Below are 72,089 nucleotides of genomic sequence, written 5' to 3' on the forward strand. Positions count from 1 at the left end.
TCCCTTCTATGCTTTTTTATTTGGTTTATTTGGTTGTAATGGGGGCTCATTATATAAGGGCCCTTCTTATTGGACTTCCCCCTTTTGGACTTCCTAGGGTCCATTTGCCTCCCCTTTTATAAGGGAAGATGTGGCACCCTAGGGTGAGTTAGAATAGGAAGACAAAAATTCTGAGTATTGTGTTTATGTTCTTGGTCTCACCCTTGAGAGTAGGGAACGACACGTCCGGGACGTGACGCCCCAGACGTGATGGGACGGATGACGAGCTGTGACGAACAGTGACGTGCCAAAATTTTTGTCACGTCACCGTCACGTCACGCGTCCGAGGATTGTCAAAAAATCTGTCATGTACCTGTCACGTGTCCTCGCATCGTCATTCTGTCACGTCACCGTCACGATGACGACGTCACTGTCACTGGTGACGGAAATTACAAAATTATGTGAAATAATAATAATAATTATTACTTCTTATGATATGTTATTATTTTACTTACTATGTAACCCATATTCTCCTCTTCTTCTCTACCGTAGATTTCACTGTCTTCTTTTGTGCCATAGAAGGGTTGAAGCCCCCTAGACCTTAGGTTGAAGTCTGGAGCAGAGAGATTCATCGAGAAGAGAGATTCATCAACGAGGGCTTTGCCGGCCAAATAATTAGAATAATCTGCCTCAGATTCCCCGGAGGAATTCCCACGCAACCCCGCTTTCGCCAACCCAAGAGAAGAGGGAAGTCGTAACGGGGTTCTTCTTGTTCAAATTGTCAAATTCGGGTACTTTTCAAGGTTTTTTCTCATTTCCGTAGATTCCCCAATTGTTGCATTCTTCTCAGTTTCCTTAAGAAACGAAATTGACCCTAATTTGCGATCAATCTCCGGAATGTTACTTTCCTATCTGCAATTTTCTCTAGAGAGAAACTCTCGGTGATTTCCTCGAGAAAGTCCTCAACTTTTACGATCCAGCGGGCATAGTTGCCTAAACTTTACCAGATTGTGTTCATTTTTGATTTGATAAGATCTGTTCTTATGCATGCTCTCTTCAATTTGCATTAATCTCGAACCTGGTGCTCACCGAGGAAATCATGAAAATTCACAATCATGCAAGCAGAATTGCTGATAGTTTATCAGAAGAAATAGAGACGAAGATCCGACGGTGGACTACAGCGATGCGATAAGGGGAGTGCAAGGAGGGAAAGATGGCGGAGTTCCTTCTCTGGGTCGTTGAAGGACCGTGGATGAATGTCCACTGCAAATCATCATCGGTGACATACTTTTCATCACGTCACCCGTCCGGGCAATCCTGTCACCGTCACGTCACCGTCACGCGTCACCGTCACCATCATGGCTCATCTGATTTGTCACCGTCACCGTCACGTCATCTGTCACATCTCCGTTCTGCGTCAACCATGAATTGCGCTTTGTCCAAGATAGAGTGACAGAGCATGAGAGTAACAAGACTGAAAAAGAGGGACCGAAAGACTAGAGTGGAAGAGCTTGAGAGCAAAAGGAATGAAAGAGACGGGACAATAGACTGAGTGGAAGAGCCAGAGAGCAAAAGCAGTGAAATATATTGAGGAGTTTTACTCGCCATGTCAGCGAAGCAACAACCAATAGGACTTATATAAGATTAGACTAGTAATAAAAGGACATGATGATGGACGTTGTCAAGGACGTCGTCCGGCCGGTACTGAGGCGATGCTCGGTTATCGAGATTGTGACGTTGGTCATTGTCAACAATGATGTCCGACAGATAAACCCTCAGGGTATGCAACTACGAATGAAAATGATGTGTCTTACTTGGTCGTTCTTTCAGGCCCCAACTCGATGGAGAGTGCCGAACTCCATCCTCCAAAGGGGTCACCGGGTGACGGCAACGGTGGCCTCTCAAGCCTAGTCGAACGGACGACGGCGTCTACGGCGCCGAAGAGAATCAATCCGTAGGGGCTTGCACATAATAGATGGGCTTGACCCGTACCGGTAAGATGCTCAAGTGTCGTAGTTTTCTCTCACTTCTCTCACCTATCTAGTCCTGTCTCTCGGTTCTCTCTACTTCTTCCTTTCTCTCTCTCTCTCTCAATGATATGAATATAAGAGCAATAGAGTATGAGACATAATAATATCATTTATGAAGATAACAATAATATTTGAGGATAAGTGTGAGGCAAGATATAGAAGGGTGAAAATATGATCTATACTTTTCATCCACCATGCCACTTTTGACGTGATGGAAGATGTCAGCCAAACACTATTTTAGGTAGATTCCTAAATAGTGGAAGAAACTTTAGGCGTAAGAAACATAGTTTAAAATCAATAGATAAAAATAAGAAAAAATGGTACAAAAATATCATGTTCTTTACTCTACAAGCCGATTTCTGCTCACTTATATATTCACCAATGTAAAATATATATAAAAATTTTATCCTTCTATTTATTGGCTAAATGTCATCTAAATTATTATTATGGTCTATTTTGATTACTAAGCATCTGAAATGTATATTGTGTCTCTTATTCTATTGTACGTACCATGCATATCATTAGACCATATTAGTTGCCATATATAATGTTCTAATATTAGGCATGTATGCTTGGATCCTTAACACTCCTCTTTCATATATTCACAATAAAAACTTATGAATATCATGTCATGTCATATCATATAGTTTTCCAATGAAATCCTAAAATTTTAGTTTGATATTAGACCAATCTCCTTATCATAATATATATTAGATTATCGATTTATTTCCGACCCCCTAATAGAAAAGTACATATAAATATCTAACAATAAAATCATATATATTGTGTTTTCTAGTTGCGTTGTACATAGATAATTATCTTTTTTATTATTAAATATGAGTATCTCACAATTCACAAAACAAACTCATTATTCCATTATTATCTCTCTTCCGAGTACTATTCCATAGTTTTCTACATTATATATTCTTACATTGCTTCACTATACATAATCATAAAAAGTAAGTTGACTAACAATAACATTGTTCTACAGAAGTCAAATTAAATTACAACTAAAATATAAACCAAAATAGTCTTTTTTTGATACTGAAATGAAAAAAATCATAATGCTTACTTCTGACTCAGTGCGAGAAATTTAGGCGCTTCATGGAGAATTTTTGTAACAAACAAAATGTGAACTAGGATATCAAACGACAGCCAGATAGATGGATAAAAAAATAAAGGGAGAAAACAATAAGTTAGATAGTGGAAGGCAGAGATGTGTAACAATATATTAATGGTTCTTGGATAACACAATTTTAATCTCAATTATAGCTTGAGTATCAATTCATCTGTACACAAATCAGATTCCCAAATTTTCTTTTAATGATCTAGGTCGAGCTGTTCATGTGCCTAGTGTCTACACATATCCACGTGATCCCTGACACTTCAGATCTCCTCCAACTTGATGAATTGTATTATTGATACATCATTGTTGATACGTTGTCTGATTGCACCAGTAGTGGAGATGACCTATGGGGAGAAAGTATAAGAAGGGTAGGACACCTGACAATTTTTGGGCTCGACAAATTTTATTCAAGGCTTTGCCCTATTTACACTCTAAGATTTTTTCAAAAACCTCTGAACTTTTAGCTATATCTTTTGATGTCTAGAAAAACTTATGTGATTGTCTTGACCATTAGTGTGTGACTACTTACGCAATTCTAACTTGAATAAAATTGATTAACAGTTTGATATGATACCATTTAGGCATTCATACATATCATTTCAGCAAAATCTGTTCGACAAAGATCCCGGACTATCTATCCTTAGTGTATCCATACTAATATCTGCACAATAAGTCATACTCATCATATGAATGAGGCAAGATATTACTATTATATCCTAATATTTTGATCTTCTTGAGTATCCTTCAAATACGAATCTTTAGAGCACATGCATGAAGACTAATGATATTTGTATCATGACCTCATCAGAATTTACTCATTCGGATCATGTACTAATGGATTTAATATAAATATTACATGTCCACTATAACTGATATATTGTATTAATTAAAATTGAACAATATATGTTATGTGTGATTGGTTTTTAGGCCACATATGTTCCATCACAGGAAACCCATGGATGATTGAAGGTAAAATAATAAAGTCAAATTAAGATAATTATACTCCGGTTGTTTTAATTTGGTTTTATGAAAAGATATCATCATATTATTTTTATTTGCATTATTATTGAATTGCGGGAAGCAATCATCAACTCTTCAGGAATTAAAACTGGTATTCATATGAGATATAGGGTTAGAGATGGAGAGAACGGATTAGATAAATGGAGTATGTGATTGGCATAGGCAATCAATGTGGCTGCATGGATAGATTGTGTGTAAGTGGATGAACACGAAGCATGTGGAGTTAAGGCTGGATGGGTTACTTGTGCTCTAAGTCATCACATGAGCATGGGGGAGATTGACACTTGGCACTCAATAATTGCATGTGAATGAATGACCAATTTTCCGGTATAATAAATGTGTGGAAGACTTAAGAAGGAACCTAAAAAGTCCTAGGGATCTGACACCAAGTTAAATAGGTAAAATGATAAATAAAGAGATAATCAAGGAGATCTTGATTACTTTGTAGAGGTTAATATCCTAGGATCCAATAAAATGATATTTTCTTTGTTTGAGATTATGGTAAAGGATGGAGATCAAGGTTAGAGATATACTCATTTGATTTTGGATTCTAATTCTCTGCCCAGACCAATACCCATTAACTGTTGAAAGAAATTGAAGAGTTATGGAAAACACTTAAGAAAACCCCTATAATGAAACTTGAAGATACTAGAGAAAATTCTGGAATGAGTAGAGGAGAAGAGAAAAATATATTTTTATGTAGGCCTTTGATTGCTAAAATGCTCTTTTTCCTAATTCCTACTTATGTCATCTCTTAGTTCCCAATTATTTTAGAGTTCCGTAGTTTTTATTTCTGAGTTCCCTTGTTGTAGAGGGAGTTTGAGGGTTAAGTGTCTCGAATGATGCATCTATCAGCTTCTCTGGTTGTCCATGGCCTTCTGAGTTGTGCATTTCTTCGTTGGTCCAATACCAATGAAATAATCTCCTCTTTCAAAACCTAGCAACTCTCTCAATACACTTAACTCATTAAGATCTTCAGCTCATGTAATATATTCCCTTATAATACTAAAAAGCTATCATTAATAACACTTATTTGCAGTCGCTCATTTAGTTATAGACTCAAATGAATAAGGTTATGTGTCGTTGAAGATTAGTGAGCTGCATGCATAAATGATTATTCAATATCATGGTTTTTCATATATTATAATAATTTTTGTGAATCTTGTATAAAGAACCTTCATGATCTCAAGAAGTTAACATGCTTTTTATGATTTTATTTAAATTACTTATAAGATCATAGATAAAAATTGATGAAATTTTCAATAAATTATTTTACTTAAAATTAGCACAAGATAAAATGTATAGCTCAATTGAGGCACCTATCCAAGATTCATAATCCAAATGAAAATATGTGAAGGAATTCGACAACATGATAAATGGTAACTGATCATTCTGACCATTAATGCAAAAAAATAAATTTGATAAAGTTTAATAGTGTGAAATACCTTGATGGTACCTCTGAATGTGATAAAATTCTTTTTTCATTTAAAAAAGTAAAATTTTGAAAAAGGGGACTTGGTATGTGAGGGGAGGAATGTTGGTAAATTTCACGCTTCGATTGACAAGATCCAAACTAGATTTCACAGTGGAATATCGAATTGACAATTGGTATCAAAACTAAGAACATAGAAAAACCAAAAGGATCCGCTAGATGTGTCCACGTTATCTTCAAAGCACTGGATCTCCTCTTCTTTTTATGAATTATGTCACTATATATCCGATTTCCTCTCCATCCAATCCCCACTAAGAGGAGGGCACTCAAACAGACTCTCATGGGTATCATATGAAGGTGCCCTTTTCTTCTTTTGGGGGGAAATTTTAATTCAAGCCTCTGCCATTGGGTATAATTAATAAAAGTACCCAAACTTTGAGAGTATCCATTAAAGTCCAAAGCCTTGTGTATGACCCTGTAGGCCCATGATTAAACCTATTTTTTTGATTGGCTAAGTTGTCGGTCTGTATAGTGCCAAGATTCATTGTGTGCCATTGAGGATACAAAGGAACTCCCTTATGGATTATTTAAGTCATCACTTACCGTGTATGCATAATCCCTCATCTACGAGAGACTCTCAAATCAATGATGGTGCAATTTTTTTTGAAACCCTAATTAGTCATTGTACTTAGTACTAATGTGTGGAAAAATTATCTGGTAATAACTTCTCTGATGTATCCACCACCTTGCTAGGGATTTAACTACATCATCTTTCTTGATTCCATCTCCTCTATCATCGTGGGTAGAAGATCCCATATTCACCACACAATCACCTTTGTGGAATTGTTGACGCATCCAAGCTAGGACGGGTTGGAATCCCCTGAGTAGAGACTTTTAGGTTATTTTCAAATCAGACCTGTCCATCCCCAAGGTATATTTGAGATCTCACATCCAATATATATTGTGTCAATGAATACAGAATGAGACATGGAATGTGTGTTTGGCTTGCACGCTACACATATTTCCCAAAAGGAATTCACAAAAGGAGGAAAAAATTAATGAAAGGGACAAATCCACTAAGAAAAATATCGACTGGGAAGAAGAGTTATATTTTTGAAAAAAATATTTTATTTTACCTGATTTTTACTGATTTGTTTGTAAAAAAGTAAAAATTTAAGTGAAATATAATATTTCCTAGTTTTCCTATGAGAATCAGTATGACATGAAAAGTGGAGAAATCAAGCATTCACCATCACATCAATGTTTGGTGGTAATTTGACTATAGTATTGTTGATTGTATAGTGATAATGATGGTATATGTTGGCATAGTGGTAGCAAGTGACATGTGGTGTTTTAATGGAGGCTGCATAGAGAAGATATCTTGGTTTGGAGGAATAGAAATGGCAGCCACGTCATATGCAAGTAGTGGGCATGAGTCATGCGGGTTGGGGGATAAAAAAAATTTGGGTTGGGGGGATGTATGTATCACATCCCCACTCAAAAGTACCAATTTTCAGCAGTGCACAACTGGCTGGATTGGGATAGTTGACACCTAATTGATTGAGGTAACATAACTGGTTGTCCTAGTTGGTTGACTAGTTTGGTTGACTAGAAGTAGGATGAATGGTTGGCTAATGCAGCAAGGGTGTTTCTTAGCTATTGGTGGAGAAGATGTTGATAGCACATAAATTATTGGGTTTTTCTTGTAGAATTTACACTTGTTTCTGCATTCAAATAATTATAAATGTGCATTATCAAACTTTAAATGATTAAACCTAATTTTTAGAGTGAGACTTTGATTTTTTTGGATTTAATAATATTTTAAAGGAATTTTTCAACATCATATTCTTAAAGAACTTAATTTTATGGTATAGAATATATTTTATGAATTTTTTGACCTTACATTCATGGAGATATAATTTTTATTAGTAAAAAATATATTTATTATATTTTTCTGACTTTCTATTTATTCTTATTATGCTTATTAATATATCTTTCACCTAGAATATGAGCCCACCACGTGTTGCCATTTGATTCATTGAACGGTGAGGAATCACATGTTTCCACAATGATTATGTCATTGCTAATCCTTGCGGAAAGGCTAAGATATGGCATCACAAATGGCGAAGCCATAAGGAGCCAATCATTATATGACCTCTGATTCACTTTATTCATAGGAGGGGGCGTGGACCAATTAAAAAAATGGTTGATTAAATTGCAATGAAGGTGATTCTTAGAGCCAGAAAATTTATAATAAGAGTTAAGAAAAAAAAGTTTTTGTCTTTTTGGTTGCAGGCACATTTGTCATCATCGAAGCACGTTATCACAGAAGATGAGGCAATTGCGCCAATGATTAATCCCTGCTGATTAGACTTAACTGATAACAGAAAAGGGAAAGTGCCAGTGCTGACGATGAGTAAGGAAAAATGGAGGGCTAGAATTCCTCCAACTTCAAAGCACAATATCTTGTGATCCGGAGGCCCAAATGAGCTCAAATTTTGAGGGGTGCTTCATCTTCACGCTGATGGAGCGCACCAGGCCACCCATTCGGAGATGTCTTTAGACCCGCCATCCTTGTCGTCGACAGCCCCACCAATTTGCTTTCAGCCCGATTGGCAAGCCAAGGCACAAGTGAAGACACCCGGTTCAAATACCCCGGGCAAAGCACATCCATATTTTTGATGTTTTGATTTTCGTCGGTACGTGCTCATCATGTTCATCATTTTACCGCATTCGTGTGTCCTGTTTGTGCGTTCACGTTTGTCTGTCTTGTATCACGTCACCATCGTTCATCTCGTGTTTTATTGTAAGCAAAGGGGCTTGACAACACAAAAGAGGGCCTCTGCGTACACCAAACTATTGCTTTGCATGTGACATGCATGTAGTGACGCCCCACGTGAAGATCAGAGCGGTTGCTCGATAAAAGTTGAGTTTTGATCCTACTTCCAGATTTGGTCGACACGCGACCTGCGTCAACACCTCCTGTGACATGGCTACCCTATCGAGAGTTTGACACCATTGGTGTGACGCCACCCCAGAGCCACCTCTCTGCCCGGCTGACCGCACGACACCTCTACTTGTTCCGCTGCCTGCACGTGAAGATGCTCCATCCCAGGATCAAGTCCCCGCCATCCGTGCGTGAGTCTGCCCTAGCACCGTGATCCATCCTTTGCCAACCCTCACGCGACGACTACCCGCCGGTGTTGCTCACGCATCTATTTCTCCCACGCGTCACGCACGGGCGGTCACCCACGAACCCAGTGTTCCCGGCTTCGACCTGTTGAACCGTCGTATGAAGTTTGCGACTGTGCAATATCCGCATTGTGATCAACATTTAGGGCTATGTGACCGGACTTGTTGCACAGCTCGTGCGACGACTTGTGTTCACGCATACTGCTGGTTGCCCATGGAGTCGGAAGCGATGTGCTGCTTTTGCGGATACGCCAGGGCCCCACTGTTCAGTCCACGGTCTTTTCGCCCGCTGACCGCACCAGCCACCAAGGCGTCGATCGCCTGGCTGTGACACTGCTGCGCTGGCTCATCTAGTTGCCGCGGCAGCCTGTACCCATTCTCGCATCGCATTCGCGCGCCCCACACTCAAGCCGGGTCACTGCCTTACTTCTCGCTTCTGGTTGCCTTCCTCCAATGTCCTGCTCTAGCGCCGCACTCCACCATCCGTTGAGTGAGGCCTCCCTCGCCTCTGGCATGCCTTCGCCGCACCAGCCCACATCAGCCCATGCCCTGACGAGTATATTGACGACGGGTCACACCACCAACGAGGTACGTCATTCCCCTTGCCCGTCCATAATATTACCATCTTCAGTATATTTTTGTCTGCACTTCACCACGCTCGGGTTAGATTGGTGGGAGCTTAAACATCGAGCACTACACATCGAGTGAACTCATAGCTATGGGCAGAGCCCCTGTGTTACATGTGAGTGCTAATGGAGTTATTTCACTTGACGCCATAGTTGGCGTCGTCGCTCCGATAAGGATCAGAAGGTCAGTGTCACTACATCAGTTGTCCACCTCGGAGCTCAAAGCTCGACGAATCCCCCGCGAGTCTAGGCTGCACGTACAACTGCCTAGAATCACCTCATTCACATAGTTACATTCCCTTAGGGATTTACCCATCGGACGATGTCCCTGATGACGTCTGGCATCACACACCCTCTTTCCATCCATACTCTTGGATCACTGTCCAATTTATCCTTAAACTTTCTTCCTACTCATGTGAGATGATTGAAAGATGATAAGTTTTTGATGTCAATCAAATGTGTTCTTGGTTTCATAGGTATGTCGGAAGAGGGGGAGCTTACTTGCACTTGCAAATTGTTGTGATCTTGGGAGAATATAGAGATATATGATAAGAATCTTCACCTTAGATTGTTCTTTCTGGACATTGTTGGTAGCTTAGATCAATTTCACTACCAAATTTCGCCATCATATCACCTCGCTACGTTCTCTAGATCAGGTTGTACCACCTTCATGTCATCGTCTTGTCTTTAGCATACTCTTCAATTATCGTCTTTGACTCATTAATGCTTACATCCCAGGCGGGGTATAAATATAGAAGTTCAGTGCAAAAGTCCAATATGGGATATATATAGATAGAAGGTTCTTATATCTCCTACTCTTTGGACTTAATTTCACTTGTGTGGATAATTAGAAGGACTTGATCTCTGTCCTGAATCCATGTCCCTTATTCCCAGGTTTGAAAATAAAATCTATAAAATAAACTTATGGGTTAGTTCCACACTTTTTACCTCTATTTTCCCCAACTCTTGAAAGGACATAAATGGGCTAAAAAATTCTTCTCACACCTATTGAATAATTTTCCTTATTGAATTTGGGTTGATATTCTAAAAAGAGTTCTTCTATGATATATTAAAATATTGCATAGCTGACCTAATATAACTGTCTTCTAACGTGTAGATTTTTTTGGATGATTAATGGGCTCTATACCAAGTTCATGCCACGTAACACGTGATAAACCAGACTTTGGGGTTTAATATGAGGCACATTTTTAAAAATGTTAATACTCAGAACAGAAATAAGGATTTATTCAATAATGAACATGCAATGAGATAGTAAATGTAAGTTGAAAGATATAGTAACTTATTTTCAAAGGTGTTTAAATTGTAGTTTTTGAGATTATATATTTTTAAATAATAAAATCAGTGAAAAATAGTTTAAATAAATTAAGGAAATAACTATTTGATTTTAATCGATTCTACTAGTATAAAATAATTTTGAGAAAAAAATAGGGAAGTTTAGAGCAGGTAATCAATCAAAATAAGTTAAAAAATACCCTTTTATAGTGCTCCAATGGTGTATTTTGCTGATGGTTGGATGGATTTGGCAGAAATTGTGGGTGGCGGTGATATGAGTTGAGGGTAAAGATACAACTTTTTCGATACAAGGAGTTTCTAGATGTATTGGAATTTTTCCTGTAATCAGTTCAGGGGAATGTTTGCCTATAGTAAAAGGTGAGACAATTCAAATAAAAACCTGACATCCAACAATCCTCGTTGTCACTTCCTAGGACAGAGGTATATTTTTCCTATAAAAATCTTATTAACATCTCTCTAATACACTGTTATAATAAAAATATAACTAGACCACCAGCACTATGTTGGGAGCAGAACTCCAATATGAAATAATAAGAAATTTAAAAAACAAATGCAAAGAAATAAAAAAGAGATAAAAAGAGAGAAGTTAAGAAATTAAAAATAAATGCATTATCTACCCTAGTCCTTGAATTTATTCCTTCGGGAGGTAAAAATTGGATGACTTGATCTCTATGCTGGATATACATCCTTTATTTCCACATTTGAGGATAGACTTTCCAAATTCAAATAATTGGTTAACTCCTTAATTCTTGCCTTTATTTACCCAACTCTCAAAAGGGCTTATCATTCACAACTCCAAAAATATTCTTCTCCACCTAATACTTCAAAACATAAAGTTGTACCATAGCAGTCTTATCATTCACACCTCACCTATCATTCTTACAACTGTAAGAGCTCAGGATGAAGTTCTGATAATCTTGACCGCTACAACTGGAATGGTGTCCCACCATTCCTTCAAGCGCCTGTTCCCTTGGTTGTTTGGCCTCTCTTCTCTTAATCCAGTGAAGAATAAAAATGCGGTCAATCCCATCAGCACAAATCTCAGAGGGACCATCGCAAAGAAAAAGGCCAACCCAGTCAGCACCGCTATCACCATGTTCGCATGCTGCCAGTATCATCAAATATCTCAGAAATCAATCACATCATGCAGAAAGCAAATTTTCTACCATAATTCATGAAAAGCTTTTGAGGTGGATGCGGTCCTAGATGATCCCTTGTTATTGTATGATCAGAGTTTCCTAAGATGGGTTTCAAAATAATCACAAAAAATGTATAACGACAAATAAGTCTTAAAGCAGTGGTGATGGGCAAAAATTCAGCGCTAGAGCCCTGGAATTGACAACGGTTAATAACAAAATACAAATTTCTAAAATTATTCCAAAAGCTTTTTGCAATTGACTCAAAGAGCATAAATTTTATGAGCAATTGCAACTGTTTGAGCAAAGTTTTCCAGTTGAGTTGTGAAATAATCACAAATATAACCAAAATCACTTTTCAAAACTGTGATGATGAAAATTTTTTCACCTTTTGCGCTCATCAAACATGGATTGATCATGATTATTTTAAAAAAGTACTCAGAGATAACTTTCCTAAGTTTTTTTCTTTAGTGAACCTTTATTATTATTTGATCAAATATTTCCCCGATGGGTTATGAAATATTCAGTAAAAATAAAAGTAAATAAGCCTTCAGAGCAGTGATGGTGGGAAAACATTCAAATGGAGCCCTGAGCTTAATCAGTTAGTATCTGATTATTTCCCGACGTAAGTTTTTTATGCTCCTTTGCAAAAGTTAATCCGGCTGATGTAAGAATCTAAAATTTCATAAACTTTTATTATTGTATAATAAGAGTTTCTCCCGATAATTCTGAAATAATCAGATGAAATATAACAAAGACTACTGTTTGTAGCAGTTATGGTGGATAAAAGATCTCACCTTTGGGGCCTTAGAAACTAGAATAGACCACGATTTGAGCATGACGATGTTTGTTTTCTGAACCAGATCTTGAAAACTAATGAACCCATGCTGAGCAGAGACTAAACTGTCCATGGTTGATTGCCCAGGAGATGGAGGAACAGTAATTTCTATCTGTTCATCCCCAATCCCCATTCTTCTCGTCCACAACATCACCCCCACAACCCATAACATAATCATTGAAATTACGTAGCCCGCCCACTCCCTGTTCCCAAGATCATGCATTATCATGTTGCTAGTAATAATTAAAACAAGATCTAGACTTGCTTACTCGTATATGATCACAAGAGAGACTACTAATGCAACGAGCGTGATGATTGGCCTCTCCCATCGTAGAACTCCTCTAGCCCAAGGAAGAACATTCTTCACCGGTTTCACCATCTCCTGCTCAGAAATAAAAAAAAGAAGGATAATTTTTTGTTAAAGAAGTTATCTAAAGAATTAATTTTTTTTTACCACGAGAAGAAGAACACTATCAGTTATTCCTTCCTCTTGAATTCCTCTCAGAGAAGCTTTGGCGACGACGATATCCTTAGTTTCAGCCCTCACTTGGCCAATAGTCGTCTCAAGAGACTCCAATATCTCTCTTTTTCCAACCGGGTATTCATATCCTTCCTTTGCAGGAGTTACTGCAAATTTTGGGCTTGATAAATTGAGAACTTTAAGAACTGAGGATGCACTTAGTGGGTGAGTTTTGCCTTCTTTCTCCGAGCTCTTGAACAGTTCTTCCAGAACGTAGTCCCCTTTAGGAAGATCTTCGAAAAGGGTGAAAATCAAGAAGTTTCTTGGAACCGGAGGCGATAATCTGAGCATTTCTCTGACTGCATGAAGCCTGATTATTCCGAGAACTGTCCTTGCATGCATTTCCCATCGATTTTCAGGAGATTTGATCTGGAATTTTGCGAGGAATTGATGGAGTAGTATGATCTCTTTGGTTAACGCCAGCCAGTGGTCGCGCCTTGTAGAGCTGGTCAACTCTGGAAACTCCAGGATGATGCTTTCCGCTCTGTATTATCATCCACCATAAGAGAATTTTATTTTTTCTAACTTGCGCACATCTTAAAAGGGTTTATTCAGGAATATAAAACTGGCGAAGTGAATCGATTTTATCTTGATGATATTTTAGTACATGAATACGGCTCGTAAGATGGTGAACAGTTTGAGTTTTTTTTCAAAGTTGTCAGTACAATACATGGCAAAGTTTCCAGTAGACTAACTTTGTTTCTAAAAAGTACAAATATCAAGTTAAGGAATTTAAACCTAGAAGAATTAAAAGGCCACATGTAAGAGTAGTAAAATGTCACGTTGAGAGGATACATCAATGACAGGTTTGTCTAAATAAAAATAGCTTTTTCCAATTTTTTATAAGGGTGCCAGTATAGAAGACAGAGTCTAAAAAAAAGAGATAATATTTTAGAACTCTAAAAATGAAAACTTATGTATGAATCTCAACATAATGAGGAATTTCACTGAGAGTACTTACAATTTTGAGGATTCGTAGATCATTGCCTTATCAAAGAGGGGTGCTCCCCATGGTCCTGTGGACCCAGGCCTCAGCAAGTGGTCAACACCAGCCTCTGAAAGATCAATCTTTACTGCATTCTCATAAGATATTGTCCCAGATGCCTCAAAGTAGAGAGCATGGTTGGTCAGCGTGAGCCTTCCTGTAAACATAAAACTTCATAAATTCTCCAGTTTTTATCAATAACAAACATGTTCTTTCTCGTTCATCTCAGAAAGAGAAAAAGCAGAGGAAATGAACCGGGCCAACTGGTGGATCCAATATGTCGGATCACTCTCTGAGTTCTTGCTGTTCCCTCTACATGAAGGATGAATTCATCTTCTGCCAATTCAACCCCTGTTGGCGTTGATTGCTTTTCCAAATATTTGATACACCTGGACAATTATGAGGTGATGGCAACCAGTTATGATGTCAATGAATGTGTATATGATATAGTAAAGTATGGGGTAGAGATGAAATAGAAGCCTCAAGGCTGATTGATTCTCTTGGTATTTGATACATACGATGAATACTTGTTATGAGGTGATGCTCAATTATAAGGTCATTGGGTCTGAGTCCAAATGTTACGTAGTCAATTCACCTTCAAATTCATTTTATTCTATTTAAGTTACCAAGTAAAGATGATGATTAGTGCTACAAAATCAATTGCTTCTCGATGTATTAATTCAACTGAAAATTATCAGAACTTAGATGTTCATCATTCAAACCTGCTTTGAATATTTCATCCAGATTCATTCTTTAATTTTTAGTTTGACAAATTGGAAGATACTCACTGATCCATCTCTTTCAAGTATCTGTCATACGCAGGGAAATGAAGTCTGTGACCGGTGCATTCTGTGAAGGCCTCAAATGCAAATCTGGCGTTAACAATATCTGCTGCAAGAGGAAACAGAGAAGCCAGCCAGACAAATGCCTCTTCTCCAACACTCTGTTCTTCATCAACCTGCGAAATGTTATATTAAAATAAGTTCATAAATTTGATTATGATTTAGGATGACCCATATTCATAGACACCTTTGAATATACTTTAGGCAACATTTTATGGTCTGATTTTGATAGAACATAGCCACTCAAAAAATGTTCCCGTCCAGGTGACAAATAGGAAAATATTTAATAATATAAATTATATAATAAACATATGCATAAATTGCATAGTATTATATATATAGATATAGATTGTAACACTTATTTATATATAAATATAGGTAGGCCACTGGTTTTGGGTGGTCTTCCTTATTGTTAAAAAAGAAGAAGAACATAACACTGATTTAAAAAATATTAAAGATGGAATAATTTTATTGTTAATAATGTTCATGTAAGTATTGAATGTGACATAAATAGTATATACATACATAGAACTCTAATAAATAGATAAATATGCAATGTAACATATATAAAGATGCAAATAAAGCCTTTTTATTATGAAAAGGTATTATACGAGGAAAGGAAACTAATATAAACCTCACTCTCCTACAAATAAAAGGGTATTAAAATTTTGAGGTGAGCTTGGTTGAAGGAGGTCTTACAAGAAGGGGCATTAGATCAGAATAGAAGAGAGGGACATCATCGTGCATCTGCTCTTCTTTCACTTTGAGGGGCTCCTCCACTCTATCTTCCTTCTCCTTTGAAGCGCTCTCCTGCGAAATCAATTGCATACTTTATAAGTGAAATTTTATCCTACATTTGAGTTAGATAAAAATCTGATTGAAGAATTAGAGTAAACTCACAAGAAGCGATTTGGAGTTTCTGTTGCTGGGGCACTCCCAGGCTAACATCATATCAAATGTAAGCCGATTGAACGGCCAGCCAGCCATTTTCTCTGCTCCATCTCGGCAAAGATTTTCCAAAGCTCTTGAACAACAAAATTCCAAAAGATTTCTTGGATATCCCTCTCCTTCACATCCAACCCTCAGCTCAAAATCATCCACCATCGCGTCCAATGATAATCCTATAGTCCTGCAAATAATCTTGATTTTCTTAAGTAAACCCAAGAAATCAAATTTGAATACATTTTGTAACTCTATTCAGAGTCGAATGCCCTCAACGAGTCTATCTTTAAGTATCTCTTTTAAAACTGAGACACTTAAAAATCCAATCTAGGCAAAACAAAAAAATATACAAATTCCTTCTAGGATTCAAGAAACACAGCGATTCTCCATATCAACAAACATTTCAATCGATTCCTGTCTCATTTAGTATATAATCAAGTCTTAAGATATGCAGAAACCCATAGAAACAAACCAAGCAAAAAGAAACAGACTTACACTAGGATTAAAGAAAGCATAATAATTCTCCATATAAACAATCATTTTAATAGATTCCCTTCGTCTTTGGATTTACAGAAACTCGTAGAAACAAAACCGAGGCAAAAATAAACAGACTTACTCTGCGCATTTGCACAGAACATCGTTTGCAACGCTAGATAGTTCCTTCTTCATACTGTTCTAATCTTGCTCAAACCATACCCATAATCTTAGATAGATAGATAGATAGATAAATGGATAGAGATTGATAACTGAGGTAGAGAGAGAGATAGAGAGAGTTATGTAGGTAGAGTGAGAGACAGGTGCTGCCGACTGAGAGTTTCCTGCTGCGTACTGTCTTGAACGTGGCATGAAGTCTGAAAGGGGCGGTGCATGAAGCTACGTCCCTGCCATGTACGTTCTGAGGTGCACTTAAACTATTATTGCCCAATAACAGCATTATTATCTTGATAAATTCTGTAACTGGTGCGTATCGATTTACATCAAAGTAATATTAATATCCAGAATTATGCATTTTTTCCTTCCGGACCCATTAGAAAACTCCTATTGCATATAAGCTTTCTATTTTTATCACAAGTATGAAAGCCTTTTTTAATTTTATTTTAAAGTCTTCCTATCTCTTTTCCTGTTTTGAATAAAAGTGTGGGATCATCAAATGTTAGACAAATTTTAGAAAAATTTGGACGTCATTATATTTTTTCTCAAAATTAGCTACGTGATCCTGTCAAAGACTTTCTATAGCAAAAATGTATTCTCATGAAAATGGATCAATGGCACTTAAGTAGTTTGTTTCTTTTATGGCGTATTTTTGCAAATTATCTTCATGATCCCCTTAAAAATTATCTTCACATGAAAGTACGATTCATATCCAGACTTATGTAACTTTTGCTTCTGGACCCGTTAGAAAACTCATACTATTGGATATAGGCCTTCCTTTTTACCACAAGTATGAAATCCTTTTTTATTTTATTTTAAAATCAGTCAACGACTTCCTCTCTCTTTTCCTGTTTTAAATAAAATTGTGGGATTATCAAATGTTAGACAGATTTTAGATTTATATATGTATATATCGAGGGCATTATATTTTTTTCAAAATTACCAACGTGATCCTCTCAAAGACTTGCTATTGCAAAAATGTATTTTCAAGAAAATGGACCAATGGCACTTTAATAGTTTGTGTCTTTTATGGCTTATTTTTGTAAATTATCTTCATGATCCACTTGAAAACTATCTTTGACTATACAGGGATAGTTTTGGGAAAAATAATTATTTTAAATAAAATAAATATATCAAATAACTGCGAACACTTTTTTATTTATTATCAAAATTTTAAAAGATGTCTTAATGGCAGTTTCTCTCAGTAAAGCAGTGGTTTACAATTAATAGGCAATTTTGTGGCAAATTATATTTATGATTATCTCAAAAAATTGTTTTTGAAATCATTGGGAATTGTTTTAGATAAACAGTGCATTCACATAAAATACTAATTCTTATTTGAAATACTTAAGAGAAAAACTATACTATATTAAAAAAGACTGGTAGTTTAGTAATTTCCTTAATTAAATGGAGTAATATCTTTGCGAATTATCTAATATGGTTCTATTTATACATAGAGTTTGAAATCATTGGAATTATTGGAGTGGGACGTGCACTCACATTAAATGTCTAAATTGCAAGTGGATGAGCTTAATTATGTGATATCATTTGTAAAAAAATGTGTATTCGTAATATTCGATTGTTAGGTTGCAACTTTTAGTCCTCAAGTGCCGGGAAACTGGTTCTTAGGATAATAAAAATGTTGTAAGGTACATAGACAATATTGTGTAATTAAAACCTATATGAAAAAAATAAAGAAGTACAAATCCAAGATCAGAGTTTTCGATTCTTCGGAGTTGTTTTCGCATCTGGGAAGCGTCAGATGGGAGCCGATCAAACATTTTCTAAAGTTTATCTCGATGTTGGTCTGTGAATGATGATCTCTTTCCTCGCTCATAGTTTTTTTTCATTCCCTGTTGATTTATTTGTATTGCTTACGCCGATTGCAGCAAATATGAGTTTTTATTTTAGTTTGTTTTCGCGGGGTTTTCGGGGTTCTGTGTTTTCTTTGCCATTGAGATTCTTCTTGTTTTGGATGCAAGTTTCGCTTCGTTTGATAACGGTTGTTACTGTCCAGTATGATTTCTCTTATAGCGTTCCTGATATGCTTACATCACGCTTACTTTTTTCCGCATCTTTGTTAATTTTAGCTTAAGAATCATTGATAATTCTTCGAATCTGTGACTACTTTAACCTCCATTCTCAAATTCAAGATTGCGTGGGAAGAGCTTTGCTTTTTTTGGTGATTGATGTCGTTGGAAAATGATTTTTTGCTTTTTAGCTGAATGGGGGATAAAACATCGGCTTTGTCAAAATTTTCTATTTTGTTGCAGTCCTTTTGAACAAACTGGATACTCCTTCGAAGTCACTGACACAATTTGAAACATCTAGTCAATAGTCTTCGCCTTTTTTTGGTCCCTCATAGCTAGATTATACGTTGCTGTTCCGGTGTCTGTGACATTTTATACCTGATAACTGAACGTTTTGCTTGTTCAAAAGAAAAAAACTGAATTTTTTGCATAGGATGTAATATCTATCACTGAATTTAATGTTTGTCATGGTTTAGCTTGAGGGATTTGTTCATTTTTTGTACAAACTACCCAGTGATATTTCTTTTATCTTGGTTATCTACAGGAGGCAAGATATTCAGGACTACAGTTGACACATTAACGCACAGAGAGCCCGAGTCCATGCTTGCAGCAATGTTCAGTGGACGTCACAGTTTACAGAGAGATCCAGATACGGTAAATCAAGTTCTATATGCGCCAGAATTTGATAGTTAGCGTGTAGCTTCTGACGTTAAATTATAAAGTTTTCGAACCTTAAAAAATTTGATGATATTTGACCTCTATTAAACCCAAAAACACTGTATTTCATATGGATATATATATTTTTTCTTTTGATCTCTATGTTTTGGTATCTGTCGTATTCTACTAGCAGGTGTCAAATATAAAAGTTTGCATTTTCTTCATTTATTGGCTTCTATTTCCACTCTCTTATATTAGATACTTGGAAGGATTATAGCCTTTTCTGATGACTAGTATACTCAACCTAGTAGCCTTACACATGAAAAATCAGTGCCAGACTGATGTCGAAGGCCAAGTTTGTTTGCTAGTTTAGGTCTTGGAGAAGAATTGACTTGTTTCAGTATTTCCGACTGGGAAATACTGAAACAAGTCAATTCTTCTCCAAGACCTAAACTAGCAAATAATGAAGGTGAAAGCATTTGAAGAGGGGACACATGTTTATTAATTTAGCACATGAGAGACCACTAATCCAATTCTATAAATAGCTCGACATGAGGCAGAGTGAGGACATTCTGAAGTCATTTGAAGAATTGTGATTGCAGAGCAACCACAGGGCTGCTCGGCAGGATCATGCCTGCTGACCAGAAGGGGGGGATCTTGTTAAGCCTCCTTAGGAGCTCAACTTCGTAGCCCCCACCACGTATCTTGCCCGTAGAACAAGGGGCGAGGAGGAATAGAGGAAGGACGGAGACGAGTAGCGGAGTCGTCGGTCGAACTCAAATCAACGTAGTAGAGTAGGAGATTGTTCAACACAAATGGTAAGGACGAAGATAAAGATAGTTCTCAAGAGAAGGCCGGATCAGCGTCCCCTCCCTTGCCGAGTCTTCGAGATGCTGGATCAGCCTCCGAGACGTGAGGATCTCGCATCAACAACTTCTGAAAAGAGATGCACTTCCTCCCCCCTGAGGCTTCCCTTTATTCTGTCTTCTCGTTTCCCGCCATCATTCGGTTGGGCGTCCACAGGCCAGGTGGCCACATGATTTGTCCTCTCTTCTTCTCTTGCTCTGATAGGTCCGTGGTAAGTCTTTAACAGATCTCCATCAGGACATCACCATGATCCTACCTCTCTTTCTCTTTTTAGCCAACCAATCACTCACCTCTCTCGTTCTTGATCCGGATCTCTCTTTCTTGATGTTCTTGAATGATTACATGTTTCTTAATACAAAATTGGCATTCTCGTCGTGCATCAAATCACTATTCAAGATCTCACTGTATCAAATTCTAACATGTGCTCGTACGAGAATTTATTTTCTGCGTTACTATATTTCTAATATTTTTATTTGTTTTATAAGAGTTTTTATTTTCATGAGAAAAATTCAAATCTCATCATTTTTTCCCAGATTATGGTTGCAGAAAACCCGAATTTTTAGATACTCTCTTTCTATTAATGGTTTCATTTCTTCTAGTACTTAAAAGAAAGGAGAATCTTTCCCTCCTTTTTTTTGTTGCTTTGTACTGAAATGAGTGGGCTTGGTTTTCTGGCTGGCTTTTAAGAGATTATTGAGTAGCATATATGTATTTTTTGGAAGAGAAAAATGAAGATCATCTGATGTAAATCTTGAATGAAATCAATGGTAATCCATGGAAACTGTCAAAATATCCAGATGCGGAGGGTCAGGACAAGGGAAACAACTCTTATGACAGAGAGGAAGATAGGAGAGGAAGGGATAGTAGAAGGAAGAACATGGATAGATCGGGGATCCTGATGATTGAGCTTTCCCCTCTTCTGGATTGCTGGCCTGCTCCTTCTCCCCAACCTCCATTTGCAGCCTGCAACTGATTCTTGAAGTTAGATATCCAATACCCCTCCTCCTGGCTTGTGCTTTATTTACCCTCCCGAATCTTCTCATTGGCCAAGCCTTCTTTTCCTTCGTGGGTAATTCTTGGAATCGAAGTGACTTGTATCACTACCAAAACGGTAGTCAACCAGATGCTATTAGAAAATATGTACACATTTCAGTTAACACGATGATCACGTTGGTCCTTCCCTCCTATCTTCACGTTGTGAATGCCACTATCCGTTGAGACCATTCTCCCCCGAAACTCCACCTTGTTATGATGCAACCATCTCCCACAACACTGTGAGTAGCCTCCCCCAGCCGATCTTGCGCCTGTATCTGCCGTCTTTAACTGATACCATAAAGCCTCATCGGATGAGACATCTGATAGGATCGGCAGTCCTATAAAGATTAAATTCCAAGTAACTGAAATGGGTATTTGACTATCAAGTCAAGATCAACGGAGTTCCAATATATGACACAATATAAGAATCGGATCTTACTGACAGTGATGTATGAAGGACGGGAAGAGAATTAGCGGAAACTAAGAGAAAGATGACAGGGGATCGGACACTATCTCCTCCTCGAGTTGGAGAATCTCCACTCAGGCTGTGACCTGAACCAGTTCTTGATTTCCAAAAAAATATGCACAATGAGTTTTCTGTTGCTTTCTTTATAAGCTTCTGAGAGTGCTGTTAGTTTGAAGATGTACGTGCTGCTCCAGCGGCACATGTGGTTTCCATTACTTGACGCCTCCTCTTCGTTCTTTGATTGGTCCGAGTTGGAATCCTATCAACGTCCACCCCTGATATCTGTGGCGATGCCCCTACACCAGTGTGAATTGACGTGTGAAGAAACAGGTGAGAACAGACTTCGTTGTCCCTTGTGTACGACAGGTATTCGGCTGATGTCTTTGGGATTAGTCTCCTTCAAAAGGCTCCTGTCACCAGTCGTTGCTGTCACAACAACCTACCAAAGATCCGCACCTTGAGAGGGACTTATTGTTTCAACAGCAAAGCACATGAAGCATATTTTGTGATATTAATTTTCTTTCTATGCTGAATTTTTTCGGGTGAGAAAGTAGTCTTGGCCTACGCCAGCTATGATGAAATGTCGTTCTATAGTGCTCAACTGACGTTTGTTCTTGTCTCTTGATGAATATTTTCTAGGGAGTTGTGTTCATTGACCGGGATGGGAAATATTTTAGACATATTTTAAACTGGTTGAGGGATGGTGCTCTTGCCAATCTTAACGAATCTGAATACAAGGAGCTACGAGGGGAAGCAGAATATTATCAGCTGATTGTAAGGCATTATTTTTAATTCTCCAATGTCATAATACCTGGGGTTATGAAAGATTCAATAAATGCTTCATTTGTAATTTAAATTATGGTGATCCTCTCACACTTTTTTATAGGCTATATAATTCGAGAAGTCCGTGTCAGTGAAATCCCTTTTTATTTTTTTAGATCGAGAACTAAGCATTTTTTAACAAAGGAAACATTTATTCCCATTTATCTATACCTCAGATATGACAATAAGAAAGTCGCCATGGTTTGTGGAAGTTTCATGCAGATTTTTTTCTATTTCTTTTTTTCTTTTCACTTACACATTGACATATTTGACGGTCCAGGGGTTGGTTGACCTTATTACATTGACATTGAGCAATAAAAAGGATCACAGTTTACAAGCTGAACTAACACGTGCTGAAGTAGTGAAGTCCATTCAACATCAAAGAGTCAGATTCCGGGGATTGAATCTCTCGGGTCTCAATCTCTCCAAACTGGTAAGCCCTCAAAATCTTTTGTGGTGTATTTTGCTGATGTTTTTATTCATCGATATTTGAAACCTTGAAAGCTCTTAAGCAAAGAGTAAACCCAACTTCGGTTGCGGCCTGGCCTAGATAGAACTGAAATGGGGGTGGGGTCATTCCGGTTATATGTTTAACGCGTGTTAATACATATATATACCAATGGGTTAATCACCAATCTGGGTGATCTTCCTCTTTTTTGTATTGAAAAAGAGTAAAACTCGATTAACCTGTCTTGACATGCTGATATAGAGAAGTAAAAGAAAGTAGAGGCCATAAAGAGAATATGTACAATGCATGGGTCCTTGGGTAATTTCGGCAATATGTGTAACGTGTTTTATACATATACATACATATATATACCGGGTGAATCACTGATTCTGGGTGATCTTCCCTTTTTTCTATAAAAAAAGAGCAAAACCCGATTTATGCAAGTAAAAGAGTAAAGCTGGCATGACTTGCTGACGATATATGGAAGTAAAAGAAAGCAGAGTTCATAAAGAGAACATGTACAACAATATACGCATGATTCACTTGAATTTGAGCTTGCTGAGTCATGAAACTCCCGGGCTTCTTACTTAGGGTTGTTGAGGTTTTTGGGTGCTGTAGGTTATGGATTTGATACGATCCTACATAATGGCCTTCACCATGGCCCATTAATCTGTTGTAACAGGCACACCCATGGGATCCAGCCTTAAAAATTGATTGTTTAATTGATGAAATAATATGGAAGAATTTCGATCTTAGCAATCGCTTACAACCTTTCTTCAATGCAGGATTTGTCTAACGTGGACTTCAGTTATTCCTGTTTAAAGAATACTGATTTTTCTGAGGCATACCTTCAGGCTGCAAAATTTCGGGTATCTTCCTCGATTTATGGCCTCCTGTTTTTTCTGATTTTCGTTTATTTCTATGCGATAAGCTGCGCCAGCATGCTCTTTATCCCTATTTCATCTTTCAAAATCTTTCCGAGTTCCATTTCGCACTGGTTTATTTGTAATGCAGGATGCGGAAGCTGGAGGTTCCATTTTCCGTAATGCAATTTTGCGAGAGTAAGACTCCACATTACAGCTTTAATGGCCAGCATTCTACGCATTTTATTTGAAAATTGTGTTATTCTTCAATTTTCGTTTCACTTTTCTACATCTATAAAATTTTCGGTCATCATGCTATTCAAAAAATTGTCTCTGTTGCTTATTTAAATTAATAAATGATTAGCAAAACATGTTAAAGAAAGGGAATATTATGCTTCCAATTCCTAGATGCAATGATTATGCTACACACCCTCCCCATCTTTTGTGGATCTCTTAGTCATCTTAGACATACATGAATGTGGGTTTCATGTCTCAGAATTTTTTACCTCAAATGTTTAATGGGGGAGCATTATGGTTCCGCATTGCTCAACATCAACGCCCATTGTATGCTGACATTTATGCTGACACTGACAAGTTTTAGGGTGGTTGAAGATGACGAGGTCACCGTGAATAATTGACGTTGACAAAAGGGTATTATAGATGGTTGAAGGCATTCATCAATCTTTGCGGTCAGCTTAGTAAAATTCTAATAAAATATGTCAAACCCGTTGACATCAATGTCATCATTGAAGTCAACTGGCCTGGTGACGATAATAATGTGAAAACAACATCACACGTAAGCATCCCAGAATGTGTTGTACCCTAGTCCCAATGTATCTGGCCTCTTCTCATACTTTCTTATGTCTCAAGCCATTCTATATTGACTAGGAAAGGTGTGAATTTTCTGGAGCAAATCTCGGGGAAGCATTTCTAGATGGAGCTAATCTCAAGAGTGCAAACCTCCCAGGTGTAATCACCATCCTTTTCATGATTTATAGTTCAACTCTGGAGAGAAAACCTTTCCTTTTTTTCTCAACTTTGCGCTGTTGTTGAATTACCACTGCAGATTCATGCCTGGCAAATTGCAGCCTGTGCCGGGCAGATCTCCGTTCTGCGCACCTACAGGCACCTGCATCGTTTTCTCTTCTATTTTATTTTTTCTTGAAGTGTTGATTTAAGTAGCAATCCATATAGGTACGATAGCTATGTTTTCATGAATGTCTTTTCAGGGTGCTGATCTAACTAATGCGAACCTTGAGGGAGCCAACTTGGAAGGGGCCAATCTGAAGGTAATCTATTATCATTTTCTTGCTGGATCACCGTCAATGACAAAGCGGAATGGAAACTGATGACTTATGTTCTGCTGATGTAATAGTACTAATGAGTAGGGTGTTTGTCATCATCCCTAAAATTTCTCATCGTTAAAGCCATCCATGTGTGGCTTGGACCAATGGTGATGACGATGACGAATTCAACTAGTGGATGAGGATGACAATGATGGGCCTTCCAAACCAGATGATGATGATGAGAAAGGAGGCCCACATGATTACATGCTCTATCTTTAACTTGGAAACCAATGGATAATGATGGTGACGGCGATGATGATCTATAATTGTTCATCTTGATGCTGAACCATGACACTGGGTTTGGTCCAAAAGTGGATTGCATGTTGTGGTCATTCAATCATGACACGTATATAGTTACATAAAGATCCTGCTGTATCACATCGTGAAGCATCTGTAACAGTATGGACTTGAGATATGCTGATGTAATCGTTCATTGAGTTAACTTTAACGTGGGTCCCATGATCTGCTCACTCTATCATGACATACATGGAAATACTAATCCGGATAACATCAAGTAGGAACAAAACGTGCTGATAGTGTCAAATTTATCCTTAAAATGGGTTGTATGATGCGCTCATGCAATCATGATATTTTTACGTTACCAATGCAGATAATGATCAGTGATGCCTTCCTATTTACTGCAGGGAGCCAAAGTTGGGGGAACAAGTTTTCAAGGTGCAAATCTTCCGAGGGCGTATCTTGCGTGAAGCAGTAAGTTTTCCCCTCTTATTTTCATCCATGAATTCCTCAAACATCCGAATAAAGGCATATACGTTTGAACTTATGTAGGTATACTCATACTTGACATCAAGTGGTTGCGGTTGCAGCAAATGGACGGAGCTATGCTTATGAGGGCTAACACAATTGGAGCCATTCGATAGCCTTCGGTTGTTCGATCCCAGTTTTAGTTCTCAAGTGCACCATCATAAGCGTTGTAATAATAAGGGGGTAATAAATGATAGTCTTGTATCTCTTGTATTACGTGTAGTTATTTGATATTTCAAGTCATTTTCTGGTGAGACTGACACAGTATTTCTCCCTTTTTTTGATGTAATTTAATCTATTCTTCATGTCATTTATCCAAAGTTTAATGCGATTAAAAGTTGAATCTTGAAACGAGTTATTCCTTTCTTTCTAGGCATGAATTTGAGCTTTAGAATGTTTAAAACAAGTATGCATCCAAAGTAGTTTTGCAAAGAAAAGTTTTTGTTTTTAGATAACACCATATGAAAGGTTTTGTTCAATCATATTTTTCATAGGTGATTGCTGGGCCTGGATATTTGGTATTTTATTTTTATAAATTTAGTGTCTGCTGGTACGTAAACTGATATTGAGTAAAACAGTTAGCTTCTCTCTGGTTTATTAAAATTAACTTATCGTGACATGGTTACATATGTGAAAGTGAGTTGACTCAAGTACGAGGAAACTCCTAAATTATTAAATTCTATCCTTCAATTAATGGGTAGTACAATTTGTAACAACACACAAATGTATCATACACAAGCATGAATTTAAATAATGCATAGCAAGTGCTGCACTAAGTGTAAAATAAAACGATGTAACCAATAATTTTATTTTTACATTTTACAGTCCCTGTCTCTTTATCAAAAACTTTCATAAATAGGTTAAGAATTTTGTAATTAGTCATAGTATATATATTAAAACAATTCTATGTATATTATTGACTTTTATACTCACCATAGTTCTTCCAGATATTCCTCGAGGGAATATGTGTAGCATAACAATTCTCATCACAAGATGATTCATTATCCTTCAAATTAATGATATCTTGTTTTATCATCCTAAGTTTCATCGATAATAGCTTCAAATAAACTTTTAACAAATCATGAACTTTAATTAATACATTTTGAAATTAGTTTTGTTCTTAACCTCAATCACCTTTTGAGGCTATCATCAGCTATCATTACAAAAAAAGTTAATTTATAATTTTTATAACCTTTATATCATTAAAAGTACTTTATTGTCCTGATCGCTCTTAATATTTTGTCATAGAAATTAGATAGTCACTCAATCAGGATTCATCTTAATAAGTGAAAAAAAGTTCTCACAACAATAGATCATGATAATTTCTGGTAACTCCATAGATGAAAAGAGGGTGTCCATTAATATGACATGAAAATGAAATTTCCTTCTATGTCTTTTGTAATGGTAACATGTATAATAATGTGACTATGAGGGACTAAGACCTCCCCCCAATTCTTCATCTTTCCACGCTCCCTCTTCCTCCTTCCCCTTTGATCTTCTCTTGAAGAGGAAGGGAGACCAAGCGTCAACGAGACAAACACAACTTGAAAACTTCCTGGTCTGTTGAATTAGGGTGCCCACCCTTCCCTTATAAAGGGGGAAAAGCTGGGCCCCTAATGGGCCATGAGGGTGCTTTGGGGAGCCCTTATAAGTGGGCTCCCCTGATAAGCTCAAATTTAGTGTTTTTTACTGGTGATTTATTGGGTAATCGTGTGAGGACTTGAGCTGTGCAACAATAATTTTAACCTCACAGCCTTAGGGCGAATAAGGTATCGATCCACAGGGAGCAGGTAAACAGGTAATGTTCCTTTTTCAATTCTATCTATGTTGTCAAATCTCGGGGTTTTATTCTAACAATCAGTTCGAGTATCTTCAGTAAAAATCTGTAAGGTATTAACTAGCCAATTCTCTTCATGGAGTTTTAAAAAGATAAAATTAACCAGGGCTGAAGTCTCAATTAATCCCTATTTCGTTCTTCAACAGAAGATTAGAAATTCTAATCCTCAGTTCCGCTGAAGAATTTCTCTGTCTCCTCTTCTCCACAGGCTCACGCCTTTGGTTTCTTTTTGGGAAGCCTACAGCGCGCAGGCGAGCCGGCACGCTTGTCTGCGTGCAGCGCTGGCCTATGTGCAGGTATGCCCTGCGCACAAACTGCTTCGCGCGCAACCTGCGTACGGGGGCGCCTGCGTGCGGGCAAGCCTTGCGCGTAGCTGCCTTCGCGCGCGGCTTCTGCTGCGCGCGGAGCACCTGCGTGCGGGGGAGCCTGCGGGCGGGCGAGCCTTGGGCGCAACTGCCTTCGCGCGCGGCTTCTGCTGCGCGCGGAGCACCTGCGTGCGGGCGCGCCTGTGCCTGGGCGTCCCTGCTTGCAGCACTGCAGTGCGCGAAGGATTCCCCCACGCAGTGTTGTAGCTGTAGCTGCTGAATTCGAATAGTTCTTGAAGAATGTAGAGTGAATCAAACGATAAACGAGCTTGAAGATCGGTGGAACTGAGGGAAAACTAGGACAACACTGAACAGAAAATCAAGGTTAACTAGAAGAACAACTGTAGTTGGAGAATGCTGGAATACACTGACTGTGCCCTCCAACCCAACACAAATTGTCTTAGAATGGGGAAGAGGAAAGCAACTGAAGCTAGAACAATCACACCACCTGGTGTCACGCCCTTTCGGCAAGATGATGATCTTCTTGCTCTAGCTATGCCTCAGCCTGCTTCTCTCCCAGCTCCAATGCTCATCAGCTCTTGGAGGGTCTGCAGAACTCCTCTTCTCCAAGCCCTAGCCTGTTTGGACAGAATTTCTGGACAACCCAACATGCTCTCTCAAGAGGCTATTTATAGGTTTCTCTAAAATTGTGCTTCTTGGAGTTTTTTAGGGCTTTTCTTCCTTATAATTTTTGCCAGCTCCTCTTGGTCAAATGCTCTCTCCTTTGTGCTTGATCCACATCTGCACTCATTAATCCAATAAGTGAGATCTAATCCACTTGATTCAGAGAATCAAGTGGGGTTAGTAAGTAGGAAAATACTGCACATAAAATATGACCAATATGGATTAAATGTATGCAAATGACGCTTTGATGCTCAGAGAATCCTTAATAATTTATGACCTATTGCGAGTCATCATCCCCCCATTACAAATTAAAAGGAAAATACATAAAGAACGGGGGAATTAAGGGGGAGAGGAGAGAGAGAACGACGGACGGGCAAGGGGCGTAGGTCATAGACGACCTCTCCCCCTCGACGAGAAAACATGGACGAACAAAGACATCGCGAACGTGACAAGACATGACAAGAACAAGACGAATGAGAACAGAAAATACAAAAACACGAGAGAGATAGACGAAAAACCAAAGAGTAACTCGAGCAGCTTCACTTGGACTTCAACATCGAGGATGCGGGCGGCGCGGATGACGTCGAGGATGACTCTTGATGGCGTGCGCCATCAAGCCCTCTTCTCCTTGTGGTGTAACACGAGCTGTTCGATCCCGACAGGTCGTGTTACATCACCCCCACTCAGTCCGCGCTGATGCCACTGTTACTGCCGTTGTCGCGCCCAACGCGCGTGACCACTCGCGCTCCTGGCCTTCGGCCACTTGCGCCCTGCATCCTTGGCAGCCTGCGCCCCTGGTTGTCGCCCAACGCCCAGGCGCCCAGGCCATCTGCACCTTGCACTCAGGCCACCTGGGCCTTGCATCCTTGGCAGCCCGCGCCCCTGGCCGCCGCCCAACGCTCAGGCCGCCCACGCCCTGGGCCTCCACCAGGCGCCCAGGCCGTCTGCGCTCTCTCCTGATTGACGCCCAGCATCTCGGCCACTGTCCAAGGCCCAGGCCATCCGCCCTCTAGGCCGCCGCCCAGCGCTTAGGGCCTTCGCCCGGCCCCAAGTCATCCGCACCCTCCCTTGGGCGTCACTCAGTACCCAAGCCGCTGCCTAATGCCAGGACGCTCGCACTCTACCCCGAGTTGCCACCCAGCGCCCAGGCCGTTGCCCAGTGTCTAGGTCACTCTTGCTCTCCCCCCCTGGTCGCCGCATAGCGCTTAGGCCACCGCCCAGCACCCTGGCCGCCCGTGCCCGTCATTGTCCTTACAAGTGCCCTCCGTGCCCTGACGACCCACACCACCACCACTTCTCATGGCCGTTTGCTCACGCTCTCTGTGTCGACAAATCATCTCTCCTTCAAGTTTGTCAGTGACACTTTGAGAATTCCCCCCAACCTCGTCACGCGCCAACTAGTGCTGAGGTACTCCTCAACTCTTTGGTATCTCAGATTTTTCTTCCAGTATTCCTCGAGGGTTCATCCACTACCGCTAGGTTTGCTTTGGAATTTGGATTTCAAGCGACTAGTTGAATAGGCTTTCGAATCTTCTAGCGGACGATCGTCTGAATTTATTGATTTTGGTGCTTAGCATCATCGTGGTGGTTGAAAGCAGTACTCGGGCCCTCGACAAGGAAAGGGGATGCACCACCACTATCTCATTGGCTTTAATGACCAGAAGTGATCGTGTGATTTTATTTTTATCCTACCCTTTCCTTAGTCGCCCAACATGCTAAACCAGTTGTCGTTCCATCCCGTCATCTCCTAGTCGTCCTGCATCAGAAAATGTGGATTTATTACCAGCGTGAAGGAAAGATAAAATGATCTAAGGGCTAGGATAAATCGGTAGCAAAATGACAATATCTTGAGATCTGGCCATTCGATTGCCCCCAAATTTTAAGGGCTTGTCTTTTCCCCCTCAATGATCCGTACGATATGATTAAATAATAGAGGTCAGGAAGACAGGAAAAAATGACCGAGGAAGCTCTCTCCAACTAGTTTTGCCAGGAAGGACATAGGAGTTGCTTTGAGGTTGACAATGCTTGCTTCAAGGATCCAAATTGTAAGTTTCTTCTTCATTATTTGAACATCTTCTTGAATGGTTTCAAAACACCAAGGCATAGATGAAATTTATATGCCCTTGGATGAATGGAATGATGTTAGCATTACATTCTGGTTATTTTTTAAGATCTGAGTTTAAATTCCCAGTTCTGGACTATTTGTCTCTTTAGAGACAAATTAGGGGAAAATCAGATGTAGTTGGAAATTCGACTCTAATATATGGATCTAAGATGAAATATGAGATGCAAAAAAATCTAGATCTGGGAATTTAAATTTAGATCTATCATACCTCCGGCGGGCGAGAGGCGGCTAGAGGGACAACATAGGGATGCCTAGAGGGACCGTAGAGAGGCGGCCGCAATGCGGCTAAGGGGCGATCGCTAGGGCAGCTGAGGGGTGGATGTAGAATGAACGAAGGGCTATTGTGGGTGGGGGGGGGGGGGTTGGCCATATGGCGGCAGAGGGACCGAACTGCTGGAGGGCCGTGGGCCGGCCATTGGGAGCATCGCAGGCAGTCGCGGGCTGCTGCGATCGGAGCTCCATCGAAGGCGTTTGCGGTGGTTTGCACAGAAAACTAGGGTTTCTGACCCTCAATGATGTGGTGGCATTTTCATAATTTTGGGAAACCAAAAAATAACTAACAATGGCCTAAAAATCAAAGGTAATAGGCCAAAAAAACACATTTTCTTTCAAAGTTCTTCTCTACTCTTTTTATGGGCCCCTCCCCCCCCTTATAAGGAAGGGTAAATGTGGACATCCCATGATGAATCCAAAATGAGAGCAATATCTATGTGCGATTCTAGCTAATTTATCTTCTTCTTCATCTTTATCTGGACATATATCAACATTTATGTTAAGTTGTGAAAAATCATGAAATAAAATCACCATTTTCTAATGGGGGTTAATTAGTGTCATTTGTTGACAAACCCCACTTAACTCAATGAGTTAAGTAGAATGAATCTCATTCTCTTCTTAGTTTATGTGGAAGATGCAAGAATTAGGTGAAAGTTTCATGAATAAATGGGATAATTAAATGAAGAATAAGCTATTTAGACCAAAGGAGCAAGCTCAGCCACAACCCTGGGCCAAGAAAGGAGGCCCAAATCAAGACACCTGGCTCAACTCTAAAGGCCCACTAAAGAAGCTCCACTAAGCCCACTATGAGAGGCATCTTGGGCCAAAGAAAGGAGGGCAGGGGGAAGGTGATGCCGGACGTCGTCAAGACGTCGTCCGGTCGTCACCGAGGGTAATGGCTATATCGGACAACGGCGATCAACGTCGTCCAATAATGCTAATGGATAGGTATAAATGATGACGTGAATGCGAGAAATCCTACGTGTAGTACGTGCGAGTGCCAAGATGCGGGGTTTCCGTTCCAGAGATTGATGGGATCGCTTATGGTGAGGTCAAATGGACCTCCCAAACCTCGCCCGAGGGGGTTGAGGGCGACTATGTTGCCGAACGGGAATATCTTGCTTAGATGCATATACTCGACGGGCTCGCCCGACTCGTACCAGCCAGGTAAGATTCTCACAGAAATCGTCGTCATTTTCTCAACCTGTCTCACTCTCACCTACGTCTAACCCGAGCGCGGAGGAGGCAAATTGAAAGTATACTGAAGAAAGTAAGACACGTAAAGGGCACCAGAGTTGGGGGTACTTACGTCGCGCTGGCGACGGAGATCTCGTATAAGTGGGATCCGGAGAAAACGGCGGGGCCGAGGTCGCTGGCGTCGAACAAGTGTAGGAGCGAGGGGAGAACGACCGCGTGCTGGACACAGAGTTGGAGCTCTGGCACAGCGCAGAGTGGTGGGGCGCGCAAGCAAGCGTGGCGCGAGACAGACGCGACGCGCGGGCTGGCACGGCTCTCTGGCCGGCGCGGCGAGCTGGTAGGCGCAGCGTGCGGGCGACGTGGCGCGCTGGCGGGTGCAGCGCGCGGACGATCGCAGTGCGCGGCAGGCGCAGTGCGCAGGCGGCACAGCGCACCGACGAGCGTGGCGCGCGAGTGGGCGCAGCCCGCAGGTAAAGCGACGCGTGGGACATGGTGCAAGGTGGGGAGTCTTGCTGCCACGGCTGCGGCGGTACTGAGCGGCGACGGCGAGCGGGCGACGGGGTTGCGGCGAGGCAGGTCGGACTGGCGAAGGCGTACGGCGATGGGCAGACGAGAGGACTTGCGGCGAGGCCGGCCGACTGGCGAGGTCGACATGCGATGAGCGGGATGATAGACTGTGGCGAGGCAGTTTGACGGGCAAAGCTGGCCGGTGGCTGCGGAGCTGGACGGCGACGGTGAGTGGGCGACGGGTTTGCGGCGAAGTAGACCAGGCGGCGAGGCCGGCCGGCGGCGGTGGAGTAGGACGGTAACGGCGAGCGGGCTAGCGGCACGGACGGCGCGAGCGGCGGTGCGTCTTCCTCTTCCCTTCCTTCTTCTCCTCCTCCTTCTTCCTCTTCTTCTTCTTCCTCCTTCTTTCTTCTTCTTCTTCTTCTTCTTTCTTCTTCTTCCTCCTCAACGTGAATGACTCTTCAAATTTCAAACGTTACTTTTTCAAGAAAATCAAGAGTGTCTTAGGGGGGCGCCCTCCCCTCCCTTTTATAGGAGAGAGGAAAATGGGCCCCCTTATCAACAAAATGAAAGAGAAATAAAACAAAAGATGGGTTCATTAGGCCCACTAAGGGGAGGGGAAGATATCCTCATGTAGGAACTTCCCCTCGCTACATGCGGGTATGAAGAAACTGTAAAATGGGAAATAAAAGTGGTAAAGGTGAACAGGTACGGGTTGAAGATGGCGCGTTGTCACACCGAGTATCTGAACCTGGATCGCGCGTCATTGCTGTGGCTCGTCGTGTCGGCTGGACACGTGTCGGATGCGGGCTTGATGACGGTGCATTCAGTATCGAACTAGCAGATCAACAATCGCCTGTGACCTCCTCTGCTCCATGGGCATTTAGGTGACACCCGCCCCCAACCGCATTCAGTATCGAGTTGTTTTTTGGCATCCACTGTCAATAGGCATCCTTAAATTGAATGTGGATGGTGCGGCCAAAGGGAACCTGGGACCAGCTGGGGGAAGGGGTATTCTTCCGGACCATACGGGGAGTAAACTCTTTGCTTTTTCTGCTTTCTATGGCATACAGACTAATACACTTGCCGAGTCTATGGCGATCCGTTATGGTCTCCTCCTCTGTGAGGAACGGAACCTTCACAATATCGTCGTGGAATCAGACTCACAGATATTGGTTGATATGCTTCGTCGAGGTACATGTTAAGAGTGGCGGCTCCACCGTGTCTGGCAGGACATCAGGCGTTGCCGTTCTCGCACAAAATGCTTTCGACACCAGCTGCGAGAGGGCAGTCAGACAGCAGATGCACTCGCCAACAACGCGGTACATACCCGAACCCCCTCCTCCATCTTTCTTTCTTCGCAGGCGCTGCCTTCGATCGCTAGAGGCTGTTATCGCATTGATCGTCTTGCCATGCTGTCCCTCTGCACACGTCGCATCTAGAGGGATGGGCTGCGCCCGCCTCGACTCGAGCCCTCACTACGCACTTCACTGATCCCACTTCTTCATCGACAGCGCGGGGACAACGACGCGCACACTTCCCCGAGCGCTTGTAGGGTATCATTAATATAACTTTTCTCTTTTTCCCATGGGCGTGGACGAGTGGGATCCGAGTGTAATTGGGATACTTACACTCGTTCCACGCCTATAGACATTGACAAACACTTCCCTGTATAAATAAAAACCCCCTGGGTGGCATCCAGGGCATGGATGGATCGGTCTACGTGCACTACCTCAGGGTTGGTCGTACCTGGCACCATGTTTTTTTGCCAATAAAAAAAAAACCCTTCACTCTACTGTAATAATCATCTTGTGATTCAATCCAAAGTAATGTTTGGTGGCCTAAGTACAATTGAGTCATAGATTTATTCACCTTAGTGAGTGCGAGGCTGAGCAGGAAGCATCCAGGGCTGAAGAAGCTGGTGGAAACAAGAAGAAGTCCCTTGGGCCTTGCAGGGTGTGACAAAGAGGTTACCTTCATATTTCTCCTTTTTCACTCTTACCTGTTCGTCTTTTGTCTTTTTTAGTCTTTGATTAGCTAGTCAATATCCAGACGGTACCAACGCATCCAAGCACGCTCAAAAATTCATTCTAGAAATCCTCCTAGAGTGAAGTTAGTGCAGGCCATTTTTTTCTCTCTCCTCCCCCAAGTCACTTTCCTCATTTGGCATCCGGACTAGGCCAAATTTTGACTAAGACTAGAGTGCCAGCTGTTTCCTTTCATATTTAATTTTGGCTCTAAAAGACTACTAAAAAAATCCCAAAAAATTATTTTCAGTTTACTAATATTATTAGACATATTATAATTATATTTTAATTTTATTTGTTTTATATTTTATTTAATTAGTTATTTATCTCCATATGTAGTAAACCTACTTCTAAAATTATTAAAAAATATATAACTAAAACACAAATTCATTAGGAAAAACCCTTGCTTCCTGTGGATCGATCCTTACTCTACCTATGCTAGGAAGGTTATTATAATTTTTTCTTGTTTTAATTCAGATAAACCAAGGTAAATAGTGAAGTTAGCTCATTACTAATTACCCATAAAGTCTGAATTATCATCCCACATAGAAATAAAGGAGAGAAGGCCCACTTAAAGTGTTCCACTGCCCCCCTAATACGAGAGAGACCCACTAACACACTCACACTTGGGCTCACACGCAGAAACGTGTACATGGTCAACACAACGGCCTGCTCAACAAAGAAATATGAGGAAAGATAATGTCAAACTCTCTGGCTTGTTGACCAGGGTGAGTAATTTGGAGACCTGATCTCAGATGTCCGTCCTCGCTCAACGAAGTGGGTTGAAACTGGGTGTTCGAATCTAGATGGTCACCCATCAGAATAGAGATAGGGTTAGTAGTAGCGTTATAGTTACATAGGGACAGAGATAAACACATAGATGCAGGTTTAGGAAGATACAGTAATAGCGATAGACAAAGATATAGATGGATGATAACATGCAAATAGGAGCTAAATAAGGGCTAATTTCATCATATTTTTGTGTTTTTAATGCTTTAAGACACTAATTTTTAATGCATGGTATCATGATTTATGGTCAACAGAAGAATTTCCTTAAGTTTCAAGTTAAATAAGACTTTTTATAAATAACAAGATCAATATATACATTTTAATCATTTCTAAAATGATTTCTAGGAGGAATTAAATGTTGAATTGATTTATTGCTATAAACATACACAAAATAGACAAATAAAATGAATTTTAGAAATTAATAAAATATTTTTATGCGTTAGAACACATTTGTTTTGGATTTATTCTAGTCATTTTATATTTACGAATTATTTTTTTAATTTAAATTTGCCCTTATTGGGCCAGTATTGGAGCTCACGTGGGTGCTATATGGCGAAGGGCATGCAAGACAAGTGCGAACCAATCAATGCTTAGATGGGTACTTCCGGTGAGCGACACGCACATGCGCCGCGCCGTGCTTGTCTCGCACAACACGCGCCACACGCACCTGTGCGCTGACCAATCACTCGCAGCTCAACTCGCTGCGTGCAACACAGTGAGTTAAGCACATACATGGGACTGGGGGGGTCTTCCACCGTGCAGAGAATGCACACGCAGTGCGGTACGCATAGAGAAGGACCTGAACAAGGCACCACATTAGCGAATAAAGATGTGTTGTATGCTCTGCGTACAACACACATAAGATTAAAGAATATACCAGAATCGGAAGACCTGTCCTTCCGATTCCATGGCGATAAAAGGTGGAAAACTGAAAATTTATGTTGTTCTTGATTTTTAAGCTCGAGGAGTGATCGCCTAGCCTTCTCGAAGACTCAAGGGACAACCAGTAAGGATTTGGAGTTCAAGTTGCAGAAGAAATTTGCAAGTCAGATTTATTGAGAATTTTCAGTGTTTGTTGCTTGAAGGTCGTTCCAGATTGATCCTCTGGCATCCTGGTACTTCTAGGTTCATTTTGAATGCATTTTACAATTCAGTTTACATTCTATTGTTCTCAGATTTGCAATTCCGTTCACATTCATCGTTTTTCCATATTTCACTTTTAATCATCTTAACTCGTAAATCTTAGTTTGTTTTCAAATCAATTAGCCTAGATCGATTATCAATCTCCAATTTTGAATCATATTTGTTCCTTAAAATCATAAAAAATCAGTCTCGGGCTTCTGAAAACCAGCAAATTGTGAATCGCATTCACCTTTCCGCCATCGTAGACGTCGTCATTTCATCATTCCCATTGCATGCATCTGCATTCAGGCAAACGAATCTCCGCTCCAATGACAGACCAACACCAAGATGGTCGTGATGTGTCCGTTCCCGTCCATGAGTTGTCCTCGTCCGTATGACCAACCTCCTCTCGAGAGGACATCGATCGCGTGTTAGACGCTGTCCTGAACGGTTTTCGTGATTTGAATACGTGAATTACCAACATGGACAACCGTCCAACCAGTTCGATGGATGCGATTAGGGAACAGACTTACCAATGCAAGAATAGAGGTCCTGACCGACATCATCGTGATCACAAAGACCATTATCCACCAGATCCTAGACATTGAGATCGTGATAGGAATCATCGTGACCTTGAAGATCCTATACGACCCAAGGATAGATCCAGAAGCCGAAATCAGAATCGTCCTGAACGAGACAATCTGATTCCTCCAAAGATTCGTAGTCTGGTCCATGATAGGAATCGTCGAGACGATTACTATACGCTTGAGCCTAGAACCCCAGGCCAAGATAGGAACCGTCCTCCATGGAACGATCCCTATCCACATGTGGATAGAGCCCCGGTACACGATGGAAATTGTCTGCCACGAGATGATTACCATCCACCAGAGGAGAGGATCCCAGAGTGTGATAGGAATTATCCCCCTCAGAATGATCCTTATCTGCCAAATGATAGACACCCTTGGCTGTATGATAACGATGGCCAAGATCCCAGAGCGTTATCCTTGGCCGCCCTTGGCTGTATGATAATGAAGTACATCTTTTTGGCAGGAGCAACACTTGTTCCTTCATCCATCAGGGAAAGAAGATTACGTGGCATCCTTATACCCAAAGTCCACAAAAGCATTCGCCAAAAACCTCCATCTTTAGGCTTGTGTATCCTTAGTGGTCACCAATTTCGGAAGGACTTAGATAGTGAAATGACTATGTGCTTAGCTATGATTCTGGATCACTCCTCTGAGGATACCACCACTCCACCATCCGAGGTTTCTCAACTACTCAAGAATTTGCAAGTGTCTTCCCTAACGATTTACCCGATGACCTACCCCCGATGAGTGAAATTCAGCACTCAATAGATCTCATTCCGGGGTCATCTTTACCCAGCCACCCTCATTATCGGATGGATCCCATGCAGTACAAGGAGCTTCAGCGTCAAGTCCAAAAACTCTTGGACAAGGGATTCATCCAAGAGAGCCTCAGCCCGTGTGCCGTACCCGCACAATTGACCCCCAAAAAGGATGGGAGTTGGCGCATGTGCATATACAGTAGAGCTATAAATAATATTACAGTCAAGTATGGGTTTCCTATTCCCCGCATTGACGACATGTTTGATATGATGGCAGGCTCGAAAATTTTCTCCAAAATTGATCTTAAAAACGGTTATCACCAAGTTCTTATCCGACTAGGAGACGAGTGAAAAACCGCCTTTAAGATCAAAGATGGACTATGTGAGTGGAAGGTCATGCCCTTTGGTTTATCGAACGCATCGAGCACTTTCTAGTGATTGATGAATCATATACTTAGACCATTCATAGGGAGCTTTGTCGTCATATATTTTGACGATATGCTTATTTACAGTAGGTCCATACCAGATCATCTCCGTCACTTACGTCTAGTTTGCGAAGTGTTGAAAACCGAACAATTATACGCTCACCCAAAAAAGTGTTCCTTTCTTGTTAGTCAAGTCTCATTCTTAGGTTTATATTATTTGACCAAGGCGTATCCTTTGACGCGGCCAAAGTTACCGCCATAATCCCATGGCCGATTCCCAAAAGTGTCCATGATGTTCGTAGCTTCCACAAATTAGCCACAGATTAGACGATTCATTTCCAATTTAGTACCATCATGGCCCCGATAACAGAATGTCTTAAAGGGAATCATTTTGAGTGGACTACCGCGGCCCTGAAATCCTTTGATGATATTAAGATGCGAATGACTCGAGCCCCCATCCTTCGACTACCTGATTTTGATTAAGTATTCAAGGTCGCTTGTGATACGTTGGGCTTAGGGATTGGTGGAGTATTGAGTCAGGAGAATCACCCTATCGTATTCTTCAGTGATAACTTAAACGATGCCAAACTAAAGTACTCCACCTATGATAAGGAATTCTATGCCATTATTTAGTCTTTACGTCATTGGCGTCATTACTTACTGTCTAAGGAGTTTGTTCTCTATTTTGAGCATGAAGGTTTAAAATATCTCCACTCCCAACAGAAACTTAACCCCAGACACGTTAGATGGGGCGAGTATATCCAATCCTATACTTTCGTGCTCAAACATAAGAGAGGCGTCGAAAATAGAGTTGCGGATGCCTTGAGTTGACGAGTCCACTTGCTGAATGTTATGAAGGTCAAGGTTATTAGATTTGATCAGATGAAGAACCTCTATCCCGATTGCCCGGACTTTGCGCCTATTATCCGGACTGTCAACGAGCGCCCAAATTCAGAACTCCAAGACTATATCCTTGAAGGAGGTTTCCTCTTTTATGACCGTCGCCTATGCATTGCACAGTCCTGTCTTAGGGATTTCCTGGTTTGGGAAACGCATGCCGGAGGCCTTAGTGGACATTTTGAGAGAGATAAAACAATTGCCATGGTCAAGCACCAGTTCTATTTGCCATCCCTTAAGCGAGACGTAGATAATATTATCTCTCAATGTCGTGTATGTGCTCTCGCCAAGCAGGTTAAGCAAAACACCGGCCTATATACCCCTCTACCAGTCCCTCGAAACCCTAGGATAATGTTAGCATCGACTTTGTGTTAGGGCTTCCAAGAACGAACAAACGTTATGAATCTAGCATGGTGGTTGTGGATCATTTTTTGAAGATGGCCCATTTTGCCCCCTGCTTCAAAACTTATAATGCTTCTCATGTAGCTCAGCTTTATTTCAATGAAATTGTGCGTCTCCATGGACTTCCAAAGATTATAGTGTCAGGTAGAGATGTCTGATTCACTAGCTACTTTTGGAAGACCCTTTGGCATCTCTTGGGGACGAAGCTCAAGTTTTCCACAGTTTTTCACCCCCACACAATGGACAGACCGAGGTCGTTGATAGGAGCCTCGGCAACCTATTACGATCGCTGGTGGGAGACAACCTAAAATATTGGGATTCCATCATTCTGCGTGCCGAATTCGTTAACCGCACCACTGGCATGGGTCCATTTGAGATAGTACATGGTCATTCACCTCGTACGCCCACTGACCTTATACCCATGTTACCGCATACTAGAGTCTCAGATGATGGTTATGAGTTCGCTAGTCATATTAGATGTCTGCATGAGGAAGTTCATACATGCATCATAAATAGCAACACCTCATATAAACAAACCGCAGATTTACACCGTCGTTTTTGCGAATTTAAAGAAGGTGACATGGTAATGGTGAGGGTTAGGCCGGAGAGATTTTCTTCCAAGCGGGCTACTATGCTTCATGCTCGTAGTGACGGGTCGTTCTCAATCCTCAAACGAGTAGGGGAAAATGCCTATGCCGTCGACATACCCTCCACATGGGGGATAAGCACCACTTTCAGTATCTCGGATTTAGTCGCATTTAAAGGCCCGCCTCCTTCATATAATGGCCCTCCTCTACCCTCAGACTTCTTGGTGAGTGAGTTTGACCTGTCCACTCCCCCTTCACTACCTTCTAATTGGCAAGAGAACATCGAGGGTATACTGGACGAGGTAATCACCTTCACCAAAGGTGGGACGGTGCGGAAGTGTCTTGTTCGCTGGCAGGGCAAAGCATCAACGGACAACACATGGATCACAAAAGAGGACCTGGCTCACCTGTGCCCCAAATTGGTGACCCCGCTGGAGTTTTCTGACGCTTACTCGACAAAGTCGAGTTCTTTGCACCCCAAGGGAATGATGCAACACGCCCACGGCCGGGATCGATCGGCACGTGTTGCAACACAATAATTTCAGCTAACTCTTGTCAGTGAATGGATGATGACAGTAAGAATGCACCCGATGCAAGGAAACACGAAAAAACACTAGGCCACCACGACGTAGAAATGGGCTCTTCGGGTTTGCCAGGACGAACTAGTAAGGGTCAAGTGCTCCGAATGCCGATGAGTGACCCGAGACCGACGTATGGGGGCTCCGGTCAAGGTTGAAGCCTTCACCTTGAGGTTGGTTACGGGTGGCTAGTAGCTACTGGGTTGTTGGGTATCAGGGAGTCCCTATCAACTACTCGACCCCGGCTGATGACGTAGGGGATGAGGCACAGGGGGTGAGGGGAGTGAGGGGGAAAAGTGCAAGAAATAGACACGGGTTATCGGAAGAGGTGGCTCACATGTAGTCAGACAATGAAGAAAGTAACAACACCAAAGTAAGGGGAAGTTAACGGCTGACCTAGGGAACGAGGTCCTTGTGGTCCTAGCGCGAGGCGTGTCCAAGTCTGAGGAGGATCAGCACAAGCTCTGACGAAGGTGAGGGGCGTCCCAACACCTGCGTGAGAATTGGCAGCGTTCGGAGAAGGAGAGACGCAATCCTAGTGGGTCTCTGGCAGCTCGCTCGGCAATCCACGATCACGGGAAGTTTGTGGCGCCAAGGAAACCTCAGGAGAAAATCCGAGAAGCCGCGGAAATCGGACAGCAGAAAATCCAATGAGAGACGTCACGGGAGAAAATCCGCCGACAGTCGGGGCACAGAGAGGCGGCTCCGAGAGTGCCTCAATGGGGCAGCGTCAGCGGATTCAAATGCCGTGGCGCCAACAACGCCAAGAGAGGATTTGGCAGCGCCGAGGAAATCGCGGGAGGAAATCTGAGTCCCGTTTGTAGAGGACGGAGCTGGTCGTGCGGGGGGGGGGGTTGAATGGATTTGGGTTCAGAGGCAGGAGGGCCAGGGATGACGTAGACAAAAGGGGAGAAGGGGAGAAATCGCCGATAGAGGGGGAGAAGGGGGGGGGGGGAGGATGGAATCGCGTTGCGGAGATGGGGCGAGGAGTTTGCCGTGTAAGTGGTGGAGTTGCGGGAATTGGCGGGTACGGTGGAACGTTTGGGGAGGATGGTGGGGAAGGAAGTGGAAAGAAGAACGGAGCAATGTGTTGAGGAATTCAGAGAACAGGGTAAGATCACAGGGAGAGAGAATGGTTGGAGGGTGGGAAATTGGCGAGGGAGGTCGTGGCGTGGGGAGAAAGCGGAGGGGGTGGGGAATGAGGTTATTAGGGGGTGGTCGTGAGAGAGAGTTGCGAGAGGGCAGGACTAGGAACGTTCGATCGTATTTTGGTGGGCAAAGATCGTGGCGGGGGGGGGGGAATGGGAAGGAGTCGTCAGGAAAAGGAAGCGGGAAAGGGAAGATCGATAGGAAATACGGGGGAGTAAGAAGGGGGGGATGGATTGCAAGTGGGAGAAAGGGATCGGCGGGAGGATGGGGGAGTGCGGGGAAGGAACGGGAATATGAGGAGCGTAGGGCAGATCTTAGGGAAAGAGTGGGGCGGGGAAGGGGAAAGGACCGCCGACGACGGAGAGCGGAGAAGTCAGGAAGGGTCAGCGAAGAGGGTGGAGAGAAGGGAGAAGAGCATTTCCGGCGATGGGGACGCGATGAGGGAAGATAGAGGGGTCAATGACGGCGATGGAGAGTTGGGAGGAGAGCTGGACGGGTCGACGACGGTGAAGGAGAGAGGCGAGGAGGGGTTTGCCAACGATGGGGAAGAGGGTAGAGAGGGAGGGAACTCCTCAAGAAGGCAGTCTTTTCTTCAAAATTCCCTAAACAAACATGGGGCACCTCTCCCCTCTTATAGGGTGGGGAAGGGGATGTCCTAATCCAGCCTCTTGGGGCAGCGTTTAAACTAACGGCGCCACCCTGAGGCCGGCATTGGTCCTTAAAATGCATGGTGAAACAAACGTGGAACCCCCGAATACACGTGGGTAGCTCCGTAAAAAGACGACGAAAGACAAAAGCAGCATAAGTTCATGACAAGTAAAGAAAATAAACCTCGTTGTCGACTCGGATCGCGTAGTGGGGGTGCTTGCGGCCTGGTACTGGTTCGCTTAGATGGTCCCCCATCAGGAAATTAATGGCGAGGATGCCAACGCATTGACATTGGACGCGTCACACCATCAACCGAAGTCAATACCGCCGCTACGAACACTCTGCCGCCATCAACCAAAGTCAATGCCGCCGCTACGGACACACCGACACCATCATTGAACGAAGTCGACACACCGGCGTCACGCACGTCTCCATACATGCACGCTCCTTCATGCATCATTACACGTCGCCAACGACAGATCAACAACTGCCCCTTGACACGGCACGAAGCACGTATCTAGTCTTTCATTTCTCGTCTTTAATTTCTCATTATTAAGTTGTATTTTCTCTTTCCTCCAAGGCCTATATGTATAGGCCATTGTCTCAAGAAATAGTTAGGCACCCATTATTCGAGAATTGAGTATATTATTAACTCTTCTTGGAGGACTGCCCAGCCTCCCTATCCCTCCTTCAACCCTACCACCGCCGCCGCCGCCGTCGCCTTGCGTTACCGGCCTTCCACCTCCTCATTCTTCCTCCCCCTCTCTTCCCTTCCCATTCTCTCTCTCTCTCCCTCTTTCTCTCTCTCGTCATCCCAGGTTTGCCCTAGGGTGCCTCAAGTCACCCAGACAAGGGTCGCCCAAGGCCACCCAAGTCGCCAGCCCAAGGTCACCCCAAGCCGCCCATTCAGGGCCGCCCAAAGGCCGCCCTCAGGCCGCCCCAGGCTGCCCGCTAAGGGCCGCCCAAAGGCCCACCGCAGGCTGCCCGCCTAGGGTCGCCCAAAGGCCGCTCAGGCCGCCCAACTAGGGCTGCCCAAGGCCACCCCCAGGCCACCCAAGGTTTTCCGCCTAGGACCACCCAAAGGCCGCCCAGGCCGCCCCAGCCAGGGCTGCCCAAGGCCGCCCCCAGGCCGCCCCATGGCCACCCTAGGCTGCCCGCCAAGGGCCACCCAAAGGCCGCCCCAGGCTGCACGCCTAGGGTCACCCAAAGGCCGCCCAGGCTGCCCAACCAGGGCTGTCCAAGGCCGCCCCCAGGCCGCCCGCCCAGGGCCGCCCTAAGGCTGCCCTAGGCTACCCGCCTGAGAGATTCTCTCCTGGGGTCGCTACGAAGCTCTATGCGCATAGCGCCGGGCCTTTCCCGATAGCCCAAAAGATCAACGACAACGCCTACGTTGTGAGCATCCCGCCAACTTGGGGGATTAGTTTGACGTTTAACGTCAGTGATCTATCCCGATACCGTCCCTTGCCACCGATCATCGAGCCTCACAGCCATTCGAGCCTGAGTAGAGTAGAGAGTGAGAGTCAACCCACTCCTTCTCTATTTCCCCTCCTTGTATGGCAAGAAGAGATAGAAACGATACTACAGGAGGTAATTCACGCTGAGGGGGAGCGAGTCGGTCGCACTTTCCTAGTCCACTGGCTGGGGCGGCCATCATCCGACGACACGTGGATCTCCGAGGACGATCTTCGCCGACTCCGACCGTACCTGGTTCCACCGCTTGAGGATATCGCAGAACTTTGCTCGCCGGAGTCGAGCTCCTCCCACCCCGGGAGGATGATGGAGGACCACCCTGGAGACGGCACGACATGACGACATCAGCCACGCCGAGCAGCTCCCGTCGATGCTCGCCACCCGGGGTTCAAGTACCCCGCGTAAGCATCTCTATCTTCCCTTGTGTTTGTTTATGTTTTGCTTGTGTCTTTGGATTTCCTGGACTAGGCCAATGTTGGGCCTCGCCTTCGTCTTTACTTTTTAAATTTTGGTTTTATTTTCAAATTGTAAGGAGAGGCCGAACACGTCTCGCGATGGTTCATCGTCTCCCCACGTTCACCTGGCACCTATCCTCACTATATAAGGGGATAGCATGCCCAAGGAACATTTGAGTCATTTGTTGAAAGAATTTTTACAACTCTAGTCTCCACCTATCGTAATGAGTAGAGTAGAGGGAATTGGCTATTCCCGCCCATGTCGAGACCACTCCGTGGAGTAGAGCCCGCGTCCCCCACGTCGAGACCACTCCGTAGGAACGCGTTCAACGTCTTCGTTGAGATCACTCCGAAGAAGCTAAAAGATTCAAGAATTCCTCGCTTCTTGAAGCCAAGAAGCCCTCCATCGAGATCACGCCGAAGGGTCTCAAGGATTCAATAAAGCGTCACCAAGGGAGAAGCATCGTGAACCGTCACCGTCGAGATCACTCCGGGTACGCGTCGCCATTGTTCCTCCCCAAGATTTCACCAACCTCCTCCAAGAACGCCCTCTCCTTGGGAATCTTGGGTTGTTAGTCCCCAAGAAACGTCCAAGAAACCTCTTCTCGGAGGTTATCATCCCCGCCGCCGTCGTCGTCCGAAGCCACCATCGACCTCCTCCAAGATCCATCCAAGAAGATCAAGAAACGCCCCTCTATCATAGACTTCTTGCGTGGTTATTTTCAAGAACCCTCTTCTTGGAGGCTATCGTCCCCGCCGCCGCCATCGTCCGCCGCTGCCATCACCATCCACCAAGAACCATCAAGATTTCAAGAAAACCGCCACCCTCTTGGCGTTCTTGATCAACTACCGCTCAAGAACCCCAAGGTTTCAAGAAACCACCACCTTCTTGGCATTCTTCATCTACTACTGCTCAAGAACGATCAAGGCTTCAAGAAATCGTCACCTTCTTGGTGTTCCTGATCAACTACTGCGCAAGAAATTCAAGAATCGACACGAACCACCATCCAGAGGCATTCTTGGGGTGATTACAAGCCAAGAACCCCATCCTCCGCCCTTGTTGTGCCTCACCCACCCGGAATCTCCCATCGCCTTTGACTACGTCGAGACACCATTTCCCCGCCGTGGACTATCGACATACAAGGTACCCTCTCGTCTCCCCTCCGTCATTCCCAGTATTATTACCGCCTTCAGTGTCGTCTTCCCCTATCTCGTTTGCTGCCCTCTTTCAATATAATCCACGGATAGGGTTAGCCACATTCGTCGAGAGATAGGATCTTATTTTTGTGGTTGAAAGGATATTCGTTGATTTGAACGCCGAACATCTTAGGGCCGTCACACGCCCCTTACCTCGTAGTCGTCTAGTCGGTCAAGAGGGTCATTGGGAGTTTGATCTAGGGTCAATATCTTCCCCTTGATCCGCGGGGTCTTCTTCCCTGCTTGTAAACGACCGAGCCTTGCTCATTCGATGTTTTCTTCATCGTCATATATTCATATCATTCACGAAATTATTCATCAAATTCTTGTGGCGTATGATAAGCTCCAATTTTGTGTGTTTTTATTGGTTATTTATCAGTTAAATCGTGTAATGATTGAGCTTATGCAACAGTACTTATAACCTCACAGCCTTAGGGCAAGTAAGGGTCGATCCACAGGGAGCAGAGAAAACAGCAGAAAATTCTTTTCAGTTTACTGTAGATTATCAGTTCAAGATCTTTAATTTCAGCTTTAATGTTCAGTTAAACTAACCTCAGTTAAGTTCTACAAATAATTCTTTGTAAAACTTAACTGAACAGAGCCGTCAGTAGAGAATTTCCTGGTGACGGTGTGCTCTTGCCCTTTGAGGCAAAGGAGCAAACACCTTGCGCGCAGGTGCGGTCTGTGCACAGGTGATTGCTCACGCACGGGGTTGCTGCCCGTGCGCAAGTGCTACATGTGCGCGGGATGGCTTCCCTATGCGCAGGCTGCTAACTGCGCGTTGGGTTGCTTGCCTGCGCGCGGGATGGCTTTGTGCGCGAGCAGTTACCTGGCGAGCACGGCCTGGCGGCTCGCAGCCAGCTGCGCGACCTTGGCTGCGTCGGCGTTACTACGCCGCGGCCTTGGCTGCGAGGAAGCTCGGCCTGCTGGCAACCTAGCGGTGGCCTTGGTTGCTGGCTGCCTGGCCCTCTGCGAGTCGATTTCACAGAATTTGCTGAAGAACAGTTTAGGTTTTTAGAAAAACGAGAGGGAAAATCAATCTGAACAAACAAAGAACTCAAAGATCAAACTAGAAGATGAACAATCTCGTTTGGAACAACAGGGAGGTACCACTCAGCACCTTCCCCTCCAACCTCGATTGTCTTTGCAGGGAGAGGATGCACCAACTGAAACTGAAACTCTCACACCACCTTGTGTCACGCCCTTCCGGCAAGATGACGATCGTCGTGCTCCAGCTACTCCTCAGCTTGCTTCATTCCCAGCTCCAATGCTCATCAGCCTTGGAGGGTCTGCAAAAATCCTTCCTCTCCAAGCCCTAGCTTCCTTGAGAGAAATTCTGGACAACCTACAATGAGCCCTTAAGAGGCTATTTATAGGTTTCTCTTAAAATATGCTTAGTGGAAAAATTAGGGCTTCTTTCTTCTTGATTTTTTGCCAGCTCTTCTTGATCAAGTTCCTCTTTCTTTGGCTGCCTTAATCTGTATCTGAACTCACTAATCGAAAATGTAAGATCTAATCCACTTGATTCAAAGAATCAAGTGGGGTTAGTGAATTTGTAAAATAATGCATATGAATGACAACCAATATGGATTAGGTGGATATGATTGATGCTTTTATGCTAAAAAACTCTAAACATTTGATGACGTATTGAGAGTCATCAGCGTAATACGAGCCGATCGATCCCGGCCGATCGTATTACATCATTTTATCAAACACAGTGTTTACGATAAACATTATTAAATTTAACTAAGTTATATCCACTCAACCTTATAAAAACATCAAAAATATATCTCGCCTTCTTTTGAGCATTTTGTCAAACACCTCACGGACGTTCGACAGAATCAGCTCTCTTATATTCTCTTCATCACTATTTGGAGTCTCTCGGGCATTCTGTCGAACACCTCACGGGCGTTCGACATAAACACCCTCTCTTTTGTATAAAAACTTTAGAAAACATATAAAAAATATATCCTTCCTTATTCCGTTCCCTTCGGGCATTCTGTCGAACACCTATCGGGCATTCAGTAGAATCAGCCCTCTAATCTTCAATTCCATTTATAAAACATATATAAAGTACGTATAAAGATCAAAGTATAAGTAATTAATATATACCTCTCTCCAGAGGGATGGAAACTTCATCTCCTATCCCCAGGAGGACGTATCCAACTTATTCGGCATGTCCTCATGAGTATCCCGCTACATACTCTTGCGGTCCACTCACTATCTCTCACCGTTCTCCGCTTTGTGAAACGCCTATGCGTGCGTTCCTTATGGTCTGGTCACCTCGAGGAAGAGAGCCGTCATCATTGGGTTTCTTGGGCGAAAGCATGTCGGCCGACGAATGAAGGGGGTCTAGGGATCAGACCCCTCTTGGACGTCCAAGACATACTTCAAAAGAAACTCGTATGGCGTATGCGTACCACACACTCCCCATTGGGGAGTTTTATCTTAGCCAAATACGGCGAGATAGATATCCGAGGTCCTAGGAGATGGCGGACGTGGCAGTGCCAATGGCTTGAGATGGTTCAAGTCACACGTTGGCATATAGGCCGAGATGACATTATCGCGTGGTACGATACCTGGCATGCTGATGAGTCACTCGCTTGCCACCCACAGTTCGTACCACACCGAGTGAGTCTCACTGTGACCCAGTTGCTTATAGGCAACAGCCACACTTGTGGGAGTAGCATGGTCTCCCCTTGGACACACTACCCGAGGTCCAGACTACGCCAATTGACTCTAGTTCTGATTGTGCTATGATGGCGAGGACGCCAACACTTCAACATCGAACGAGTCACCACGGTCAACCGGAGTCAACACGCCTGCTATGGACCACAGTTAACCGGAGTCAACCGAAGTCAACATGCCACAACCGTCGACAAGCACGTCTCCACCCACACACGTCCGTACGCGCGTCATGACACGACGCTAGAGGCAGATCCACAACTGCCCTTTGGCGTGACACGGCGCACGTCTTTATTTTCTTGTCTTTATTTTCTCCTCAATTTCTCTTTCCTCCAAGGCCTATATATAGGCCATTGTTTGGAAGAAACATTAGGCAATCATAATTCAAGAATTGAGTTTTTGTTTAACTCTTCTTGAACGATTGCCCAGCCTCCCCTATCTTCCACCTTCCAAACCCTAGTCGCCGTCGCCGCCGACGCCACCGCTGCCGCCATCGCCGTACTTGCGGCGTCGCCAGCCGCGCCGCGCGCGCGCCGCCAGCTCCGCCCGCGCTCCGCCGCCGCGCCTCGCCGCGCGCCGCCCGCCCGCGCGCCGCCGCGCTCCGCCGCGCGCCGCCCGCTCGCCCGCCGCGCGCCCGCTCGCCTCGCCAGCGCGCCGCCCGCGCTCCGCCCGCGCGCCGCCCGCGCTCCGCCGCGCCGCGCGCTCCGCCCGCGCGCCGCCGCGCTCGCCCGCGCGCGCCGCGCTCCGCCCGCGCGCGCCCGCGCTCGCCCGCCGCCCGCGCTCCGCCCGCGCGCCGCCCGCGCTCCGCCCGCGCGCCGCCCGCGCTCCGCCCGCGCGCCGCCCGCGCTCCGCCCGCGCGCCGCCCGCGCTCCGCCCGCGCGCCGCCCGCGCTCTGCCCGCGCGCCGCGCTCGCCCTTGCCGCGCTCCGCCGCCCGCGCCGCCCGCCCGCGCCGCGCCCGCGCTCCGCCGCGCGCCGCCAGCGCTCGCCCGCGCTCCGCCCGCGCCGCCAGCGCTCCGCCCGCGCGCGCCGCCCGCGCTCGCCCGCGCGCCGCCAGCGCTCGCCGCGCTCGCCCGCGCTCGCGCGCGCCCGCGCTCGCCCGCGCGCTCGCGGCGCTCGCCGCGCTCCGCGCGCCGCCCGCGCTCGCATCGCCCGCCCGCCGCCGCTCGCGCTCCGCGCGCGCGCTTCGCGCCTGCCGCCCGCCCGCGCGCTCCGCCCGCGCTCCGCCGCGCGCCGCGCGCTCGCCGCGCGCGCCGCTCCGCCGCGCTCGGCCGCTGCGCCCGCAGCGCGCGCGCCGTACGCCGTCAGCGCGCTTCCCGCGCCACCGCCGCCTCGACAGCCTGCGCCAGGCGCCGAGACCGCACTCGGCTGCCTATCCGGATGCCGTCGGCGCTTCAAAGGCGCGCGCGCTGCGCTGCGCTGCGCCCGCAGTCCGCGCAGCGGTGTTTGCCACGGCAGCTGCGCCCACGACAACCGCACTTAACCAGGGCCGTTCACCGCCAGAAAGTCCAGCCTCGCCCTCATCCAGTGGGCCGCTCAACGCCCAGATTCGCCCAGCCTCGTCACGTTCAGAATTGCCCGCAACCTCTTCACGCACTGCGGTGTTGAGGTACGCCTGAACTCTTTGGTGTCGACGTGTTCTCCGTCCAGTGTTTTCTCGGGAAGTTTCCACCACCGTCGGAATCTGAATTGGTTTCGATTCTCGGCTTATTCAACCTAACTCTCGAGTGTTTCCTCGCGACGCAAATTTGACGTATTGATTTCGGTGCTTAGGCATCGTCGCGGTGGGGGAAGACAGTACTCCCGCCCTCGATAAGGGTCGGAGCTGCACCACCAGATTTTCATCAGTTTTAAAGTCCGGATCCGACCGTGAATTTCTGTGGATTGTTTTATCCCTCATGCCTATCCTACCCCTAGTCCTGTCGTCCCTCCCTTCCTCGCCTACCCCGTAGTCGTCCTACGTCACGCTATCTGGACACTCACACCCGACGGAGCCTACACGTGCCGCTCCTCTTGGGAGCATTTCCGTGTGAAATCCCCCCCACAACACTGGGGTCGCCGCATCTGGCATCCGGCGATCCATACGTGCGTCTCCTTTTTCCTCTGGAGACTCCTACACCGCCCGCGCCCTCCCAACTGATGACCGAGTGACTCGTATAGGTCTTTCTCTCAGTTCCCGCTGCCATTGTTGTCCCACCCTCCCGGACACAGAGACGATGGACCGCCTTTTCTTCCATAGTGAGACAGCATTGGCATGCTGGCGCCTCATCACCGACCGCCTTCCTCCTCTGACCCCGTCTGAGTGTTTTGGCAAGTTTATCCTCTCGCCAACCCACTCTACACAGAGCCCCATCCTCCACATCACCATAGCTTATCTTCTATGGGAGATTTGGAGAGGGCGAAATTCTTCTCGTTTTGCAGGTACGCCCATGCGCGTCGTGGACATCACGCGTCGAGTTCAGTTGTGTCTTCAGCACATTCATCATCTACTTCTCCCTCGAGTCGGTCGATCAGCACTCGCCTGCGACCTCCTCCGCTCCATCAGCATCCATGTGACCCCTGCCCCCACCCGCATTCAGTATCGAGTTGTTTATTGGCTTCCACCGCCAAAAGGCATTCTGATGGCGCAGCCCCGGCGACAACCCCGGATACGCCTTCAGAGTCATCACCGTCGTCCCCGACAACACCAGCTCCAGCCCCGGATACGTCTTCGGAGACATCATCGCCACCATCGACTGCACTGGCCGTCCACGTCCAGCCAGCTCGGCAGGCCAAGGCGTTAGTACGCACGCCCGGATTCAAGTATTCCGGGTAATGGATACCTTATTGTTTTTGTGTTTCATTTTGTTCATCGTCTTTGGTTTTGATCTTCGTCTTTCATATTTTCTTACGCGTCGTCATCGCATGTACGGAGGGAGGATTCGACCCTATAAGGATCTTCCCTCCTCTCCCCCCGTGGATGGGGTGCCCTAATAGGGACCCTGTTATTTTGATGAATTTGAATATCGTTGTTTTGAAAGAAGAGAAGATTACTCCCGGTTGAGTTAGGGTTACGACCAGTGAAGGAGAAGAACAAGAAGAAGCAGAAGAAGAAGAGGAGAAGAGCTAGAGGTAAAGAAGGGAAGAAAGAGGAAAGCTAGCTGGTAGGCGTCCGCCGCTTCCCGCTGGCTTCCTGCTCGTGTGAGCCACTACTACGGATGAAAGCTCCTGTCGGGGCTCCAATCGTCCCTCCTTTGGCTGCACCTGGAGTCTCCACCCCACTCTGAAGGACGACGCTGGACCCGTGGAAGGGCCGCCCTTCCCCTCGCCCTGCATCATAGGCGGCCCGCACGTTCGTGCCCCTACTAGTGCTCAGCCATCGCTTGCCCGTTGCCGCGACAGTGCAATGAATGTGGTGTCCGCCGTGGGCATCCTCGCCCCTCGCCTACTCAAGCAGTAGGGTGACTCCTGCCCACCGCTGGCACGCATCTGCTCTTCGACCCGACAGTCTCTGAACGAGCCTGTCGAGCCTCGCCTAGGCACCTCTGAGCCAGTTCGTACCGAGACCTGTACTGCCGTGCAGTCGTCCGCAGTTCCCTACTCGTTGTCGCTGGTGCTCCGAGCTGTGCCGACCCACCATCGAGGCCGCAGCCCTCCTCCTGCACCTAGCTATGCCGACGTGATTGCCATCTTGCGCCGCTCACTGCCCAGACTCGTGCCCGCTGTGATGCGCATTCTTGCAGCGCCACCGGGCCGTCGAGTCATCCATTGCGCCGTCTGGTGCCGCCGCACACCTGCCCCGCCGTGCGGCCTCACCACGCTGGTGCCCGAGCGCGCTGCACCTGCGGACTTGAGCCGTGCCCCTGCGTCGCGCCACGCGCCGTGCCACACTACGACCCTCAACTCCCTCATTGTGCCTCCTCTGAATGTGCACGTTGCGACGCCCGCCCCGTCTCGGTTACACCCACTACCGCCTCTCCGTCAACGTCAACTCCCACCAAGCCAACCTAGATTACGCGTGACATTGCCAGACGACTAGTTGGTACGCCGTCCTCTCTCGTCTCGTCTTTTATTTCTTGCAGTACATCTTCTTTTGCCTCCACCATGCTCGTATTAGACGTAGGTGAGCGAGACAGGCGAGCAAAGAACTACGTATTATCAAGCGTCCCACCCGGTCGGTACGAGTCGGTTTGCCCGTCGCGTGAGGGCAATCTCCGACGGGGATTCCCCGTCCGGTGTCGTAGCCAACCTCGTCCATCTGGACGAGGGTCGGAAGGTCCCCTTACCCGTCTCCGGGCGACCCCGTTGATCCCTCAGACGCCGGCTTCTCCCTGCTCGTCGGCTGCTGCACGTACTACACCCCTCCCGGATCATTGTCATCATAGCTCGCCTTCATAGGATTCTCGTGCCCGACGAAACCTTCGAGCATTCGTCGCACACCGACGTGCCCTTGACACCAAGTACGAACCCTCGGCGATGGCAGGACTTCGTATCAGATGTGGTCCTGCATCACATTCTTAAATTGAATGTGCATGGTGGGGCCAAAGGGAACCCGCGACCAGTAGGGGGAGGAGGTATCCTTAGAGACCATACGGGCATACAAACTAATACAGTAGCCGAGGCTATGGTGATTCATGATGGTCTATTCCTCTATGAGGAACAAAACCTTCACAATATCGTCGTGGAATCGGACTCACAGATATTAGTTGATATGCTTCGTCTAGGTACATGCTCCCAGTGGCGACTCCGCCGTGCATGGCAAGACATCATGCGGTGCCGTTCTCGCATAGGCTGCTTTCGTCACCAAATGCGAGAGGGCAACTAGACAGCAGATACCCTCGCCAACCACGCGGTCCATGCATGAACCCCCTCCTCTCTATTTCATTCTTGGCAGGCGCTCCCTCCCACAGCTATAGGCTGCTATCGCCTTGATCGTCTTGGCATGCCCACCCTCTACACACGGCGCATCCTCGTGACGCCAGGCCCGCGGGATTGGAGGACTGCGTGGAATGCTAGAGCTAGAGGCGTGGATAGCGCCCGCCTCGACTAGAGCCTTCACCACGAACTTCCCGATCCCACTTGACGAAGGAGAGGACACCTCCCTCACTACATCGTCATTGCACACTTCTTGAGCGCCTGCGAGGTATCACTTATGTATCTTTTGTCTTCCTCAAATATGGGCGTGGACGAGTGGGATCCGAGTGTAATTGGGATATTTATACTCGCTCCACGCCTATAAACATTGACAAACACTTCACTTTATAAATAAAAATCCCCTGGGTGGCGTCCAGGGCACGGATGGATCGGTCTGCGGGCACAACCCCTGGGGTTGGGCGTATCCGGCAACGTGTTTTTTGCCAATTAAAAAAATATATATATATATATATATCTCAGTCTTTGATCCCTTTAACAAGCATTTGGTCGAACACCTCTTGGTGTTTGACTAAATCATCCCATTGCTTTTGAAATCAAATATAAATTTAAACTATATAAAAATCATATAATACTAAAACATCCTAAATTTCATTAAATGAACTCTACAAAATCCATAACAAAAACACATAAAAATTTAAAAACCTCTAAAACACCTCCAGTGAATCTACACTAAATAGTTCATCCATATCAGTAGTCATCTATAAGCATAGGGTTTTGTATAGTGATATCATTACTCTTAACTACTTCTCGTAACCATTTATTCCCTCTTAATATCTCTATCTACTTACCTAACCACTTAGTACATAATATTAGATACTCTTTTCCTAGCTACTGATGGTGAGGACGCCAACATATCATCAACGAACGCGTCACCACGGTCAACCAGAGTCAACACACCTGCTATGGACCACGGTCAACAAGAGTCAACCGAAGTCAACCCGCCACGGTCAACCAGAGTCAACACTAAAGCCAACACGCCACAACGGCCAACTAGCACGTCTCTACGTGCGTCATGACACGACGCCAAAGGCAGATCCACAACTGTCCTTTGGCGTGACACGGCGCATGTCTTTACTCTTAGGCAGTCATAATTTCAAGAATTGAGTTTTCTTTAACTCTTCTTGGAGGACTGCCCAACCTCCCTACCCCTCTAACCCTAGTTGTCACCGTCGCCGCCGCCGCTGTCGCCGCCGCCTCGCGACGTCGGCCTCCCGTCCCGTCTCATATTCTCACTCTTTCCCCTCTCTCTCCCACCCTCTCTCTCTCTCACCCAGGCCGCCCAGCCAAGCCGCCCAGGCCGCCCAAGCCACCCCCAGGACGCCCTGGCTGCCCCAGCCAGGCTGCCTAGAATGTCCCAGCCAAGCCGCCCAGGCCACCCTAGCCGAGGCCGCCCAGGCCGGCCCGCCAGGACGCCCAGGCCACCCAAAACGCCCTAGCTGAGGCCACCTAGGCCGCCCCAGCCAAGGCCGCCCCGCCAAGACACCCAGGCCGCCCCAGCCAAGGCCGCCCAGACCTCTCGCCAGGGATGCCCAGGCCGCCCCAGCCAACCGTTTGGTAGCCCCGCCTGGACCGCCTAGAACGCCCCAACCGAGGCCACCCAGGCTGCCCCGCCAGGACGCCCAGGCCGCCCCAGCCAGGGCCGCCTAGACCTCCCACCATGGACGCCCAGGCCGTCTCGCCAGGAGGCCTAGGCTGTCCTCCCTAAGGCCGCCCAAGCCACATCCTAGGCCGCCACCCAGAGCATCCCGGGCCGTCAATCGTCGTCGACGCCGTCTGACGCTCCAAGCCGCGCGCGCTACACACGCTTCGGGTGCGCTCCGCCGCACTCTGTGCACTTCGCGCGCGCCGGCGCTCCGCGGGCTCAGCGCCCGCGCACGTTTCTCCGCGCACTCCACGCACCCTACGCGCGCTTCGCGCGTGCGGGTGTTCGCCTACGCTTGACTCTGTGAACGCGACATCTGCACTCAACTTGGGCCGTTCCCAGCATTGTCGTCATCCAATGGGCCGCTCAACGCCTGGATTCGCCCAGCCTCGTCAGGATCAGAATTTCCCGCATCCTCTTCACGCACTACGGTGCCGAGGTACGCCTGAACTCTTTGGTGTCGAAAGTGTTCTCCGTCCAGTGTTTTCTCGAGAAGTTTCCACCGCCGTCAGAATTAGTTTTGGTTTGGATTTTCACCTATTCTCTCTCTCTTTCCCGAGTGTTTCTTCGCGACGCAAATTCGGGTATTGATTTCGGTGCTTAGGCATCGTCGCGGTGGGGGAAGACAGTACTCCCGTCCTCGATAAGGGTCGGAGCTGCACCACCAGATTTTCATCGGTTTTAAAGTCTGAATCCGACCATGTGAATTTTTGTGGATTGTTTTATCCCTCCCTATAGACCCATTTCCCATCGTCAACCCATCCATCTCCTTAGTCGCCCTTTTCCTTTGTCATCCTACGTCAGCTACATAGTTAATATATATAAGTATATACATCAAATAGCTTTTCCCCACCTATCTAACTCTCTCCTTCTTGCATTTAGTTCTTATCTATCCTTTTACTAACATTATTATTACACCTTCTTAATATATAATATCTAACTTCTTAAGTTCTTCATTATTCTTAACATCTATAGTACATATATAGAATATTTGATATTTTATCCTCTATAATTATCTTATTAAAGTAATATCCCCTCTACCTATTAATTAGTTATCTCTTCCTATTCTTATTATATTTAGTGATATTACTACATTTTATTAACTAATAACTCTTTTATTGAACACATACCTAAAGGCCAGTCCTTGTGGATGTGACCTTACTCATACTATACATCTTTGAGTAAGTTTCTACATATTATGAATTTATTTGACCGTGGGCAAATTGAAAATTATGACCATTAAAATTAACACCGCAATTTGCCTCCGTCAGCATCTCAGTTTATGGTGGAAGTGCATCCAAAGATGATGGGTTGAGGTCGACGCCACCAGCGCGAACGGTTGGGCTGGCGCCGGGGGCTGGTTGGATGAGTGGTGGGAGTGGCACTAGTAGCTAGACGAGTGGCTTGGCTGGCACTAGGCTTGGCACGGGTCTCCTGATTGGTGGCACAGGCTGTCCGGTGGGTGACATGATCGGTCGGACACGATAACACATCATCCTCCTTTTATCCTTGCTTTCGAGGGGGCGTGAGATAACGGAGGATTGCTAGCCTGGCCATCTTGGTCAAGGCATTCATCATGGCTGGCTTCCTGGTGTAAGGGTATCACGTGATCTGTCTTCCCTTATGCAGAAACAAACACGTGTTTGCTCTGCCGCCTATGGTGACGTCAAGATCATAGATCCACGGATGACCCAAGATGACACTTGCTACTTTAATGGGAAGCACGTCACACAAGACGGTCTCATCGTACACTCCCATTTTTAGGAGGATGCAACGTTCTTGCTTCACTGATAGTGAGGAAGCATCAATTCGTGATAAGTCAAATGGCATACGATGAGGCATGGTCCGCAACCCTAGTTGGGCGACCATTGCGTCAATATGGCATTCACGCAACTACCACTATCCACTGCCAACTTACATGCTTTGACGTTGATCCAGACAAACATGCAGAAGATCGATGTTCGTAGTGTTGTGTCGGCCATCGAGGCTGTCCTTTGTGCGAAACTCCCACGATTATCTATGAGATATTCTTAGGGGGACGGACATGCGTGATGCAGCAGCCCCAGAAACGTCTTTGGAGACGTCACCGTCGTTCCCGACGGCACCAGCCCCAGCCCTGGATACGTCTTCGGAGACGTCACCGTGGCCCTCGACAGCACCGGCCGTTTGCATTCAGCCCGCTCCGCAAGCCAAGGCGATGGTACGCACGCCCGAATTCAAGTATCCCGGGTAATGGACACCGTTTCGTTATCTTTACGTCTTTGTTTTACTCGTCATTTTGCTTTTAGTCTTCATCGTTCGTCATTTTCTGACTCGTCACAGTCTCGTGTAAGGAGGAGAGGTTCATCCTATAAGGATATCCTCCTCGGTCTTTACCCTTGATCGTTGTTTGGTTTTCTTCAAAGTCGTAGGTTGATAGCCTGTGTTTTCCATTTGGGTCTTTTGGTCTTATGGGCCAACTTCCCTTCCCCTATATAAGGGAAGAGAGTTGCCCTAAACTAGACAGACTTTTTGCATCGAAGAAATTTGAATATTGTTGTTGCTTTGAGAACGATGGCTCCCGCACGATGAAGAACTAGGTCAAGCTTAGAGGAAGAAGAAGGCAGGAAGAGAAGAGGAGGAAGAAGAGCAAGAGAGGCCGAGGAGATCGGGGAGACTGAGCAGAAGTTCCTCGGGCAGCGGCTTCTCCGTGGGCGTTGCCGCCCCGCTCCTGCAGACGCGTCGCTCGGCATGCCCAGGCTTCCCCACATGCGGTGCAATCTGTCCGCGCCCCGCCGATGTCGGTGTGGTTTTCCGCTCGCCTAGACGCTCGAACGCGTCACGTGGGTTACCCGCGAACGGGGACTGCTTGTCACGCCTCACCCGTGCTGCTGGGTCGTGGCTCCATGCCAAAGACCTGCCGGCCGCCTGGCTACCAGAACCCCGCCGCCGCACGAAGTTACACCACCGCGGAGGTCTTCTCCCGCAACGAACTGAGCGCGACGTGGGCGCTCGTTCCCGCGCCCCTGCCAATACTGGAAGTCCACCGTCTGGCGACATCGGTGGTCTCCACCTGCTTCATCACCCCTCAACGCTCCGAGCAACGCCTGGCCTTGGCCGGACGCCTAGCCGCTAACAAGAGCCGGCGCGGCTGCACCCAGCGGTGAGTTCCCTTTCTGCACCAACCGCAACCCGTACGCTCGGGGTACCTCACCCATGCGTGTGGGTTGCCCACTGCCGTGCGCACTCCACTACCGTGCCCGCGCCACCCGCGTGGCCCCGCGCCTTGCTAGTGCGTGTGGCTGCTTGCGGCCACGTGCGTGCCTTGCCGCTTCTGCAGCCACTATGCGTCCCCGCGCTGTGTCTGAGCGTGGTGCCTGACACCCGAGCCGCCCCGGCGCCTTGCTGCACGCACCAGTCGCGCTGCGTCCCCTCGCGCGACGCCGTCACTGGTCGTCATGTCTATCACCAATGATTCCGTCCGAACCTCCTACCCGGCGTCCTCGCATCCGGACTGCTAAAGCACCTGCTGCCGACACCCGATCACCTTTTACCTTGACACCGTGGTACACCTGCCAAGCCCCACCGAGATGACGGCGGATGTCCGCGAGACAGCCGCGAGGTACGCCATACCACCCTGTCTCTTATTTCTTGCAGTATATCTTTCGTTTGCCTCCACCGCGCTCAGGTTAGACATAGGTGAGTGTGACAAGACGAGTGAAGAAGTACGTACTATCGAGTGTCTCTCCTGGTTTGGGATGAGTCAGTTTGCCCGTCTCGTGCAAGCAAACCCCGGCAGGATTTATCCTGCTCGGTGCCGTAGCAACCTCGTCCATCCGGACGAGGGTCAGGAGGTCTACTTACCCCTCCCAGGGCGATCCCCTCGTCACCCAGACGTCGGCTTCACATCTGCTTGTCGGCAGCTGCACGTACGACACCCCTACCCGATCATTTCATTGTAGGTCATCCTCGTAGGAGACCCGAGCCCGACGAGCCCCCTCGATTATTCGTCGCGCACCGACCGATCTCGACACCGAGTGTCTTCTCTCGGTGACGGTCGGACCTCGTCTCGGACGTGGTCCTGCATCAATGCCACTAGTGTTTGGGCAGTTGGTGGCGATGCTAGCACGTCACCGACCACTCGGGCGCAGACCGGGTGCCGAAGTCGTACTGACATCCACCATCTGGATGTACCCGACCCGAGCGTCGGGCGACTCATACCCGTTTGCGATATCCTCGTCAATACGATAGTCATCATCGGGTAACTTGCTAGCATCGCCATCGCCTCCCTAGGGTTCGACCCCTTACTCAATTCACTAAGGGATATATAAATTTAGTGATTAAGTCCAAAAAAGTCCCTAAACAACGACAATTAAACGTATATTTTTGAGCTTATCAGTGGGCTTCATCGACCTCGGTGGAGTTGCACTTAAGAACCTCGCTGAATAGGGTGGCTGAAACCCATGGGCAAATAGACGAATGATGATTTGCTGGTCCTTCATGAATTGACACTACATCTGTCATTGCCTGAATGCCTGATAAACTCAATTTTGGGGTAGTTTTTACTGGTTATTTATCAGTTAAATCGTGTGAGGATTGAGCTTATGCAACAATACTTATAGCCTCACAGCTTTAGGGCAAGTAAGGGTCGATCCTCAGAGAGCAGATAAAACAACAGATATTTTCTTTTCAATGCACTTCACTTATCAGATTGTATGTCAATACTGGAATGAGAGGAGTTGTCTTCAAGAATGCCCAATTAATTTCCTTAGAGAGGGAGTCTGAAACAATCTCTAATAAAATCAGGCAACTCCTTTCCAAGACTAATGACTGGAAGCCTGTAGACAAGGGAATATTTCCTTGTCTACAGGTGCACACCTGCGGCTTTGGCAATATGCCAAACACCAGGTGTGCGCCTGTGCAGGCTGACCTGCCCGCGGCCTCAACTGCGTGCAGGAGTGCCCATGGGGGTGCCTGAACGCAGCTGGTGCCTGCGCAGCTCAGCTACGTGCGGCCTAGCCGCGCGTGGCTGCTGCTGCGCGGTGCTTGGCCGCGTGCAGCAGCTGCTGGGCGCTGCACAGTCGCGCGCGTGAGCAGCTCGCGGTGCAGCAGAGTGCTGCCCTACTGCGCGCGGGCGACGCTCGCTCACGCTGCAGCTAGGCATAATCCTGCTGCCCAACCAGCTGCCTGGCCGGTCGGCGACCTAGGCCGAGGCCGTGGTCGCTGGCGGCGCTGGTTGCTGGCAGCTCTTACTGCTGGCGGCTTAGCTTGCTGGCGACCAAGGATGAGGCCTTGGTTGCTGGTAGGTTGGGCTGTTGGCAGCTTCTACTGCTGGTTGCCTGAATTGCTGGCGACCTAGGCTGAAGCCTTGGTCGCTGGCTGATCTGGCTGTAGACGGCTTGGCTGCTGCAAAGAGGGATTTCAAGCTGGATTGTGGAGAAGAGCAATGGATCTTTGGGGAAGATGAGTAGACGAACGGTTCGATCAATTGAAACTCCAAATCAAATTAAAAACGAAAAGAAAACAATCTCTGTTGGAAACGTTAGAAGATCACTGGAGGGAATCTTCCAACCCAACCTAGCTTCTCTGAAATGGAGAGAATCACACCACTGAAGCTTGAGAAATCACTCCAACCACGTGTCACGTCCTTGCGGCGAGGCGGAGGTCTTCAATCCCAAGCTAATCTTCAGCTCGTTCCTTCGCTCCAACTCCAAAGCTCATCAGCTCCTGGAGGGTCTGCAGAACCCTTCTTCTCCAAGCATTGGCCTCTTTGGAGAGAAATTCTGGACACCCTACAATGAGTCCTTAAGAGGCTATTTATAGGTTTCTCTTAAACATGCTTAATGGAGAAATTAGGGCTTTCCTTCTTCTTGATTTTCGCCAGTTCCTCTTGATCAACTTTATTTCTCTTTGGATGTTTAATCCATATCTGAACTTATTAATCAAATACGTGAGCTCTAATCCACTTGATTCAAAGAATCAAGTGGGGTTAGTATGTTGAAAAAAATAATGCATATGACCGATAACCAATATGGATTAAATGGGTGCACTTGATGCTTTTATGCTCAAGAAACTCTTAATATTTGATGACATATTGAGAGTCATCAATGCCTCGATATATTTTGTTGCGGAGAGTCAACCTTGGGTAAAGTCAAGCAATGTGAGGGACAATAACATATGGTATTGTCGCGGCATGTGCTTACTCCTCAGTTTCAGCGTCAGTTTTGCCTAGGACATGATGGCTCATCCTCTTCGCTCGACAGCAACACACTCATTCTCCTAGAAGATCTTGACTTGTGTGCCAAGTCTCGTCCCCGCATATTCAACTTATAAGTCGTCGTCCATGTGGTACCACTGGAAGTAGGAGTTCATGCTTGATTCCTAGTTGATGAACTCCTTGGGTTTTCTTGATCCCTCGAAGATGGCAACGTTGGCATGCACACTATTTTGGATCTGAGCGTGGTGCTCCTCTTGTTGGCATTGGTCATCCTCTGGGCGCTGTTCGGGTGCTGGGTGATCCTCATGATGCAGGTTGACACATCGTCAAGGCGGGATCAGGTCATGGGCATCCGAATGCCGGGGATGACCATCACACGGTGTACAGATGTCGGGCCTTGCACGTGGCGGGTATTGTGGAACCTTGTTAGATTCGTTGTACCGGCGGTGGTGCGGTCGGACGTAGTCGCCATGGTGGGCCAGTGGATCCGCATCATGTCTACAATCAAGGGGCCGACGCCACCATCAACCGCCCACACTTAGGCCGCCCTCACAAGGAGTCGGCCCCGAACATTCGTGCCTTTGTCGCATGCGCAGGCAGCCAAGCTAGTGTCCGCACCGCTCTCGGACGTGTCGGCTGCCGCTAGTCGCCCATATTAAGGCCGCTTGCACAAGAACCTGATCCCACCCGCCCGCGTCTTGGCCGCCCACGTGGGCAGCCACGCCAGCTGCCCGCACCTTGGCTGCCCAAGCACGGTGCTGCCAGCCGCTCACGCTAAGGCCGCCTACGCCTTGGCCACTCGCGCAGGCAGTGTAGCCGGTGCCCGGCCGCCCGCACCTTTGCCACTCACGCAGGCAACCTAGCTAGTGCCCGCGCCCATCTTGGCCGTGCAGGCCGTCGCCAACCACCCACGCAGGCCATCGTCAATCGCCCGTGCAGGCAGCCTAGCTAGTGCCCGTGCACGCGTCAACTATGCAGACCACCACCAGCCACCTACACTTAGGCCGCCCGCGCATGCAGCCGACCCTAGCCACCCGTGCAGCTCGCTTGCCTGGCAGCCCCCCAAGGTGCCTGCCTGCCTTGTTCGCCCTCACCATCCTCGTTCATTGCTCATCTGGTAACCTTCCTTGCACGTCAGCCACACCCTCTGCCAGAGCCGCTCAACGCCCAGAACTCCCAGCTATATCATCTTGTGGTCCATGTAATGCCCAGATCGCCGAGCCACATTACAACCCGAATTTCCCACAGCCTCATCACGTACTCCGGTGCTGGGGTACGCCTCCAGTGCCGAGGTATGCTTCAACTCTTTGTTGTCGTGTGTTCACCGTCCAGCATTCCAAGAGAATTCTTCCTCCGCCATTTGATTTGCTTTTAGTTTCTTGGAAATTCAACGATTAGTGGATTAGGTCTTTTCGTGAGTTTTCTAGCGAACACGATGTCAAAAGTACTGGATTTAGTGCTTTGGCATCGTCACGGTGGTTGACGACAATACTCTCGCCCTCAACGAGGAAAGGGGCTGCACGACCATTATTTCATCAGTTTTAAGTTTCTGAAGCCGATCGTGCGGATTTGTGGTATGTTTTATCCCCCTATCCTAAACCATCCCTACGACCCCCACCCATTGTCGGCCATCTCGTCTCCTTAGTTGTCTGCACCCATTACTCTAGTTGTCCTGAATCACGGTATGTCAGCCTCGTACCTTTGGTCATGGTGGCCGACCGGTTCCGTGATCATCATGCTTGACGTAGTCGATCAAATGGCCATACGTATTCACCTCGGTAGACACGTAAGTAAAACTCGTACCTACGATTGGAGTCGTCACGTGGGTATTGTCTATTCCAAGCACGTACGTCCGGCTGGTTGCATGCGTAGTCACAGGCGGGTGCCGATCTCAAAGCTCCATGTCTGGCCTTCAGTCATGTTCCTCGCTCTCGTCGTCATCGTAAAGACTCCTTGAATGATCCAGGTGTTGCACAACCCAGGGTGGGTCGCAAGATGACTCTAGAGTCACGAGCGCGGGTACGGCGTTGGGTACTGGGGGTAGTGGGCATGCGAGCCACTTCTCAATGCGCTCGGGGAAGGCGGCCATTGTGCGGAGATACACGCCTTGCTCCTCCGATGTGTCCTCTTGGGGTCGATGCTGCAGGCACGGTCTTCCTTGTCTGCGTGTGGCAGTCTGAGGTGAAGTCTCGTTGATGGGAGCTTTCTCATGTGGGTGGCGATTCGTCATCGCCCTATCCTCATTGTCAGTGAGTGACGAGACACCTGAGACCTCCAGGAGGTGGGTGAGGACTGTTGGTGTTCAGGGTGTGCACGGGTGTGCTCACGTGGGTTGAACGGTCCAATGGCACTCGCCTCGATGAGTGGGGTTCATGCGGGCTTCATAGGTGGCTGTGATGTCCGCCTACGGGCGTCGTGGGACAGTGTTCTGAGAGGACCATGCAATGGTCTCTCTCGTCGGGCGACGATTCGATGCATTACGGGGTGGTTGAACCTCATGGTTGTGTCTTCTTGCTTGATCGCGTCTCGATGGCCATGTCCCTAGGGAACCTAGATGGGTTTTTGAAATGACAATGCGATGCAAAAATGATGGCTATGCGGAATCAAAGACATATTTTTAGCATCCACAACCACGCTCTGGTATGAATTTGATGTCGGACATTGTCTAGGACGTCGTCTAGTTCACGGCGAGTATGATGGTTCGATGCAGATAAAGGATGATGGTATCAAACGTCAACGGTGTTGTCGTCCAACGAAGACAACTCTAATGGGTTATGTGAGTACCTCATGATGAATGGGTGTCCTATGTGTTGTACGTGCATGCTCAAACTCGAGGGAGGCACCGAGCTCCATGCATAGACTGGTTCTCGGTTGATGATGACAGTTGCATCTCGAACCTCGTTGGAGCGACGGAGGCATCTACGCTTGAACGGAATATATCCGTTGGGCTCGCGCGTAATGGATGTACTCGTCCAGGCGGCCTCGACCCAACTTGTTGCGCTTTCAGACGCCCTCGACACCCTTGACCCCTCGCCAACTGACCGCGCAGTTAGATCTGTAATACCCTGCCATAGCGCACGTCAATCGTCCCTCCAACAACACCCGCGCCCGCCGCGTCGGCCTCTCACATAGAGTCGCCAATGCCAGTGCCAGCACAAGCCGCCCCCGCAAACGCCCTAACGCCGGCCACCCACACAGGGTCACTAGCACCACTGCCCGTGCAGGCCGCCTGCTCTAAGCCGCGCGCGGGCGTGCTCTAGCCCCGGCCACCCTCCACCGCCAGAACCAGCAGAAACGAATGCCAGCGCTCACCAGCGCCAGCGCCCGCCAACACCTGCGCACGCAAGCGGCTGTGCACGTCGCGCGCCCCGCCGCCAACGCCCGTCGCGCGCGCAGCTGCCCACGAACGCCGTGCTCACGGTGCCCACAAACGTCGCCCGCCCAACCTCCCAAGCACGCCGCATGTCCGGCCGCACATGCCTCCAAACGCCCTCAAATCAATTTGCCACGCTTCCAGACGCCATCCAAGCTTCTTACCGCAACGCTTCTATCTCTCTCTCAATCTCTATCTCTATCTCTATCTCAATCGCAATCTCTATCTCTACATCGATCTCAATCTCAATCGCTATCTCTATCTCTACATCAATCTCTATCTCTATCTCTATCTCTATCTCTATCTCTATCTCTATCTCTATTCTATCTCTATCTCTATCTCTATCTCTATCTCTATCTCTCTCTCTCTCTCTATCTCTATCTCTATCTCTATCTCTATCTCTATCTCTATCTCTATCTCTATCTCTATCTCTATCTCTATCTCTATCTCTATCTCTATCTCTATCTCTATTTCTATCTCTGTTGCTGGATCTATCTCTATCTCTATCTCTATCTCTATCTCTATCTCTATCTCTATCTCTATCTCTATCTCTATCTCTATCTCTATCTCTATCTCTATCTCTATCTCTATCTCTATCTCTATCTCTATCTCTATCTCTATCTCTAAGTCTATCTCTATCTCTATCTCTATCACTATCTCTATCTCTATCTTGATCTGTATCTGTATCTGTATCTCTATCTCTATCTCTATCTCTACCTCTATCTCTAACTCTATCTCTACCTCTATCTCTATCTCTATCTCCATGTCTATCTCTATCTCCGTCTCTCTCTCTATCTATATCTCTATCAAAATCGCTATCTCTGTCTCTATCTCTACCTCTAGCTCTATCTGTACCTGTATCTCTATGTCTATCGCTGTCTCTATGATTATCTCTATCTCAAGCTCAATCTGTACCTCTATCTCTATCTCTATCACGGTGTCTATGATTATCTCTATCTCTGTCTTTGTGTCTATGTTTATCTCTATCTCTATCTCTATCACTATCTCAATCCCTATCATTATCTCTATCTCTATCTCTATCTCTGTCGCTGTCTCTATCTCATTCTCTATCACTTCGTCGGTCTCTATCTATATCTCACTCTCTATGTCTTTCTCTATCTTTATCACTATCTCATTCTCTATCTCACTTTCTATATCTATATCTATCCTAATCTCCCTCTCTATCTTTATCACTATCTCATTCTCTATCTCACTTTCTATATCTATATCTATCTTAATCTCCCTCTCTATCTTTATCTCTCTCGCTAACTCTATCTCTATCTCTATCTCTATCTCTATCTCTACGTCTATCTCTATCTCTCTCTCTATATATATCCGTCTCTATCTTTCTATCTCTATCTCTATCTCTATCTTTATGTCTATCTCTATCGCTATCTCTATCTCTGTCTCTATCTCTATATCTATCTCTATCCCTATCTCTATCTCTATCTCTATCTCTATCTCTGTCTCTATCTCTATATCTATCTATATCTCGATCTCTATCTCTATCTCTATCTCTGTCTCTATCTATCTGTCGAACTCGATCTCTATCTCTATTTCTATCTCTATCTCATTCTCTATATCTTTCTCTATTTCTATGTATACCGCTATCTGTATTTGTATCTCTATCTCTATCTCTTTCTATATCTCTATCTATATTTCTATCTCTCTCTCTCTATCTATATCTATACCTCTATCTATATCTATTTCTTCATCTATCTCTTTCTACGTCTCTATCTCTATCTCTATCTCTATCTCTATCTATATCTCTATCTCTATCGCTATTTCTATATCTCTATCTCTATCTCTATCTCTATTTCTGTCTCTATATGATGTGTCTCTCTCTCTATGTTTCTCTCTATCTGTATCTCTATCTTTCTAGCTGTCTCTATCTCGATCTCTATAACTATCTCTATCTCTATCGCTCTTTCGATATCTATCTCTATCTCTATCTTTATATCTATCTCTATCTCTATCTCTATCTCTATCTCTATCTCTATCTCTATCTTTATCTCTATCTCTATCTCTATCTCTATCGCTATCTCTATCTCCCTCTCTATCTTTATCTCTATATCTATCTCTATGTCTATGTCTATCTTTATCTCTATCTCTATCCCTATCTCTATCTCTAGCTCTATCTCTATCTCTACATCTATATCGATCTCTAGCTCCATCTCTATCTCTATCTTGATCGCTACCACTACCTCTATCTCTATTCCTGTGTCAATATATATCTCTATCTCTCTCTGTATCTCTACATCTATTTTTATCTCTATCTCTATCTCTATCTCTATCTCTATCTCTATGTCAATCTCTCTCTCTCTCTCTTTCTTTGTCTCTATCTCTATCTATATCTCTATCTCCGTCTCTATCTCTATCTCTTTCTCTCTCTCTCTCTCTCTGTCTCTATCTCTATCTCTATCTCTATCTCTATCTCTATATCTATCTCTATCTCTATCTCTATCTCTATCTCTATCTCTATCTCTATCTCTATCTCTATCTCTATCTCTATCTCTATCTCTATCTCTATCTCTATCTCTATATATATGTCTATCTCTATCTTTATCTCTGTCTCGATCTCTATTTCTATCCCTATCTCCATCTTTATTCTTATCTCTATCTCTCTCTCTCTCTATGTCTATCTCTATCTCTATCTATATCTATATCTATATCTCTTTATCTATGTCTTTCTCTATCTTTATCACTATCTCATTCTCTATCTTAGTTTCTACATTTTTATCTATCTCTATCTCCCTCTCTGTCTCTCTTTCTATCTCTATCACTATCTCTATCTCTCTTTCTATCTCTATCTTTATCTCTATCTCTATCTCTATCTCTACATCAATATTGAGCTCTATCTCCATCTCTATCTCTATCTTGATCGCTATCACTATCTCTATCTCTATGCCTGTCTCAATATCTATCTCTATCTCTATCGCTATATCTATTTCCATCTCTATCTCTATCTATATCTCTATCTCTATCTCTATCTTTTTCTCTCTCTCTCTCTCTCTCTCTATCTATGTCTCCATCTCTATCTGTATCTATATCTCTATCTCTGTCTCTATCTCTATCTCTATCTCTATCCGTATCTCTATGTCGATCTCGAACTCTATCTCTATCTCTGTCTCTACCGCTGTCTTTATCTTTATCTCTGTCTCTATCTCTATTTCTATCTCTATCTCCATCTTTATTCTTATCTCTATCTTTATCTGTATCTCTATCTATATCTCTATCTCTATGTCTATCTCTATCTCTATCTCTATCCGTATCTCTATATCTATCTCTATGTCGATCTCTATCTCTATCTCTATCTCTGTCTCTACCGCTGTCTTTATCTTTATCTCTGTCTCTATCTCTATTTCTATCTCTATCTCCATCTTTATTCTTATCTCTATCTCTATCTCCATCTCTATTTCTATCTCTATCGATATCTCTATCTCTATCTTTAACGCTATCTCTATCTCTATCTCTATCTCTAACAGTATCTCGGTCGCTGTCTGTATACCTATCTCTATCTCTATCTCTAGCTCTATCTCTATCTGTATCTCTATCTCTGTCTCTATCTCTATCTCTATCTCTATGTGTATCTATATTTTTATCTTCATCTGTATATCTAAATCTATCTCTATTTGTATCTCTATCTCTATCTTTATGTCTATGTCTAACTCTATCTTTATTTTTATCTCTATCTCTACATCTGTCTGTATCTGTATCTCTATTGCCGTGTCTATCTCCATCCCCATCCGTATCTCTGTTTTTGTTTCTATCTCTATCTCTATCGTTGTATAAATCCCTATCTCTATCTCTGTCTTTATCTGTATCTATGTTTCTATCTCTAGTATTATCTCTCTCTATATATATATTTACCTCTATCTCTATCTCTACCTCTCCGTCTATCTCTATGTCTATCTCAAGCTCTATCTGTATCTCTTTCTCTATCTCTATCTCCATCTCTATCTCTATCGCTATCTCTATTTCTACCTCTATCGCTATCTCTATCTCGATCTGTATCTGTATCGCTATCTCTATCTTTATCTCTATCTCTATCTCTATCTCTATCTTTATCTCCCTCTCTATCTCTAGGTCTATATCTATCTCTATCACTATCTCTATCTCTGTCTCTATCTCTATCTCTATCTCTATCTCCATCTTTATTTCTATCTAGATCTGTATCTTACTCTCTATCTCTTTATCTATCTCTATCTCTGTCTCTATCTTTATAGCTGTCTCTATCTCTATCTCTGTCTCTATCTTTATAGCTGTCTCTATCTCTATCTCTACCTCTCTCTTTATTTCTATCATTATATCGATCTATATTTCTATCGCTATCTCGATCTCTATCTCTATCTATATCTCTATCAGTATCTCTTTCTCTATCGCTATCTCGATCTTGATCTGTATGTTGATTTCTATGTCTATCTCTATCTCAATCTGTATCTGTATCTCTATCTCAATCTGTATCTGTATCTCTATTTCTATCTCGGTTGCTTGATCTTTCTCTATCTCTATCTCTATCTCTATCTCTATCTCTATCTCTATCTATATCTCTACCTCTATCTTTATCTCTATCTGTATCTCTATCTCTATTTCTATATCTATCTCTATCGCTATTTCTATCACTATCTCGATCTCTATCTCCATTTGTATCTCGAGCTCTATTTATATCTCTATCTAGATCTGTATCTCGATCTCCATCTCTTTTTCTATCTCTATCTGTATCTGTATCTTTATAGTTGTCTCTATCTCTATCTCTATCTCTATCACTATCATTATCTCTATCGCTGTCTCAATATCTATCTCTATCTCTATCTTTATATCTATCTCTATTTTATCTCTATCTCTATCTCTATCTCAACATCATCCACTAAGGAAGATATTGATCGGATTAGACTCCTGATGACACTTGGGATCAATTATGGTGTCTAAGGAATGAGGGACGTTTGGCGGCCCAAAGGTGTTCAGCATCTAAAATCAACGGTCAACCCTCTACCGTAAGAAAGTCCTACCTCTCGACAACAGTTGCTATCCTATCGATAAGTGGTGAAAACTCAGCAGAGGAAGCGATAGCGGAAGACGGCACTACAGTAGGTAATAATACTGATAATTTAAGGGGGAAGACGAGGTCCAAGAAGTAGCGTTTTCTTGATCTGGAGAGGGTCCTTGCTGGCAGCTCGTGAGGTCTTGGGAGGGAGATGTCGACGGCGCGTACCCAGAGTGGTCTCGACGAGGACGGTCGACGATGTCTCCCCAATGCAAACGGTTTCTTGAATCTTTTAGGCGTCTTCGGAGTGGTCTCGACGAAGACAATTGAACGCGTTCCCACGGAGTGATCTCGACGTGGGGACGCGGGCTCTACTCCACGGAGTGGTCTCGATGTGGGCGAGGGCAGCAACTCCTCTCTACACTCTAACTCTCTAACTATGATAGGTGGAGACAATTTGGAAATTTTCTTCAACAAATGCCTCAACCTTTCATTTGGTCATGCTATCCCCTTATACAATGAGGATAGGTGCCAAGTGAGAATGTGGGGAGGACGAACCGTCGCGAGACATGGTTCGGCCTCTCTTAAATGGTTACAATTGAAAATAAAAACATGACAAGGACGAGGTGATGTAATACGACAACAGCCGAGATCGATCGGCTCATATTACGTCACAAGAAAAAAAGACGATGAGTGGTTTCGTAGTTAAATGAATGAATGTCAAGTTGAGAGAGTTCTCATTAAATGAGCAATATTCGGACAACACGGACAGGGATGGAAGTCGATACCAATCACTAAACGAGATATTGATCCGGATTAAACTCCCAATGACCCGTTGGACCAACTAAGACGTCTAAGGAGCGAGGGGCGTTTGACGGCCCGAAGATGTTCGATGCCTAAGGATCAACGATTAATCTTCAATGACAAAGAATAAACCTATCTCTCGACGATGGTGGCTATCCTATAATGATTATCGGAATAAAGCAGGGCAGAGGAAGAGATAGCGGAGGACGGCACTGGAGACAGGTAATAATACTGGAAGTAATGGATGGGAGACGGAGAGGTACCTGATTTGACGATAGCCCACGGTGTGGGAAGCAACGTAGTTGACCGGTGGACGCAGGTGAGTCGACAACAGGATCATGGCAGACGACGGTGGCGGCGGCGGATGGTACAAGACCTCCAAGTGGAAGGTTTCTTGAAAATAACCATCCAAGAAGGCTGTGATAGAGGGGCGTTTCTTAATCTTCTTGGAGGGCTCTTGGAGAGTGTTGGACGAATCTTGGATGGATCTTGGTGGAGATCGATGGCGGCGGCGGATGACAGCGGCGGCGGGGACGATAGCCTCCAAGAAGAGGTTTCTTGAAAACAACCACCCAAGAAGACTGTGATAGAGGAGCGTTTCTTGATCTTCTTGGAGGGATCTTGGAGAGTTCTAGGCGAATCTTGGCTGAATCTTGGTGGAGGGCGATGGCGGCGACGGACGATGGTGGCGGAAGGATGATAGCCTCCAAGAAGAGGTTTCTTGGACATTTCTTGGGGCCTAACAACCCAAGATTCCCAAGGAATGGGCGTTCTTGGTCTGCAGAGGGGTGGTTCTTGGAGGCGGTTGGTTGAATCTTGGGGAGGAACGACGGAGATGTGTACCTGCAGTGATCTCGACGGTGGCGGTTGACGACGCTTCTCCTTTGATGATGCTTTCTTGAATCATTGAGACCCTTCGGAGTGATCTCGACGGAGGGCTTCTTGGCTTCAAGAAAAGGACGGCTTCTTGAATCTTTAAGCAACCCGGAGTGATCTCGACGGGTCGTTGAAACACGACGCCATGGAGTGATCTCGACGTGACGACGCGGGCTCTAACAACGGAGTTATCTCGACGTGGGCGAGACTAGCCAACCCTCTCTACGCGCTAACTACGATATGGTGGAGACAAGAGTTGGAAACTTTCTTCAACAAATGACTCAAACCTTCACTTGGGCATGCTATCCCCTTATATAATGAGGATAGGTGCCAAGTGAGAATGTGGGGGAGGACGAACCATCGTGAGACATGGTTCGGCCTCTCCTTATAATTGAAAATCAAATGAAAATAGAGAAACAGCACAAGGACAAGGCCCAATACCGGCCCAGTTCATGAAATCCAAGAACGAAAAAGACAATACAAACAAATAAAAGGGAAGATAAGATGCTTTACGCAAAGTACTTAAACTCCAGGTCGTGAGCATCGGCGCGAGCAGCTTGTCGTGATTGGAGACGTCCGGGCTTGGTGTCTGCTGGATGGTCCTCCATCATCCTCCCGGGGTGGGAGGAGCTGGACTCCGGCGAGTGAAGACCCACAATGTCCTTG

At 45.3% G+C, this 72,089-nt stretch overlaps 2 protein-coding genes across 4 annotated transcripts; one reads left to right on the top strand and one right to left on the bottom strand.

The window, feature by feature from the left end:
* Positions 1–11,614: 11,614 nt before the first annotated feature.
* LOC144707138 (ArgH (DUF639)) lies at positions 11,615–16,144 on the bottom strand. Its single transcript, XM_078580254.1, has 9 exons — positions 15,941–16,144; positions 15,740–15,850; positions 14,987–15,156; positions 14,454–14,587; positions 14,175–14,355; positions 13,148–13,697; positions 12,963–13,075; positions 12,653–12,896; positions 11,615–11,824 (listed from the first exon to the last, which is right to left on the bottom strand). Exons 1-9 carry the CDS (start codon positions 16,142–16,144, stop codon positions 11,615–11,617), a joined length of 1,917 nt encoding a protein of 638 aa, XP_078436380.1.
* Positions 16,145–18,295: 2,151 nt separating this feature from the next.
* Positions 18,296–26,186, top strand: FIP2 (potassium channel tetramerization domain-containing protein / pentapeptide repeat-containing protein). Of its 3 annotated transcripts, none has more exons than XM_078579495.1 (11): positions 18,296–18,438; positions 19,208–19,317; positions 22,328–22,462; positions 22,791–22,943; positions 23,744–23,827; positions 23,973–24,019; positions 24,715–24,788; positions 24,888–24,946; positions 25,051–25,110; positions 25,812–25,878; positions 25,995–26,186. In XM_078579495.1, exons 1-10 carry the CDS (start codon positions 18,396–18,398, stop codon positions 25,872–25,874), a joined length of 828 nt encoding a protein of 275 aa, XP_078435621.1. In that variant the 5' UTR covers positions 18,296–18,395; the 3' UTR covers positions 25,875–25,878; positions 25,995–26,186. The 3 variants fall into 3 exon arrangements, with proteins under 3 accessions (XP_078435621.1, XP_078435622.1, XP_078435620.1); XM_078579494.1 differs by having other exon boundaries at positions 18,297–18,438; positions 25,957–26,186; XM_078579496.1 differs by lacking the exon at positions 22,328–22,462 and having other exon boundaries at positions 25,957–26,186.
* Positions 26,187–72,089: the final 45,903 nt, after the last annotated feature.

The sequence above is a fragment of the Wolffia australiana genome, chromosome 8 (genome assembly GCF_029677425.1).
Source record: "Wolffia australiana isolate 7733 chromosome 8, ASM2967742v1".
Lineage (NCBI taxonomy): Eukaryota > Viridiplantae > Streptophyta > Magnoliopsida > Alismatales > Araceae > Wolffia > Wolffia australiana.

Coding starts and splice junctions, on each gene's coding strand:
- LOC144707138 (XM_078580254.1), bottom strand. CDS start 16,144: ATGGTGGATGATTTTGAGCTGAGGGTTGGATGTGAAGGAGAGGGATAT. Junction 15,157..15,739: donor CTGATCTAATGCCCCTTCTT/GTAAGACCTCCT, acceptor AACATTTCGCAG/GTTGATGAAGAACAGAGTGT. Junction 12,897..12,962: donor TCTCTTGTGATCATATACGA/GTAAGCAAGTCT, acceptor TCTTGGGAACAG/GGAGTGGGCGGGCTACGTAA.
- FIP2 (XM_078579495.1), top strand. CDS start 18,396: ATGGGAGCCGATCAAACATTTTCTAAAGTTTATCTCGATGTTG. Junction 22,463..22,790: donor CAGAATATTATCAGCTGATT/GTAAGGCATTAT, acceptor TTGACGGTCCAG/GGGTTGGTTGACCTTATTAC. Junction 24,789..24,887: donor CAAGAGTGCAAACCTCCCAG/GTGTAATCACCA, acceptor TTACCACTGCAG/ATTCATGCCTGGCAAATTGC.